Genomic DNA, 72,089 nt, shown 5'->3' with positions numbered 1-72,089 from the left:
CAAGGTATTCAAAACTGATTTTACAAACTTTGTTAACCCTATAGGTCTTCCACAAGACTTCATGGCAAATGGACATAAAATTTAAGAATTTCGATTTTTTTTTGGAAAATTTTCCAATATAATCAATTTTTTCCAGGAACAAAGCAAGGGTTAACTGCCAAACAAAACTCAATATGGGTTGCCCTGATTCTGTAGTTTGTAAAAACACCCCATATGTGGTCCTAAACTACTTTTTGGCCAAACGGGAGGACATAGGAGGGGAACGCTATATGGGTTTTGGAAGGCAGATTTTGCAGGACTGGTTTTGTTTATACCATGTCCCATTTCAAGCCCCCCGTTGCACCCCTAGAATAGAAATTCCAAAAAAGTGACTCCATCTAAGAAAGTACACCCCTCAAGGTATTCAAAACTGGGTTTACAAACTTTGTTAACCCTTTAGGTGTTCCACAAGAGTTAATGGCAGATGGAGAAACAATTCTGGAATTTCTATTTTTTGGAAAATTTTCCATTTTAACCCTTACTTTATTACTGGAAAAAATGGGTTAACAGACAAACAAAACTCAATATGGGTTGCCCTGATTCTGTAGTTTGCAGAAACACCCCATATGTGGTCGTAAACTACTATTTGGCTAAACGACAGGACATAGAAGAAGGGGAACGCCATATGGTTTTTGGAAGGCAGATTTTGCTGGACTGGTTTATTTACACCATGTACCCTTTCAAGCCCCCTGATGCACCCCTAGAGTAGAAACTCCATAAAAGTGACCCCATCTAGGAAACTACGGGATAAGGTGGTTGTTGTTTTGGGACTATTTTAGGGTAAATATGATTTTTGGTTGCTCTATATTACACTTTTTTGAGGCAAGGTAACAAAAAATTTAAATTCTAAAATTGTTTCTACATTCGCTATTTAGTTTTGTGGAACACCTAAAGGTTTAACAAAGTTTGTAAAGTAACTTTTGAATACCTTGAGGGGTGTAGTTTCTTAGATGGGGTCACTTTTTTGGAGTTTCTAGTCTAGGCTACATCAGGGGGGGCTTCTAATGGGACATGGTGTAAATAAACCAGTCCATCAAAATCTGCCGTCCAGAAACCATATGGAGTTCCCTTCGTTCTATGCCCTGCCGTGTGGCTATATAGCCATTTACGACCACATATGGGGTGTTTCTGCAAACTACAGAATCAGGGCAATTAATATTTAGTTTTGTTTGGCTGTCAACCCTTGCTTTATTACCGGAAAAAAAGGATTCAAATGGAAATTTTGCCAAAAAATGGGTGTTTTGGCACCGTTTTTATTTTATATTTTTAACGCTGTTCATCCGAGTGGTTTGGTCAAATGTTATTTTTATAGGGAAGATTCTTACGGATGCGATGATACCTAATATGTCTACATTTTAAAATGTATTTAGATTTTACACTATATTATCATTTTAGGAACCCAAAAAAATTATTTTAGTATCTCCATAGCCTGGGAGCTACAGTTTTTTTTTTTTTTTTTGGGCGACTATCTAATGCAGGGGCTCATTTTTTGCGGGATGAGATGGCGGTTTTATTGGCACTAATTGGGGGTGCATATGACATTATGATCGCTCGCTATTACACTTTTTGTGATGTTAGGTGCCAAAAAATTGCTTTTTTTACACTTTTTTTTTAGCGCTGTTCATCCGGGGGGGGGGAGTTACATGTTATTTTCATAGAGAAGATTTTTACGAACGCGGCGATGCCCAATATGTATGGCTCTCAGACTTTGGAGACACTAAGCAGGCATCCTCAAACTGCGGCACTCCAGATGTTGTAAACTACAATTCCCACCATGCCCTGCTGATGGCTGTAGGTTGTCTGGGCATGCTGGGAGTTATAGTTTTACAACATCTGGAGGGCCGCAGTTTGAGGATGCCTGCACTAAAACTAATATTTTTTGGGGGAAAAAATAGTTCCGTGTCTCCAAAGTCTGAGAGCCATAGTTTTTTTATGTTCGCTAGGGGACTGTTGGGGATTATAAAAATTTTGTACTCATAGAAACATAGAATGTGTCGGCAGATAAGAACCATTTGGCCCATCTAGTCTGCCCAATATACTGAGTACTCCATGGAAGTGTGATACTCCCTGAAGCAATCGATAACACAGAGGCCAGGATGATCGGGGCAAGTGTCACATTGAGTGGTGGTGTGCTTCCGTATCCCCCTCTTATGACACACTCTGCATCTTTTTTGGGTTCGTCCCTTCTTTCCAATATGGGGCACCACACCTGGAAAATGTTGGCCAGGGACGATACGGGTGCCTCCAATTCCCGAGGTACTCCGGCCTGCTCTTTCCCGGTCTGAAAAAATCAGTTCCTTGAGGACTGCCTCACAGAATTGGAGGAATGTCCCTGTGCTGCCAGCACTTCGGGATAGTACAAAAGAGTTGTACAAGGCAACCTGTACCAAGTAGACTGCAACTTTTGTACCATGCCCGGGTTTTGCGCATGGCATTATATGGCTTGAGGACTTGATCAGAGAGATCAACCCTCCCATATACCGATTGTAATCGACGATACAATCGGGCTTGAGGACCATTTCCGCGGTACCTCAGACAGAGACGGGGGTGGTGCTGTTAACGTGGATTGTGGACAGTACAAGGACATCCCTCTTGTCCTTATACCTGACCAGCAACAGGTTTCCACTGGTAAGGGCACGGGTCTCACCCCTGGGGATAGGTACCTGGAGAGGGTAGGCAGGGAGGCCGCGCTGATTTTTCCGCACGGTCCCACAAGCGAACGTGGATCTGGCGGCAAGGGACCTGAACAAGGGAATGCTAGTATAAAAGTTATCCATGTACAAGTGGTAACCCTTATCTAGCAGTGGGTACATAAGGATCCACATGAGTTTCCCGCTAACACCCAGAGTGGGGGGACATTCTGGGGGTTGAATACGGGAATCTCGCCCCTCGTACACACAAAATTTGTAAGTGTACCCTGAGGTACTCTCACAAATTTTGTACAGCTTCACGTCATACCTCGCCGCTTAGTGGGAATGTATTGGCGGAAATGGAGTCTGCCCTTGAACGCAACGAGAGAATCATCAACCGCGACCTCCCTTCCAGGTACGTAGGCCTGCGCAAATTTGGCCCCGAAGTGATCGATGACCGGCCGTATCTTATACACACGGTCATGGGCAGGATCACTTCGGGGGGGACATGCTGCATTATCTGAATAATGCAGACATTTCCGGATGGCCTCAAACCGGGGACGTGTCATGACCATACTGTAGAGTGGGGTCTGGTAGAGGACGTCCCCACTCCAGTATTGCCTGACACTGGGTTTTTGCACTAGACCCATGTGCAGCACGAGGCCCCAAAATGTCCTCATCTCGGCTGCACTGACCGGCGTCCAGCCACCGGGTCTAGCCAAAAAGGAGCCCGGGTACTGAGCAACGAACTGTTGGGCGTACAGGTTCGTCTGCTCCACCATCAGATTCACAAATAGGTCACTGAAAAAAAAAAAGTCAATTTCAGTAAACCCCACTGTGGGAATCTGGATTCCTGGATTGCCAACAAAATCCGGAATCTCGGACTCAAAATCTACTGGGGGACACCAGCTAAGTTCACCGGCAGGGGGCTCCGGTGGGCTTATTTGGTGGGCCGGGAAACCAGTACGAGCCCCAGGGCGGCTCGTACTAGGGTGGGCCACAGGGTCCCTAGCATGTGAGGCCCCTGGCTCCGCCTGGCGGCGTCTCCGCCGCCTTGGGGGCTCATCGTCATCAGATGATGATGAGGAGGATGCGGATGACAAGAGAAACGTGGGGCAGGGGGGGTCTAGGGTCTCAAAGCTAGAAAATAATAAGTTTAGATAAAATGTTTTTGTTTTTTTTCCTAACTAACTTTTCCCTTCTATCCCTGCCTAACGGTGCCTCTCCCTCACTGACCCTAACCTACCTGGAGGGTGATCGGTGCAGGAGGGTGATGGGTGCCGATGGGGGGGATCGCAGGAGCCTGGTAAGGACGGTGCTGGACGGTGCAGGTGCTGAACAGGAAGAGGAGGGGAGAGAGGAGCGCTGGAAGTTTGAATCTCGCGCCTCTCTCCCTGCACCAATCAGCACCCTGGACAGCGGCATTCATCATCACGGCCAGCACCGCCTCTCCCAAATGTTCGTACTGTGATTGGTGGTGTGTAATCACACCACCGATCACAGTCTTTTTCCGGTTCATCGGGTCACCGGAGACCCGAATGGATCGAAAACGCAGCAAACCGCAGGTCTGAATTGACCTGCGGTTTTCTGCGATCGCCGAAGGTGTAAACCCCCGTTTACCAATTGAATTATGATAAAAAAAAATTTGATCGGCACTCACAGATACGAGGGTCACGCAGATGCAACAAAAAATTTTAATTCATTTTCTTAAAATTCCCTATACATAAAAATAACACAATATGTATCGGCCAATACCCAATTATTAAAAATTAAAAGCGTAATACAGACGTTAGTCAACCTGGACGGTTCTTGGAATGATTAGATATCAAATCCAAGGTTCATATACAATGACCTTGATTAAATCCACACATGTACATCTTAATTATAGGACTGATGGTTCTTCAAGTATTAGAATTGTGCAAACATCACACTTTATAAAATAAATAGCTGTGTCTCTTTAAGGCAGACAGAAGTAGACAGGTGACTTTCAAAAGGCTACACAGTTCTGTTATAAGAGCTTAATATAGCAAACGTTCGATAGGAACTTGATGAATCGAAAGTTCAGTATGCACACTTATTTAAGCGGCCAGTGTTGAATATTCATAGATATTTATCGATCGAACATTCGCGTATTGTATTTCTGTGAACCTTCTGATCGAAAAAATTCGGTATAGACACAATGAAGCAATATTCATGAGGTGCTCAAGATTTTTTCGGCCTTACAATACAAAAAAGTTCGTATGTGGTATTCATGTATATATATATATATATATATATACACCCATATATGTTTAACGCCTTAAGGACACAGCCTTATTTCACCTTAGGACCAGGCCATATTTTGCAAATCTGACCAGTGTCACTTTAAGTGCTGATAACTTTAAAACGCTTTGACTTATCCAGGCCATTCTGAGATTGTTTTTTCGTCACATATTGTACTTCATGACACTGGTAAAATGAAGTCAAAATTATTATTTTTTTTGCACAAAAAAATACCAAATTTACCAAAAATTTGGAAAAATTTGCAAATTTCAAAGTTTCAGTTTCTCTACTTCTGTAATACATAGTAATGACTTTACATTCCCCATATGTCTACTTCGTGTTTGAATAATTTTGGGAATGATATTTTATTTTTGGGGGATGTTATAAGGCTTAGAAGTTTAGAAGCAAATCTTGAAATTTTTCAGAAATTTACAAAAACTAAATTTTTAGGGACCAGTTCAGGTCTGAAGTCACTTTGCGAGGCTTACATAATAGAAACCACCCAAAAATGACCCCATCTAAGAAACTACACCCCTCAAGGTATTCAAAACTGATTTTACATACGTTGTTAACCCTTTAGGTGTTGCACAAGAGTTATTGGCAAATGGGGATGAAATTTGAGAATTTAATTTTTTTGCCTAATTTTCCATTTTAACCCATTTTTTCCACTAACAAAGCAAGGGTTAACAGCCAAACAAGACTGTATTTTTATTGCCCTGACTCTGCTGTTTACAGAAACACCCCATATGTGGCCGTAAACTACTGTACGGCCACACAGCGGGGCGTAGAATGAAAGGTGCGCTGTTTGGTTTTTGGAGGGCTGGTTTTGCTGGACTGGTTTTTTGACACCATGTCCCATTTGAAGCCCCCCTGATGCACCCCTAGAGTAGAAACTCCATAAAAGTGACCCCATCTAAGAAACTACACCCCTCAAGGTATTCAAAACTGATTTTACAAACTTTGTTAACCCTTTAGGTGTTGCACAAGATTTAATGGAAAATAGAGATACAATTTCAAAATTTCACTTTTTTGGCAGATTTTCCATTTTAATATTTTTTTTCCAGTAACAAAGCAAGGGTTAACAGACAAACAAAACTCATTATTTATGGCCCCGATTCTGTAGTTTACAGAAACACCCCATATGTGGTCTAAACTGCTTTACGGGCACACGGCAGGGCGCAGAAGGAAAGGAATGCCATACGGTTTTTGGAAGGCAGATTTTGCTGGATTGGTTTTTTGACACCATGTCCCATTTGAAGCCCCCCTGATGCACCCCTAGAGTAGAAACTACCAGTGACCCCATTTTAGAAATTACGGGATGGGGTGGCAGTTTTGTTGGTACTAGTTTAGGGTACATATGATTTTTGGTTGCTCTATATTACACTTTTTGTGAGGCAAGACAACAAGAAATAGCTTTTTTGGCACCGTTTTTTTTTGTTATTTACAACATTCATCTGACAGGTTAGATCATGTGGTAATTTTATAGAGCAGGTTGTCACGGACGTGGCGATACCTAATATGTATACAATTTTTTTTATTTATATAAGTTTTACACAATGATTCCATTTTTAAAACAAAAAAAATGTTTTAGTGTCTCCATAGTCTAAGAGCCATAGTTTTTTCGGTTTTTGGGCGATTATCTTAAGTAGGGTCTCATTGTTTGCGGGATGAGATTACTGTTTGATTGGCACTATTTTGGGGTGCATATGACTCTTGATCGCTTGCTATTACACTTTTTGTGACGTAAGATGACAAAAAATGTTTTTTTTTACACCGTTTTTTTTTTTTTTTTTTTTACGGTGGTCATCTGAGGGGTTAGGTCATGTGATATTTTTATAGAGCCAGTCGATACGGACGCGACAATACCTAATATGTATACTTTTTTTTATTTATGTAAGTTTTACACAATGATTTCATTTTTGAAACCAAAAAAAACATGTTTTAGTGTTTCCATAGTCTAAGAGCCATAGTTTTTTCAGTTTTTGGGCGATTATCTTGGGTAGGGTATGATTTTTGTGGGATGAGATGACGGTTTGATTGGCACTATTTTGGCGTACATGCGACTTTTTTGATCACTTTTATTACCTTTTTTGGGAAGGAAGGTGGGCAAAATTTCAATTTCATCATAGTTTTTAATTTTTTATTTTTATGGCGTTCACCGTTCGGGTAAAGTAATATGATTGCTTTATAGATCAGGTCGTTACGGATGCGGCGATACCAAACATGTGTAGGGAATTTTTATTTATTTTTTTCATTTTTAATCAGTGATAAATGTGTTTTTTGATTTTTACTTTTCTTTCACTTTTTTTTAACTTTTTTTGGGACCCAGACCCCCCCCTGCACCTCCCACCAGGATAAAATCATTCAGGGGTGAAGGGGGGGTGAAACATATATTAGTTTAGGCACACTAAAGTTTCTGATCAGAAACTGCAAAAAGCGCAGCAAACCGCAGGTCTGAATTGACCTGCGGTTTGTTGCGATCGCCGACATGGGGGGGTCACGGGACTTGTGGTCCGCTGCAGGCATCCTCCATTGTATGCATTTTTGCTGGGGATTGCCATTAGCAACGGGCCACAAGTGCAGGATCTGCCCCCCCCCCCGGTATAGATGCACCACTGCATATGGGATTGAGCACTTCCTGCTTTTTAATACCACGCCAATTTGTGGTTTGTATTTAGAATTTTTGGAGGTGTAGAAACTCCTAGTCTGAATGTGCTTTCATTTCCAGCCACAGGCAGCATTCTGGTGCATATGTAAGGCCCGGGCTATATCAGCCAGTCTTGGGTGGGGCTCAGAGCTCTCTGCCTCCTCCCATTGTATGCATGGTCACATGCTGGAGGTTACTGGGAGATTGCTTTGAGTCGGACCTTGCGCACCTGTAATTCGCCCACTGGCTCCTGGTATTGCCCATACGGCCCAGGTAGGTTTAGCGTTAGGTTCCCGAGCTACTTGAGAAACCTTGGCGCGGTGCTCGGGCTCAGACATGTCCTCCAAGCAGGATATGTTGGCTAATTCTCAATTTTACACCAGTACGAGGGTTAGTAAGACCGCAGAGTGCACCTGTATTTGTTTTTGTTATGTGAGTTTGAATCCTGCCAGAAACTTTTCTGAAATATAGGCTAAATTATATTTAAATACACTGGGGTGTCCCCAAGCACTGACTCCATATATGGATATAACTATATATGGAGTCAGAGCAGGGACTCCTAAGCCGAACTAGAGTCCGGACACCCTCCCCTCTTCAGAGCAGGGGGTGCCTGGGGTTCTCCCATTGACTTCCATTGTGCTCGGGTGCTCGGTAGAACAGCCGAGCATCCCAAAGTGTTCTACAGAAGCATTTTGGTGCTCGCTCAACACTAATAATAAAGCATTTTTGAACAAAATCATGTTTTTGTGTCTCCTTTTTCTGAAGGCCATATTGTTTTTATTTTTCAGGCGATTATCTTATGTACGAGCTCAGTTTTTGTGGTTTGATTGACCAAATGTGTCTATTTTTTATATTTATTTTTGTTTTACACGATAGAAGCATTTTTTAAAGAAAAACAATCATGTTTTTATATCTCCATTTTCTGAAAGCCATATCTTTTTTATTTTTTGTGAGATTGTCTTAGGGTCTCATTTTTTGCGGGATGAGATGACGGTTTAATTGGTACTATTTTAGGGTACATGCCACTTTTTGATCGTTTGGTATTACACTTTTTGTGATGTATGGTGACAAAAATGTTTGTTTGTTTTTACACATTTTTTTTTTTTTTTTTATGGTGTTCACCAGACGGGTCATTTGATATTTTTATATAGCAGATTGTTACGTATGCGGCAATACCTAAAATGTCAGTTTTTTTAAATATATTTTGGTTTTAAACAATTAAAGCATTTTTGAAAAAATAATAATGTTTTTATGTCTCCATTTTCTGAAAGCCATATCTTTTTTATTTTTTGGCCGATTGTTTTATGTAGAATCTCATTTTTTGCGAGATGAGATGACGGTTTGATTTGTATAATTTTTGGGTACATATGACTTTTTTATCGATGGTATTACACATTTTGTGATGTAAGGTGATAAAAAATTTATTTTTTTTGGCACAGTTTAAAAAAAAAATTGAATAGTGTTCACCAGACAGGTTAGCTCATGTGATATTTTTATAGAGCAGATTGTTATGAATGTGGCGATACCTTATTTTTGTTTTAACCCCTTAAGGACACAGCCTTTTTACACCTTAGGACCAGGCCATTTTTTGAAAATCTGACCAGAGTCCCTTTAAGTGCTGATAACTTTAAAACGCTTTGACTTATCCAGGCCGTTCTGAGATTGTTTTTTCGTCACATATTGTACTTCATGACACTGGTAAAATGGAGTCAAAAAATAATTTTTTTTGCACCAAAAAATACCTAATTTAACAAAAATTTGGAAAAATTTGCAAATTTCAAAGTTTCAGTTTCTCTACTTCTGTAATACATAGTAATACCCCCAAAAATTGTGATGACTTTACATTCCCCATATGTCTACTTCATGTTTGAATTGTTTTGGGAATGATATTTTATTTTTTGGGGATGTTATAAGGCTTAGAAGTTTAGAAGCAAATCTTGAAATTTTTCAGAAATTTACAAAAACTCAATTTTTAGGGACCAGTTCAGGTCTCAAGTCACTTTGCGAGGCTTACATTATAGAAACCACCCAAAAATGACCCCATCTAAGAAACTACACCCCTCAAGGTATTCAAAACTGATTTTGCATACGTTGTTAACCCTTTAGGTGTTGCACAAGAGTTATTGGCAAATGGGGAGGAAATTAGAGAATTTCATTTTTTTGTCTAATTTTTCATTTTAACCCATTTTTTCCACTAACAAACCAAGGGTTAACAGCCAAACAAGACTGTATCTTTATTGCCCTGACTCTGCCGTTTACAGAAACACCCAATATGTGGCCGTAAACTACTGTACGGCCACACAGCGGGGCGTAGAGGGAAAGGTGCGCCGTATGGTTTTTGGAAGGCTGATTTTTATGGACTGGTTTATTTACACCATGTCCCATTTGAAGCCCCCCTGATGCACCCCTAGAGGAGAAACTTCCTAAAAGTGACCCCATCTAAGAAACTACACCCCTCAAGGTATTCAAAACTGATTTTACATACGTCGTTAACCCTTTAGGTGTTGCACAAGAGTTATTGGCAAATGGCGATGAAATTTGAGAATTTCATTTTTTTGCCTAATTTTCCATTTTAACCCATTTTTTCCACTAACAAAGCAAGGGTTAACAGCCAAACAAGACTGTGTCTTTATTGCCCTGACTCTGCTGTTTACAGAAACACCCAATATGTGGCCGTAAACTACTGTACGGGCACACAACGGGGCGTAGAGTGAAAGGTGCGCCGTCTGGTTTTTGGAGGGCTGATTTTGCTGGACTGGTTTTTTGACACCATGTCCCATTTGAAACCCCCCTGATGCACCCCTAGATTATAAACTCCATAAAAGTGACCCCATCTAAGAAACTACACCCCTCAAGGTATTCAAAACTGATTTTACAAACTTTGTTAACCCTTTAGGTGTTGCACAAGATTTAATGGAAAATAGAGATACAATTTCAAAATGTCACTTTTTTGGCAGATTTTCCATTTTAATATTTTTTTTCCAGTTACAAAGCAAGGGTTAACAGCCAAACAAAACTCATTATTTATGGCCCTAATTCTGTAGTTTACAGAAACACCCCATATGTGGTCGTAAACCGCTGTACGGGCACACGGCAGGGCGCAGAAGGAATGGAATGCCATACGGTTTTTGGAAGGCAGGTTTTGCTGGACTGTTTTTTTTTACACCATGTCCCATTTGAAGCCCCCCTGATGCACCCCTAGAGTAGAAACTCCAAAAAAGTGACCCCATTTTAGAAACTACGGGATAGGGTGGCAGTTTTGTTGGTACTAGTTTAGGGTACATATGATTTTTGGTTGCTCTATATTACACTTTTTGTGCGGCAAGGTAACAAGAAATAGCTTTTTTGGCACCGTTTTTTTTTTGTTATTTACAACATTCATCTGACAGGTTAGATCATGTGGTAATTTTATAGAGCAGGTTGTCACGGACGCGGCGATACCTAATATGTATACAATTTTTTTTATTTATGTAAGTTTTACACAATGATTTCATTTTTAAAACCAAAAAAATGTTTTAGTGTCTCCATAGTCTAAGAGCCATAGTTTTTTCAGTTTTTGGGCGATTATCTTAAGTAGGGTCTCATTTTTTGCGGGATGAGATGACGGTTTGATTGGCATCTATTTTGGGGTGCATATGACTTTTTGATTGCTTGCTATTACACTTTTTGTGACGTAAGATGACAAAAAATGGCTTTTTTTACACCGTTTTTATTTTTATTTTTTTACGGTGGTCATCTGAGGGGTTAGATCATGTGATATTTTTATAGAGCCGGGCGATACGGACGCGGCGATACCTAATATGTATACTTTTTTTTTATTTATGTAAGTTTTACACAATGATTTCATTTTTGAAACAAAAAAAATTATGTTTTAGTGTCTCCATAGTCTAAGAGCCATAGTTTTTTCAGTTTTTGGGCGATTATCTTGGGTAGGGTATGATTTTTGCGGGATGAGATGACGGTTTGATTGTTACAATTTTGGCGTACATGCGACTTTTTTGATCACTTTTATTACCTTTTTTGGGAAGTAAGGTGGGCAAAATTTCAATTTCATCATAGTTTTTTATTTTTTATTTTTATGGTGTTCACCGTTCGGGTAAAGTAACATGACCGTTTTATAGATCAGGTCGTTACGGACGCGGCGATACCAAACATGTGTAGGGAATTTTATTTTTTTCATTTTTTATCAGTGATAAATGTGTTTTTTGATTTTTACTTTTTTTTCACTTTTATTCACTTTTTTTTGACCCAGACCCACTTGGTTCTTGAAGATCCAGTGGGTCTGATGTCTTTATAATACAGTACAGAACAATATATATTGTACTGTACTGTATTTTATTTACACTGAACAGATCTATGCCTTTCAGCACAGATCTGTTCAGCACCATGGACAGCAGGACGCCTGAGAGGCGTCCTGTTGCCATGGGAACCTTCCCCGTCTGCTCAGAACTTCGCAGACGGGGAAGGGTAAGGAGGGGATCTCTCGGGGGGCTGTCTGGGGGCTCTCTCCCTCTCCATCGGGGGGCTGCAAAGGCACAGCAGCCCCCCGATTGGAGAGGGAGGGAGCTCCCTGCGCTGTTAACCTTTTCCATACAGCGGTCCGTACGGACCGCTGTATGGAAAGGGTTAAACGGCTGACATCGCATCGCAGATGTCAGCCGTTTATACCAGGGTGCCAGCAATGTGCTGGCACCCTGGTATACCCACTGAACACCAATGAATTTTCAAGGGGAGGCGGGCGGGGGATCGCGATCCCGCCTGCCGCACCGCCCGCCTCCCGCACCGCCCACACCGCCCGCAACCCTCCCCCTGCACCTCCCGCCACCATAAAAATCATTCGGGGGTGCAGGGGGGGGTGAATAAAACTTTTTTTAGGCATATAAAGTTTCTGATCCCCGCGGTCAGGGACCGCGGGGACCAGAAACTGCAGAAATCGCAGCAAACCGCAGGTCTGAATTGACCTGCGGTTTGCCGCGATCGCCGACATGGGGGTGTCACGGGACCCCCCCGCGCATTTAGCCTAGGTGCCTGCTCAATGATTTGAGCAGGCACCGGGTTCCGATCACTGCCGGCCGGGCGGCAGTGATCGGAAAAACACATGACGTACCGGTACGTCATGTGTCCTTAAGTACCAGGACATCATGACGTACCGGTACGTCATGTGTCCTTAAGAGGTTAAACAATAAAAGCATTTTTGAATAAAAAAAATGATATTATTAGTGATGAGCGGCAGGGGCAATATTCGAATTTGAATTTAGCGGATATTTTGTAGAATATTCATCATATATTCACGAATTTGAGAATTTGAGATAATTTTCTTGATTTGCGAAAATCGGCAATGTATTATTCGCGTAATGCTCGCGAAATGCCGGCGTGGGTCCCTTATGCTGCATTTTTCAAGCTGGTATAAGTTTCCTGAGACTGGAGAAAATGGTTGGCACGGCAGAACATTAGAATAGCTTTATAGGGAGGGGAAGGGATGGGTGTTTATAGCTTTATCACATGTACTAAGCATGAATTTGCAGCTTTTTCATAATCTTTGGATTCTACTATCCGTTTATAGGATAGTGGTCTAGTTTTGTATAGTGGATTCTTTGTATTGGCTGTTTTTTCTGGTATGATGTCTCTTGTGTTTTACTATGATGAAAATAAAAAATCTTAAAAAAAAAAAGAATAGCTTTATATGCAGATAGAGTGCTCCAATATATTTGCACTTGTGAATTTTCAGCAATTAAAGATGCACATATTTTTTCGCAATACGTGCAACTTGTGACATCACAGCACTATGTCTGTAGCATGTACTGTATGTATGGACAGCAGAACCTATTACACTGCCTAACACCCTGCACTGGAACCTATCAGCTACACTATAGATCAATCTAACCTACACTGACTATCTGAATTATATACACTGCTCAAAAAAATAAAGGGAACACAAAAATAACACATCCTAGATCTGAGTTAATTAAATATTCTTCTGAAATACTTTGTTCTTTACATAGTTGAATGTGCTGACAACAAAATCACACAAAAATAAAAAAAATGGAAATCACATTTTTCAACCCATGGAGGTCTGGATTTGGAGTCACACTCAAAATTAAAGTGGAAAAACACACTACAGGCTGATCCAACTTTGATGTAATGTCCTTAAAACAAGTCAAAATGAGGCTCAGTAGTGTGTGTGGCCTCCACGTGCCTGTATGACCTCCCTACAATGCCTGTGCATGCTCCTGATGAGGTGGCTGATGGTCTCCTGAGGGATCTCCTCCCAGACCTGGACTAAAGCATCTGCCAACTCCTGGACAGTCTGTGGTGCAACGTGATGTTGGTGGATAGAGTGAGACATGATGTCCCAGATGTGCTCAATTGGATTCAGGTCTGGGAAACGGGCGGGCCAGTCCATAGCATCAATGCCTTCGTTTTGCAGGAACTGCTGACACACTCCAGCCACATGAGGTCTAGCATTGTCTTGCATTAGGAGGAACCGAGGGCCAACCACACCAGCATATGGTCTCACAAGGGGTCTGAGGATCTCATCTCGGTACCTAATGGCAGTCAGGCTACCTCTGGTGAGTACATGGAGGACTGTGCGGCCCTCCAAAGAAATGCCACCCCACACCATTACTGACCCAATGCCAAACCGGTCATGCTGGAGGATGTTGCAGGCAGCAGAACGTTCTCCACGGCGTCTCCAGACTCTGTCACGTCTGTCACATGTGCTCAGTGTGAACCTGCTTTCATCTGTGAAGAGCACAGGGCGCCAGTGGCGAATTTGACAATCTTGGTGTTCTCTGGCAAATGCCAAACGTCCTGCACGGTGTTGGGCTGTAAGCACAACCCCCACCTGTGGACGTCGGGCCCTCATATCACCCTCATGGAGTCTGTTTCTGACCGTTTGAGCAGACACATGCACATTTGTGGCCTGCTGGAGGTAATTTTGCAGGGCTCTGGCAGTGCTCCTCCTGTTCCTCCTTGCACAAAGGCGGAGGTAGCAGTCCTGCTGCTGGGTTGTTGCCCTCCTACGGCCTCCTCCACGTCTCCTGATGTACTGGCCTGTCTCCTGGTAGCGCCTCCATGCTCTGGACACTACGCTGACAGACACAGCAAACCTTCTTGCCACAGCTCGCATTGATGTGCCATCCTGGATAAGCTGCACTACCTGAGCCACTTGTGTGGGTTGTAGACTCCGTCTCATGCTACCACTAGAGTGAAAGCACCGCCAGCATTCAAAAGTGACCAAAACATCAGCCAGGAAGCATAGGAACTGAGAAGTGGTCTGGGGTCACCACCTGCAGAACCACTCCTTTATTGGGGGTGTCTTGCTAATTGCCTATAATTTCTACCTGTTGTCTATCCCATTTGCACAACAGCATGTGAAATTGATTGTCACTCAGTGTTGCTTCCTAAGTGGACATTTGATTTCACAGAAGTGTGATTGACTTGGAGTTACATTGTGTTGTTTAAGTGTTCCCTTTATTTTTTTGAGCAGTGTATATAAGTTAACTGTCTAATGTAATACAAAAAAGTACAGAGCACAGCAATGACACTGCTGTCTCTTTTATAACTGCAATAAACTTTAGAAAATAGCTGCTGGGGAGGTTCTTATATACTAAGGGGTAGGCAACTTTTCTATTGGTTGCTAGGGATGTTGCTAAGCTGTGACAAAGCCTTCTCATTGGTCCACAAGCTAGAAGACAGGAGGGATGATCACCTGATGTGTACTGTGTTAAAGAAAAAATTGCCACATCTTTTTTTATTTTTTGGCCGATTCTCTTATGTAGGGTCTCATTTTTTGCAGGATGAGATGACGGTTTGATTGGTATAATTTTTGGGTACATATGACTTTTTTATCGCTTGGTATTACACTTTTTGTGATGTAAGGTGATAAAAAAAAATAGCTTTTTTAACAGTTTTTATTTTTTTATGGTGTTCACCAGACACCATTTTTATAAAAAAAAAAATGTATGGTGTTCACCAGATGGGTTAGTTCATGTGATATTTTTATTGATCCGATTGTTACGGATGTGGCGACACCTAATATGCCTTTTTTTTTAAATATATTTTTGTTTTAAACAATAAAAGCATTTTTTTATTAAAAATATATGTTTTTATGTCTCCATTTTATGAAAGCCATATATTTTCTATTTTTTCGGTGATTGTCTTGGTTAGGGTCTTATTTTTTTGCAGGATTAGATGACGGTTTGATTGATATTATTTTTGGGTACATATGACTTTTTGATCACTTGGTATTACACTTTTTGCGATGAAAGGTGATTAAAAAATGGCTTTTTTAGCAGTTTTTATTTTTTTTAAATTACGGTGTTGACCAGTCGGGGTGGATCATGTGATAGTTTTATAGAGAAGGTTTTTATGCACGCGGTGATACCTAATATTTCAGTTTTTTTTTTGCTTTTTTCTATTTTTTACAATTTTATATGTCTCTTTTCATGGGAAAAGGACATTTTTTAATTGAAACTATATATTTTTTTATTGTTAACCACTTCCTGACCGCCCATTGACCATAAACGTCCTTGGGCGGTCGGTTAATCTCTGAATGGACGTTCTGGAACATTCATTCAGAGATCACAGCTGCACGCTAATCGTTTAATTCATTTTCCTTTAATTCTTGTGGCTTCAAATGGGACATGGCATCTAAAAACCAGTTCAGCAAAATCTGCCTTCCAAAAACCATGCGGCGCTCCTTTTCTTCTGTTCCTGCCGTGTGCCCATACATCAGTTTACGACCACATGTGGGGTGTTTCTGTAAACCGCAGAAACAGGGTAATAAATATTGAGTTTTGTTTGGCTGTTAACCATCGATGTGTTAAAGAAAAAAATGGATTAAAATGGAAAATCTGCCAAAAAAGTGAAATTTTAAAATTTGATCTCCATTTTCCTTTAATTCTTGTGGAACGCCTAAAGGGTTAACAAAGTTTGTAAAATCAGTTTTAAGTAACTTGAGGGGTGTAGTTAATACAATGGGGTCATTTATGGGGGTATCCACTATGTAAGCCCCACAAAGTGACTTCAGACCTGAACTGATCCTTAAAAAGTGGGTTTTGGCAATTTTTTTAAAAATTTTAAGAATTGCTTCTAAAATTCTAAGCCTTCTTACGTCCTAAAAAAATAAAATGACATGTCCAAAATGATGCCAACATAAAGTAGACATATGGGGAATGTTAAGTAATAAATATTTTATGAGGTATCACTTTCTGTTTTAAAAGCAGAGAAATTGAAATTTGCTAATTTTTTAAGATTTTGGGTAAATTTGGGATTTTTTTAATAAATAAAGGTGAAATATATTGACTCAAATTTATGACTATCATGAAGTACAATGTGTCACGAGAAAACAATCTCTGAATGGCTTGGATAAGTAAAAGCGTTCCAAAGTTATTACCACATAAAGGCCTCATGCACACGATCGTATTTTTTCACGGTCCGCAAAACGGGGTTCCGTTGGTCCGTGATCCGTGACCGTTTTTTCGTCCGTGGGTCTTCCTTGATTTTTGGAGGATCGATTTGGTGTCCGCCTGGCCGTGCGGAGCCAAACGGATCTGTCCTGCATTGCAATGCAAGTCAATGGGGACGGATCCGTTTGACGTTGACACAATATGGTGCAATTTCAAACGGATCCGTCCCCCATTGACTTTCAATGTAAAGTCAGGAGATAATATATCATAGGATCGGAGTTTTCTCCAATCCGATGGTATATTTTAACTTGAAGCGTCCCCATCACCATGGGAACGCCTCTATGTTAGAATATACCATCGGATTTGAGTTACATCGTGAAACTCAGATCCGACAGTACATTCTAACACAGAGGCGTTCCCATAGTGATGGAGACGCTTCTAGTTAGAATATACTACGAACTGTGTACATGACTGCCCCCTGCTGCCTGGCAGCACCCGATCTTTTACAGGGGGGTGTGATCAGCACAATTAACCCTTCAGGTGCCTCACCTGAAGGGGTTAATTGTGCGTATCATAGCCCCCTGTAAGAGATCAGGGGCTGCCAGGCAGCAGGGGGCAGACCCCCCTCCCTCCCCAGTTTGAATATTATTGGTGGCCAGTGTGCGGCCCCCCCCCCGGCCCCCCTCTATTGTAATATCATTGGTGGCCAGTGTGCGGCCCCCCCGGCCCCCCTCTATTGTAATATCATTGGTGGCCAGTGTGCTGCCCCCCCCCCCGGCCCCCCCTCTATTGTAATATCATTGGTGGCCAGTGTGCGGCCTCCCCTGGCCCCCCTCCCCCCTCTATTGTAATATCATTGGTGGCCAGTGTGCGGCCTCCCCTCCCCCTGCCCGATCAATGGTGGCAGCGGAGATTCCGATCGGAGTCCCAGTTTAATCGCTCTGGGGCTCCGATCGGTAACCATGGCAACCAGGACGCTACTGCAGGCCTGGTTGCCATGGTTACTTAGCAATATTACAATATTAGAAGCATCATACTTACCTGCTGGCTGCTGCGCTGTCTGTGTCCGGCCGGGAGCTCCTCCTACTGGTAAGTGACAGATCATTAAGCAATGCGCCGCACAGACCTGTCACTTACCAGTAGGAGGAGCTCCCGGCCGGACACAGACAGCGCAGCAGCCAGCAGGTAAGTATGATGCTTCTAATATTGTAATATTGCTAAGTAACCATGGCAACCAGGCCTGCAGTAGCGTCCTGGTTGCCATGGTTACCGATCGGAGCCCCAGAGCGATTAAACTGGGATTCCGATCGGAATCTCCGCTGCCACCAATGATCGGGGGGGGGGGGGGGGGAGGCCGCACACTGGCCACCAATGATATTAATACAATAGAGGGGGGGCCGCACACTGGCCACCAATGATATTACAATAGAGGGAGGGGGGGGACCGGGGAGGCCGCACACTGGCCACCAATGATATTACAATAGGGGGGAGGGGGGCCGCACACTGGCCACCAATGATATTCAAACTGGGGAGGGAGGGGGTCTGCCCCCTGCTGCCTGGCAGCCCCTGAGAGGTTAATTGTGCGGATCACAGCCCCCTGTAAGAGATCGGGTGCTGCCAGGCAGCAGGGGGCAGTCATGTACACAGTTCGTAGTATATTCTAACTAGAAGCGTCGCCATCACTATGGGAACGCCTCTGTGTTAGAATGTACTGTCGGATATGAGTTTTCACAAAGTGAAAAGTCATCTCTGAAAAAGCTTTTATGCAGACGGATCTTCGGATCCGTCTGTATGAAAGTAACCTACGGCCACGGATCACGGACGCGGATGCCAATCTTGTGTGCATCCGTGTTCTTTCACGGACCCATTGACTTGAATGGGTCCGTGAACCGTTGTCCGTCAAAAAAATAGGACAGGTCATATTTTTTTGACGGACAGGAAACACGGATCACGGATGCGGCTGCAAAACGGGGCATTTTCCGATTTTTCCACGGACCCATTGAAAGTCAATGGGTCTGCGAAAAAAAACGGAGAACGGCACAACGGCCACGGATGCACACAACGGTCGTGTGCATGAGGCCAAAGTGAGATATGTCTGCAAAATTAGGCCTGGTCAGGAAGGGGGCAAATGGCCCGGATGTGAAGTGGTTAAAAACACTTTTATTTTACTTTTTTTATTTTTTATTTTTGTCCCACTATGGGACTTCACCATTACAGGGTCTGATCCCTTTTTCAAAGCAGCAAAATACATCTGTATTGTACTGTATTGACTATCAGTCTATTACACAGTTTAACCCCTTCACGCAACATCCCTTACATGTACATGGTGGAATGTGGTGCCTCACCGCATCCGCACTTGCATGTACGTGATTGGCTTTCTCTGTCAGCGCAGGGAGCGAAGCACTGAAGGTTCAGTGAAGCCGGCGTGTTGGGGTTGCTAGGCAACCAGAGACGCCAGCGGGAACTACACCGGAGCGCTGTGATTGGTCCAATACGGCAGAGGGACCAATCGCAGCGCATCGGGGCAGGTAAGGGGGGGGTTAGGGAGGGACTATGTGCTTCTCCTTCTTTGATCGTCCCAATTCCTGTCAGGGAAGCGATCAGAGAAGGAGAGAGTGTGAAAAGCTGCTGTACATTAATACCTACCATATCGAATTAACCCCTTTTGTGCCAAAAAGCTGCTTCTGTGCCCCAGTCAGTGACACAGATCAGTTCTGTGCCTCATCAACAGCCTGTCGTCTGTCATCTGTAGTCAGTTCTGTGCCTCATCCCCTGCTTCGTACATAATTAACCCCTTCAGTACCGATTTGCTACTCTTCTGTGCCTGATTTGCCCCAGTCAGTGAGATTAGTCCTGTCCACTCCTGTCATCATCACCTCATCCAGACACCTGTCACTACTGTACGTCCGTTAAGAAAACTGTCTGCCCGTCAAGACACCTGTCACTCCAGCCTGTCCGTTCATCAAGACAGCTGTCAGTCCAGCCTGTTCATCCGTCAAGACACCTGTCACTCCAGTCTGTCTATCCATCAAGACACCTGTCACTCCAGTTTGTCCGTTCAATAAAGACAACTGTCACTCCAGCCTGTCCGTCCATCAAGACACCTGTCAGTCCAGCCTATTCGTCCGACAAGACACCTGTCACTCCAGCTTGTCCGTCCATCAAGACACCTGTGACTCCAGTCTGTCCCTCAATCAAGATACCTGTGACTCCAGTTTGTCCATTCAATAAAGACACCTGTCACTCCAGTCTGTCCTTCCATCAAGACACCTGTCACTAAAGTTTGTCCGTTCAATAAAGACACCTGTCCCTCCAGCCTGTTCGTCCATCAAGACACCTGTCACTCCAGTCTGTCCATCCATCAAAACACCTGTCACTAAAGTTTGTCCGTCCATCAAGACACCTGTCAGTCCAGTCTGTCCATTCAATAAAGACACCTGTCACTCCAGCCTGTCCGCCCATCAAGACACCTGTCAGTCGAGTTTGTCTGTCCATCAAGACACCTGTGACTCCAGTTTGTCTGTTCTATAAAGACACCTGTCACACTAGCCTGTCTGTCCATCAAGACACCTGTGACTCCAGTCTGTCCGTCAATCAAGACACCTGTCACTAAAGTTTGTCTGGTAAATAAAGACACCTGTCACTCCAGCCTGTCTGCCCATCAAGACACCTGTCAGTCCAGTCTGTCCGTTCAATAAAGACACCTATTACTCCAGCCTGTCCGCCCATCAAGACACCTGTCAGTGCAGTCTGTCCGTCCATCAAGACACCTGTGACTCCAGTTTGTCCGTTCAATAAAGACACCTGTCACACTAGCCTGTCTGTCCGTCAATTCACCTGTCACACACTCCCAAGTTACATAAAAAAATAAAAAAAATAACCGTCAATAGGTGTGCCATCCTCCTGTGTGTATATACTCGTGTCCTGTGCTTGAGTGGCACCATTCTGTAAAATATAAGTCTCTTATGCCCCATGTAAATTTGTGCCACCTAATACTGTAAAATAATACATTAATTAACCCCTTTTCTGCCCCAGTAAGGATATTGGCACTACTCTGTGCCCCATACTAGACCCCTGGCTCATCGCCAGCCATCTGTGCTACCTGTGACACCTGTCAATAATTTTCAAGTGACTCGGGGAGTTTTTATCCTATCCTAAAGGATATACAGTATTTTAGTCTGCTGTTCTATTTAAAAAAAAAAATATATATATATATATATAAAAAAAGACAAAAAAAATCTACATTAGTTTACAGTTTAAAATGACTAAACAGCTTTTCACTGCCGAAGAGGCATATGCCGTACTTTTTGAGGACACTGACTCCAACAGTGGAGATGAAGTGACATTTTTAGTTTCATCTTCCTCAGATGATCCATCTAATGATGAACCCCCTCGTAGGCGTCCTAGGGGTAGTACGCAGTCGCAGCACTGTACAAGTGACTCTTCATGGATCCCCGCAGATAACTATGTGCCCCAGGTGCCTGAATTTACAGCCACTCCAGGCATCAATGTAGATACAACAGGTTTCAGTGAAATTATTTTTTTCTAATTATTCTTCACTGATGACCTAATTAACTTGATGGTGGAACAAATAAATATATATGCAGAGCAATTTTTTGCCTCCCATCCAGAGAGTTATCTCTCAAGGCCCCGCAAATGGACCCCTACTAACACGACTGAAATGCTAAGGTTTTGGGGACTTCTCCTAAGCATGGGCATTATAAAAAAAACAACAATACGTTCGTATTGGAACAAAGATATTTTATATCACACCCCTCTTCACTGTCTTGCCATGCCCCGGGCCCGTTTCGAAGCTCTTCTAAGATTCCTACACTTCAGCAATAATAATGAATGCCCACCCCAAAGAGACCCCAGTTATGACATACTCTTTAAAATTAGGCCAGTGGTTAACCACTACCATTCCAAATTTGGTCAAATATATACCCCCCAAAAATGTCTCTCAGTGGATGAATCATTGGTCCACTTCAAAGGCCGAGGCATTTCCGCCAGTACCTGCCCAATAAAAGGGCTAGGTATGGTGTGAAGTTGTATAAGGCCTGTGAAAGTGTATCCGGGTATATACTGCGCTTTCGTATTTACGAGGGAAAAGATTCCAAAATTGAGCCACCCGATTGTCCCCCGGTTCTAGGTATAAGTGGGAAGATAGTATGGGATTTAGTCCACCCCCTGCTGGACCACGGATACCATCAGTATTTGGATAACTTTTACAATAGTGTCCCTCTCCTAAAGTGCCTTGCTGCCAGAGGCATAGGCACACGTGGCACAATTAGAAGAAATGAAAAAGGGCTCCCTAAATCCTTTATAGATCCATCATGGGGAAAGCAGGGCTGTTTGCTCAGAAAATTTGATGCTGCTAAAATACAAGGACAAACGGGATGTTCTTGTGTTGACTACCATCCTTGCAGATCAGTCCACCCCAGTTTTAGTCCGAGGAACCACAGAGCAGAACATCAAGCCTGTGTGTATCCAGGATTACAACAAGTTCATGGGTGGAGTGGATCTTTTAGACCAGGTACTACAGCCCTACAGTGCCTTAAGAAAATCTAAGGTGTGGTACAAAAAATTAGCTGTGTACCTAACCCAAGTGTCACTATATAATGCCTTTTTCATCCACAGAACAGCTGGTCATGGGGGGACCTTCTTGGAATTTCAGGAAAAAATAATAAAAAAATAGATTTTTGGCGTTCAGGAAGGAGAGGGCAGTTTTTCATCTAGCAGTGCTTCTGGGGTATCAAGAATAATACGTGGGCAGCATTTCCCTGGAGTACTTCCCCCCACAGAAAAAAAAAGGCGACCCCAAAAATGGTGTCGAGTTTGCTCGGTTAAAGGGATTAGGAAAGACACCACTTACTACTGTCAGACCTGCCCCTCTAAACCGGGCCCCTACATTGGAGAGTGCTTTCAAGTTTATCACACCTCCACTGATATCCATTAAGTCCATTTCACTAATTTCTTAATTAATCCATGGCAAGACATTTTCAGTTGACCATTTTTCCATTTGGCAATCCAATAATAGCTCACCCCCAAAAAAAAAAATATATATTTAAATTCCCATTATACCCCTAGATGAATACATTGAAAGGTGTCATTTTATTAAATGAGGCAATTCTTCAATTTCCTTTTATGTTCTGGAACCCCTAGAGCCTCGTTTTTGCAGTTTTCACTGTTGGGGTGCCTCAGGGTGTCTTCAAATCCGACATGGTGCTTGAAAATTATTCCAGCAAAATCTACCTTCCAAAAGCCACATGGTGTTCCTCCCATTCTGAGCCCCACTGTGTGCTCATACAGCACTTTACAACCACATATGGGGTGTTGTACTCAGAAGAAAATGGGTAACAGATTATGGGGTGCATTTTCTCCTGATACCCCTTGTTAAAATGAAAAATTTGGGCCTAAAGCGAGATATTCTTGTAAAATATGAAATTTTTCATTTTCACTGCCAAGTCTTTCTAAATTCTATGAAACGGCTATTGGGCCAAAGTGCTCAGTGCACCCCTTGAAAAATTCCTTTGGGGGTGTATTTTCCATAATGGTGTCACTTTTGTTTTTTTTTCACTGTTGGGGTGCCTCAGGGTGTCTTCAAATGCGACATGGTGCTTGAAAATTATTCCAGCGAAATCTGCCTTCCAAAAGCCACACGGTGTTCCTCCCATTCTTAGCCCCGCTGTGTGCTCATACAGCACTTTACAACCACATATGGGGTGTTGACGTATTCAGGAGAAAATGTGTAACAGATTATGGGGTGCATTCTCTCCTGATACCCCTTGTTAAAATGACAAATTTGGGCCTAAAGCGAGATATTCTGGTAAAATATGAAATTTTTCATTTTCACTGCCAAGTCTTTCTAAATTCTATAAAACGGCTATAGGGCCAAAGTGCTCAGTGCACCCCTTAAAAAATTCCTTGGGGGGTGTTTTTTCCATAATGGGGTCACTTTGTGGGATTTTTCACTGTTGGGGTGCCTCAGGGTGTCTTCAAATCCGACATGGTGCTTGAAAATTATTCCAGCAAAATCTGCCTTCCAAAAGCCACACGGTGTTCCTCCCATTCTGAGCCCCGCTGTATGCTCATACAGCACTTTACAACCACATATGGGGTGTTGACGTACTCAGGAGAAAATAGGTAACAGATTATGGTGTGCATTTTCTCCTAATACCCCTTGTTAAAATGAAAAATTTGGGCCTAAAGCGAGATATTCTTGTAAAATATGAAATTTTTCATTTTCACTGCAAAGTCTTTCTAAATTCTATGAAACTGCTATTGGGCCAAAGTGCTCAGTGCACCCCTTGAAAAATTACTTGGGGGGTGTATTTTCCATAATGGGGTCACTTTAGTTTTTTTTTCACTGTTGGGGTGCCTCAGGGTGTCTTCAAATGCGACATGGTGCCTGAAAATTATTCCAGCGAAATCTGCCTTCCAAAAAAGCCACATGGTGTTCCTCCCATTCTGAGCCCCGCTGTGTGCTCATACAGCACTTTACAACCACATATGAGGTGTTGACGTATTCAGGAGAAAATGGGTAACAGATTATGGAGTGCATTTTCTCCTGATACCCCTTGTTAAAATGAAAAATTTGGGCCTAAAGTGAGATATTCTTGTAAAATATGACATTTTTCATTTTTACTGCCAAGTCTTTCTAAATTCTATGAAACGGCTATTGGGCCAAAGTGCTTAGTGCACCCCTTGAAAAATTCCTTGGGGGGTGTATTTTCCATAATGGGGTCACTTTTGGGGGTTTTTCACTGTTGGGGTGCCTCAGGGTGTCTTCAAATGCGACATGGTGCTTGAAAATTATTCCAGCGAAATCTGCCTTCCAAAATCCACACAGTGTTCCTCTCATTCTGAGCCCCGCTGTGCCCCCATATAGCACTTTATGACCACATATGGGGTGTTTCTGTAAACTTAAGAATCAGGGTAACAAATATTGAGGTTTATTTTGCTGTTAACCCATGCTGGGTTGCAGGAGAAATGGATCTAAATGGAAAAATCTGCAAAAAATGTGAAATTTTAAAAATTCACCTCCATTTTCCATTAATTCTGGTGGAACACTTAAAGGGTTAACAACGTTTGTAATATTTGTTTTGAATACCTTGAGGGGTGTAGTTTCTAAAATGGGGTAATTTTGGGTGGTTTCTATTATATAAGCCTCACAAAGTGACTTCAGACATGAACTGATCCTTAAAAAGTGGGTTTTTGAAATGTTCTGAAAAATTTTAAAATTTTCTTCTAAACTTCTAAGCCTTCTAACATCCCAAAAAAATTAAATAACATTTACAAAATGATGCAAACATGAAGTAGACATATGGTAAATGTAAAGTAATAACTATTTTGTAAGTTACCACTGTCTGTCAGAGAACCAGGAAATAAAAATTCTGAAAATTGCTAATTTTTCCAAATTTTCGGTAAATATTGGAATTTTTTAGAAATAAAGGTGAAACATATTGACTCAAATTTACCACTAACATGAAGTACAATATGTCACGAGAAAACAATCTCAGAATCGCTTATATAAGTAAAAGCGTTCCAGAGTTATTACCACATAAAGTGAAACATGTGGCTTGGTCCTTATGGTGAAAACTAGCTTGGTCTTGAAGGGGTTAATACACTGCTAGCTTGCCTATGAGGCCCAGCCTGGGAGCTGGGCTTCATAGGGCTCCATAGCTGCCAGGCCCCAAGGTCTTTTAAAGGCTTGGGGCTGGCATGGCAGCCATCGGGTCCCCGCTGCCACAGCGCAGTGACCCGATGGGTAAGTAGAGGGAACGTAAACCTCCGATATGCCGCGATCAGAGCTGACCGCGGCATATTAGGGGTTAATCCGTCCGCATCGGCTTTATCACTGATGCTGGTGGATGCAGCAGGGATCTGGCTGTCGGTAATAAGGGGAAGGGCGGCAGGACAAGAATTCTTGTCCTGGGACGCAAAGTACCGTCCATTTAGAACGAGCATTCTCATCCTGGGTCCTTAAGGGGTTAATCACAATGGGACATATTTACCAATCGAGTGTTATAGTCATCCCCTATACATGAAACTGATTCTGGTAATCAAGAAGGAAGGGAGGGACTGATAGAGGAAGCAAGAGGAACAAGGGTGCACAGAGTGGCTTGGGCACATCCTTGGTCAACTTAACTGTACCTTTGCATATAGTTCAAAAGTATTTTTCTTCAGAATGAAGCAACAGATTGCTAAGTGAAAGGTATCATTAAATTCAGTTAAGCTAGCTTTAGAAAGCATTGTGTCTGGTTTAACAGTGAATTTCCTGGTGACAGACTTTAAATGGTCAGATAAAATATATTATAGAGGAAAACGGAAAGCTGCTCATCAAATAAATGTAAATGAAAGTAAATGTGCATATCTATCAATGCAATTATGTCATATTTGAATTGAGGTGCAGCAGTCCCATGTTGCAGGTGGCAGTATTTAGATGAAAACCATGCTTACATGTGGTTATACTGTTAATTGACATCATGATGTCATCTGTTATATTTCAGCTATACCCACACAGTTTTGTAGGTAAAGCTCTGGTACTACCCGAAAAATTGTGCAGTGAAGGAACAATCTTTTTAAATATCCCTGTTGGATGTAGCTACCAGGAACGTGGGACCATACCCTATTTATCAAGCTCCCTGTTACTTTTTCTAATACATATGGTGGCACATTCAATAAGACCGGTGTTTTAGACGATAAACTGTTGGTGGATCCGCCAAAGTTATGAAGAGGTGCAGCTTCTGAGTTGTCTTATATTTAGACCATTTTCCACGCCTAAAACAGCCGTAGAAAATGGTGAATGAGACTGGAATTCCGGCCGCACCCTTTGCCCGCCCATGCCACGCCCACAATTTTAGACCTGGCGTAAGCGGGGCGGAGTCGCAGATAGCGGCACAACACAACATTGCGCTAATATCTGCGCCTGAAATACACCTAATTTTGGTGTATTTCAGCATACTTAAAGGAAACCTGTCATGTGGATATTTGATTATAATCTAACTAATTATATACAATCATTAACTACTAAAAAGTACCTTAGATGTATTCACTTACTGGTGTGACAGATGGTTACCTCATAATATACACACAAAGATGCCGCCTGCTAATGAGCTGATTTGAATCCGGCGTGATGTCATTGAGTCCAGCGTATATTTAATTCAGAGCTATAGCCACTCCCCTGCCCACCTGCTGCTGGTTCATATGGAAACAAACTGTCATTCAGCAGCAGGTGGGCGGGGAGAGTCAGGAGCTCATGAATATTCATGACTCATCATTATCAGCTGGAGCTTTTCAATACAAGATGTTGGCAGATTGACTGGGTCAATTAAAGAAAGTGATCCAGCATTGTGCTAAGAGAATCAATCACTTATTTATGTTGCCCTTAGTTAGTACACCATAAAACTGGTGACAGGTTCCCTTTAATGACTCCCATATTTTTTTATTTAGTACGCATGCACACAACCATATTTTTCATCTGTGAGCTATCTGCATTTTTTACAGATAGCACACTCACCTATTCATTTTTATGGTGCCATGCACTCATCCCTATTTTTTTGCCGATCTGTGTGGCCGTTCTGCAAATTATAAAACATGTCCTATTCTTGATGCATATTGCAGACAAGAATAGTCCTTTCTATGGATGGGAGTGAGATAAATTCACATGGAAGCTATACGTATTATTTTATCTGTTGTTTGTGGATCGAAATACAGACACGGCTGTGTACATGAAGCCTTATCTGTAAAAAAAGGTATGTTGATATTTTTTCCGTGCAGAAAAGTGGTAGTGAGCTATGGCACCTATAACTAAGTATAGGTCAGTAGCTGTATTATAAAAGTTCAGCTAACCTGGGGAAGAATAGAGCACATGTAATGACTTGCTGACATAATACTCAGATGTACCAAAATTAGTAATACATACTAATAAATTATGATTTGTCACATAAAAGTTTACATAAAAATGCATTACATATATACACTCACCTAAAGAATTATTAGGAACACCATACTAATACGGTGTTAGACCCCCTTTTGCTTTCGGAACTGCCTTAATTCTACGTGGCATTGATTCCACAAGGTGCTGATAGCATTCTTTAGAAATGTTGGCCCATATTGATAGGATAGCATCTTGCAGTTGATGGAGATCTGAGGGATGCACATCCAGGGCACTAAGCTCCCGTTCCACCACATCCCAAAGATGCTCTATTGGGTTGAGATCTGGTGACTGTGGGGGCCATTTTAGTACAGTGAAGTCATTGTCATGTTCAAGAAGCCAATTTGAAATGATTCGAGCTTTGTGACATGGTGCATTATCCTGCTGGAAGTAGCCATCAGAGGATGGGTACATGGTGGTCATGAAGGGATGGACATGGTCAGAAACAATGCTCAGGTAGCCCGTGGCATTTAAACGATGCCCAATTGGCACTAAGGGGCCTAAAGTCTGCCGAGAAAACATCCCCCACACCATTACACCACCACCACCATCCTGCACAGTGGTAACAAGGCATGATGGATACATGTTCTCATTCTGTTTACGCCAAATTTGGACTCTACCATTTGAATGTCTCAACAGAAATCGAGACTCATCAGACAAGGCAACATTTTTCCAGTCTTCAACAGTCCAATTTTGGTGAGCTAGTGCAAATTGTAGACTCTTTTTCCTATTTGTAGTGGAGATGAGTGGTACCCGGTGGGGTCTTCTGCTGTTGTTGCCCATCCGCCTCAAGGTTGTGCGTGTTGTGGCTTCACAAATGCTTTGCTGCATACCTCGGTTGTAACGAGTGGTTATTTCAGTCAACGTTGCTCTTCTATCAGCTTGAATCAGTCGGCCCATTCTCCTCTGACCTCTAGCATCCACAAGGCATTTTTGCCCACAGGACTGCCGCATACTGGATGTTTTTCCCTTTTCACACCATTCTTTGTAAATAGGGATGAGCGAACCCGAACTGTATAGTACCGAATTTTGGGGTGTCCGTGACACGGACCCGAACCCGAACATTTTCGTAAAAGTCCGGGTTCGGGTTCGGTGTTCGGCGCTTTCTTGGCGCTTTTTGAAAGGCTGCAAAGCAGCCAATCAACAAGCGTCATACTACTTGGCCCAAGAGGCCATCACAGCCATGCCTACTATTGGCAGGGCTGTGATTGGCCAGTGCACCATGTGACCCAGCCTCTATTTAAGCTGGAGTCACGTAGCGCCGCACGTCACTCTGCTATGATCAGTATAGGGAGAGGTTGCAGCTGCGACGTTAGGGCGAGATTAGGCAGATTAACTCCTCCAAAAGACTTCATTCTGTGATCGATCTGCAGCTGTGGATCATTGAAGTGCTATTATTGACTTGCTCACTTTTTTGAGGCTGCCCAGAGCGTTTTTAGATCGTTTTTTTCTGGGGTGATCGGCGGCCATTTTGTAAATTGTGGTGCGCCAGCACGAGCTATCACCAAGTGTATTTAACCATCGATAGTGTGGTTATTTTGTGCTATATCCTACATCAGCTGCAGGCTGAGCCTGTGTCACCGAAGTGCATTTAACCATCAACAGTCTGGTTATTTTTTGGCCATATACTACATCAGCTGCAGGCTGAGCCTGTGTCACCCAAGTGCATTTAACCATCAACAGTCTGATTATTTTTTGGCCATATACTACATCAGCTGCAGGCTGAGATTGTGTCACCCAAGTGTATTTAACCATCGATAGTGTGGTTATTTTGTGCTATATCCTACATCAGCTGCAGGCTGAGCCAGTGTCACCCAAGTGCATTTAACCATCAACAGTCTGATTATTTTTTGGCCATATACTACATCTAGTGCAGGCTGAGCCTGTGTCACCCAAGTGCATTTAACCATCAACAGTCTGATTATTTTTTGGCCATATACTACATCTGGTGCAGGCTGAGCCTGTGTCACCCAAGTGCATTTAACCATCAACAGTGTGGTTATTTTTTGGCCATATATTACATCAGGGGCAAGTTGAGCCTGTCACCCAGCGCCTAAAAAATAGACCTGACATTTCTATTCAACCAAATCTGCACAGTTTTAGCTGGTCAAGTTATTTGTAGTAACCGTAAAAGCAGACTTTTTGTTCTGGGTTGAAAAAGCATTCCCAAATTTGCCATTCTGAAAATAACTAGTTTGTGGTATTTGAGGCCTACTTGAAATCTATCCCAAAAAGAAAATCTTACATTGAAGGTATTGATAGTGTCATTCAGAAAAACCTAAGACACACGCTAGCGTGCTGATAGAAGTGTCATTCTGTGATTAAACCTATAACTGTCACACAGCGCAAAAAAAAACAGGTCTCACATCTCTATTCAACCAAATCTGCACAGTTTTAGCTGGTCAAGTTATTTGTAGTGACCGTAAAAGCAGACTTTTTGTTCTGGGTTGAAAAAGCATTCCCAAATTTGCCATTCTGAAAATAACTAGTTTGTGGTATTTGAGGCCTACTTGAAATCTATCCCAAAAAGAAAATCTTACATTGAAGGTATTGATAGTGTCATTCAGAAAAACCTAAGACACACGCTAGCGTGCTGATAGAAGTGTCATTCTGTGATTAAACCTATAACTGTCACACAGCGCAAAAAAAAACAGGTCTCACATCTCTATTCAACCAAATCTGCACAGTTTTAGCTGGTCAAGTTATTTGTAGTGACAGTAAAAGCAGACTTTTTGTTCTGGGTTGAAAAAGCATTCCCAAATTTGCCATTCTGAAAATAACTAGTTTGTGGTATTTGAGGCCTACTTGAAATCTGTCCCAAAAAGAAAATCTTACATTGAAGGTATTGATAGTGTCATTCAGAAAAACCTAAGACACACGCTAGCGTGCTGATAGAAGTGTCATTCTGTGATTAAACCTATAACTGTCACACAGCGCAAAAAAAAACAGGTCTCACATCTCTATTCAACCAAATCTGCACAGTTTTAGCTGGTCAAGTTATTTGTAGTGACAGTAAAAGCAGACTTTTTGTTCTGGGTTGAAAAAGCATTCCCAAATTTGCCATTCTGAAAATAACTAGTTTGTGGTATTTGAGGCCTACTTGAAATCTATCCCAAAAAGAAAATCTTACATTTAAGGTATTGATAGTGTCATTCAGAAAAACCTAAGACACACGCTAGCGTGCTGATAGAAGTGTCATTCTGTGATTAAACCTATAACTGTCACACAGCGCAAAAAAAAACAGGTCTCACATCTCTATTCAACCAAATCTGCACAGTTTTAGCTGGTCAAGTTATTTGTAGTGACCGTAAAAGCAGACTTTTTGTTCTGGGTTGAAAAAGCATTCCCAAATTTGCCATTCTCAAAATAACTAGTTTGTGGTATTTGAGGCCTACTTGAAATCTATCCCAAAAAGAAAATCTTACATTAAAGGTATTGATAGTGTCATTCAGAAAAACCTATGACACACGCTAGCGTGCTGATAGAAGTGTCATTCTGTGATTAAACCTATAACTGTCACACAGCGCAAAAAAAAAACAGGTCTCACATCTCTATTCAACCAAATCTGCACAGTTTTAGCTGGTCAAGTTATTTGTAGTGACCGTAAAAGTAGACTTTTTGTTCTGGGTTGAAAAGCATTCCCAAATTTGCCATTCTGAAAATAACTAGTTTGTGGTATTTGAGGCCTACTTGAAATCTATCCCAAAAAGAAAATCTTACATTGAAGGTATTGATAGTGTCATTCAGAAAAACCTAAGACACACGCTAGCGTGCTGATAGAAGTGTCATTCTGTGATTAAACCTATAACTGTCACACAGCGCAAAAAAAAACAGGTCTCACATCTCTATTCAACCAAATCTGCACAGTTTTAGCTGGTCAAGTTATTTGTAGTGACCGTAAAAGCAGACTTTTTGTTCTGGGTTGAAAAAGCATTCCCAAATTTGCCATTCTCAAAATAACTAGTTTGTGGTATTTGAGGCCTACTTGAAATCTATCCCAAAAAGAAAATCTTACATTGAAGGTATTGATAGTGTCATTCAGAAAAACCTAAGACACACGCTAGCGTGCTGATAGAAGTGTCATTCTGTGATTAAACCTATAACTGTCACACAGCGCAAAAAAAAACAGGTCTCACATCTCTATTCAACCAAATCTGCACAGTTTTAGCTGGTCAAGTTATTTGTAGTGACCGTAAAAGCAGACTTTTTGTTCTGGGTTGAAAAAGCATTCCCAAATTTGCCATTCTGAAAATAACTAGTTTGTGGTATTTGAGGCCTACTTGAAATCTATCCCAAAAAGAAAATCTTACATTGAAGGTATTGATAGTGTCATTCAGAAAAACCTAAGACACACGCTAGCGTGCTGATAGAAGTGTCATTCTGTGATTAAACCTATAACTGTCACACAGCGCAAAAAAAAACAGGTCTCACATCTCTATTCAACCAAATCTGCACAGTTTTAGCTGGTCAAGTTATTTGTAGTGACCGTAAAAGTAGACTTTTTGTTCTGGGTTGAAAAAGCATTCCCAAATTTGCCATTCTGAAAATAACTAGTTTGTGGTATTTGAGGCCTACTTGAAATCTATCCCAAAAAGAAAATCTTACATTGAAGGTATTGATAGTGTCATTCAGAAAAACCTAAGACACACACTAGCGTGCTAATAGAAGTGTCATTCTGTGATTAAACCTATAACTGTCACACAGCGCAAAAAAAAACAGGTCTCACATCTCTATTCAACCAAATCTGCACAGTTTTAGCTGGTCAAGTTATTTGTAGTGACCGTAAAAGCAGACTTTTTGTTCTGGGTTGAAAAAGCATTCCCAAATTTGCCATTCTCAAAATTGTGGTGAACGGGAATAATGAGGAAAACATCTAATAAGGGACGCGGACGTGGACATGGTCGTGGTGGTGTTAGTGGACCCTCTGGTGCTGGGAGAGGACGTGGCCGTTCTGCCACAGCCACACGTCCTAGTGAACCAACTACCTCAGGTCCCAGTAGCCAGCAGAATTTACAGCGATATTTGGTGGGGCCCAATGCCGTTCTAAGGATGGTAAGGCCTGAGCAGGTACAGGCATTAGTCAATTGGGTGGCCGACAGTGGATCCAGCACGTTCACATTATCTCCCATCCAGTCTTCTGCAGAAAGCGCACAGATGGCGCATGAAAACCAAGCCCATCGGTCTGTCACATCACCCCCATGCATATCAGGGAAACTGTCTGAGCCTCAAGTTATGCAGCAGTCTCTTATGCTGTTTGAAGACTCTGCTGCCAGGGTTTCCCAAGGGCATCCACCTAGCCCTTCCCCAGGGGTGGAAGAGATAGAATGCACTAACGCACAACCACTTATTTTTCCTGATGATGAGGACATGGGAATACCACCTCAGCACGTCTCTGATGATGACGAAACACAGGTGCCAACTGCTGCGTCTTTCTGCAGTGTGCAGACTGAACAGGAGGTCAGGGATCAAGACTGGGTGGAAGACGATGCAGGGGACGATGAGGTCCTAGACCCCACATGGAATGAAGGTCGTGCCACTGACTTTCACAGTTCGGAGGAAGAGGCAGTGGTGAGACCGAGCCAACAGCGTAGCAAAAGAGGGAGCAGTGGGCAAAATCAGAACACCCGCCGCCAAGAGACTCCGCCTGCTACTGACCGCCGCCATCTGGGACCGAGCACCCCAAAGGCAGCTTCAAGGAGTTCCCTGGCATGGCACTTCTTCAAACAATGTGCTGACGACAAGACCCGAGTGGTTTGCACGCTGTGCCATCAGAGCCTGAAGCGAGGCATTAACGTTCTGAACCTTAGCACAACCTGCATGACCAGGCACCTGCATGCAAAGCATGAACTGCAGTGGAGTAAACACCTTAAAAACAAGGAACTCACTCAGGCTCCCCCTGCTACATCTTCTGCTGCTGCCGCCTCGGCCTCTTCTGCTGCTGCTGCCGCCGCCTCGGCCTCTTCCTCCGCCTCTGGAGGAACGTTGGCACCTGCCGCCCAGCAAACATGGGATGTACCACCAACACCACCACCTGCGTCACCAAGCATCTCAACCATGTCACACGGCAGCGTTCAGCTCTCCATCTCACAAACATTTGAGAGAAAGCGTAAATTCTCACCTAGCCACCCTCGATCCCTGGCCCTGAATGCCAGCATTTCTAAACTACTGGCCTATGAAATGCTGTCATTTAGGCTGGTGGACACACACAGCTTCAAACAGCTCATGTCACTTGCTGTCCCACAGTATGTTGTTCCCAGCCGCCACTACTTCTCCAAGAGAGCCGTGCCTTCCCTGCACAAACAAGTGTCCGATAAAATCAAGTGTGCACTGCGCAACGCCATCTGTGGCAAGGTCCACCTAACCACAGATACGTGGACCAGTAAGCACGGCTAGGGACGCTATATCTCCCTAACTGCACACTGGGTAAATGTAGTGGCGGCTGGGCCCCAGGCGGAGAGCTATTTGGCGCACGTCCTTCCGCCACCAAGGATCGCAGGGCAACATTCTTTGCCTCCTGTCTCCTCCTCCTCCTACTCAGCTTCCTCCTCCTCTTCTTCCACCTGCTCATCCAGTCAGCCACACACCTTCACCACCAACTTCAGCACAGCACGGGGTAAACGTCAGCAGGCCATTCTGAAACTCATATGTTTGGGGGACAGGCCCCACACCGCACAGGAGTTGTGGCGGGGTATAGAACAACAGACCGACGAGTGGTTGCTGCCGGTGAGCCTCAAGCCCAGCCTGGTGGTGTGCGATAATGGGCGAAATCTCGTTGCAGCTCTGGGACTAGCCGGTTTGACGCACATCCCTTGCCTGGCGCATGTGCTGAATTTGGTGGTGCAGAAGTTCATTCGCAACTACACCGACATGTCAGAGCTGCTGCATAAAATGCGGGCCGTCTGTTCGCGCTTCCGGCGTTCACACCCTGCCGCTGCTCGCCTGTCTGCGCTACAGCGTAACTTCGGCCTTCCCGATCACCGCCTCATATGCGACGTGCCCACCAGGTGGAACTCCACCTTGCATATGCTGGACAGACTGTGCGAGCAGCAGCAGGCCATAGTGGAGTTTCAGCTGCAGCACGCACGGGTCAGTCGCACTGCGGATCAGACCCACTTTACCACCAATGACTGGGCCTCCATGCGAGACCTGTGTGCCCTGTTGCGCTGTTTCGAGTACTCCACCAACATGGCCAGTGGCGATGACGCCGTTATCCGCGTTACAATACCACTTCTATGTCTCCTTGAGAAAACACTTAGGGCGATGATGGAAGAGGAGGTGGCCCAGGAGGAAGAGGAGGAAGAGGGGTCATTTTTAGCACTTTCAGGCCAGTCTCTTCAAAGTGACTCAGAGTGAGTTTTTTTGCAACACCAGAGGCCAGGTACAAATGTGGCCAGACAGGGCCCACTACTGGAGGACGAGGAGGACGAGGATGAGGAGGAGGTGGAGGAGGATGAGGATGAAGCATGTTCACAGCGGGGTGGCACCCAAAGCAGCTCGGGCCCATCACTGGTGCGTGGCTGGGGGGAAACACAGGACGATGACGATACGCCTCCCACAGAGGACAGCTTGTCCTTACCTCTGGGCAGCCTGGCACACATGAGCGACTACATGCTGCAGTGCCTGCGCAACGACAGCAGAGTTGCCCACATTTTAACGTGTGCGGACTACTGGGTTGCCACCCTGCTGGATCCCCGGTACAAAGACAATGTGCACACCTTACTTCCTACACTGGAGCGTGATAGGAAGATGCGCGAGTACAAGCGCACTTTGGTAGACGCGCTACTGAGAGCATTCCCAAATGTCACAGGGGAACCAGTGGAAGCCCAAGGCGAAGGCAGAGGAGGAGCAAGAGGTCGCCAACGCAGCTGTGTCACGCCCAGCTCCTCTGAGGGCAGGGTTAGCATGGCAGAGATGTGGAAAATTTTTGTCAACACGCCACAGCTAAGTGCACCACCACCTGATACGGAACGTGTTAGCAGGAGGCAACATTTCACTAACATGGTGGAACAGTACCTGTGCACACCCCTGCACGTACTGACTGATGGTTTGGCCCCATTCAACTTCTGGGTCTCCAAATTGTCCACGTGGCCAGAGCTAGCCTTTTATGCCTTGGAGGTGCTGGCCTGCCCGGCGGCCAGCGTTTTGTCTGAACGTGTATTCAGCACGGCAGGGGGCGTCATTACAGACAAACGCAGCCGCCTGTCTACAGCCAATGTGGACAAGCTGACGTTCATAAAAATGAACCAGGCATGGATCCCACAGGACCTGTCCATCCCTTGTGCAGATTAGATATTAACTACCTCCCCTTAACAATATATTATTCTACTCCAGGGCACTTCCTCATTCAAAACTATTTTTAATTTCATTTTACCATTATATTGCGGGGCAACCCAAAGTTGAATGAACCTCTCCTCTGTCTGGGTGCCGGGGCCTAAATGTGTGACAGTGGCCTGTTCCAGTGGTGGGTGACGTGAAGCCTGATTCTCTGCTATGACATGAATACAGATTCTGCGCTGACATAAAGCCAGATTCTCTGTTACGGGACCTCTCTCCTCTGCCTGGGTGCCTGGGCCTAAATGTGTGACAGTGGCCTGTTCCAGTGGTGGCTGACGTGAAGCCTGATTCTCTGCTATGACATGAAGACAGATTCTGCGCTGACATAAGGCCAGATTCTCTGTTATGGGACCGCTCTCCTCTGTCTGGGTGCCGGGGCCTAAATGTGTGACAGTGGCCTGTTCCAGTGGTGGGTGACGTGAAGCTTGATTCTCTGCTATGACATGAATACAGATTCCGCGCTGACATAAGGCCAGATTCTCTGTTACGGGACCTCTCTCCTCTGCCTGGGTGCCTGGGCCTAAATGTGTGACAGTGGCCTGTTCCAGTGGTGGCTGACGTGAAGCCTGATTCTCTGCTATGACATGAAGACAGATTCTGCGCTGACATAAGGCCAGATTCTCTGTTACGGGACCGCTCTCCTCTGTCTGGGTGCCTGGGCCTAAATGTGTGACAGTGGCCTGTTCCAGTGGTGGGTGACGTGAAGCCTGATTCTCTGCTATGACATGAATACAGATTCTGCGCTGACATAAGGCCAGATTCTCTGTTACGGGACCTCTCTCCTCTGCCTGGGTGCCTGGGCCTAAATGTGTGACAGTGGCCTGTTCCAGTGGTGGCTGACGTGAAGCCTGATTCTCTGCTATGACATGAAGACAGATTCTGCGCTGACATAAGGCCAGATTCTCTGTTATGGGACCGCTCTCCTCTGTCTGGGTGCCGGGGCCTAAATGTGTGACAGTGGCCTGTTCCAGTGGTGGGTGACGTGAAGCCTGATTCTCTGCTATGACATGAAGACTGATTCTGCGCTGACATGAAGCCAGATTCTCTGCTATGGCATGAAGAGACTGATTCTCTGCTGACATGAAGCTAGATTCTTTGCTATGGCATGAAGAGACTGATTCTCTTCTGACGTGAAGCCAGATTCTCTGCTATGGGACCTCTGTCCAATTGATATTGGTTCATTTTTATTTTTTTAATTTTTATTTTAATTCATTTCCCTATCCACATTTGTTTGCAGGGGATTTACCTACATGTTGCTGCCTTTTGCAGCCCTCTAGCTCTTTCCTGGGCTGTTTTACAGCCTTTTTAGTGCCCAAAAGTTCAGGTCCCCATTGAATTCAATGGGGTTCGGGTTCGGGACGAAGTTCGGTTCGGGTTCGGATCCCGAACCCGAACATTTACGGGAAGTTCGGCCGAACTTCTCGAACCCGAACATCCAGGTGTTCGCTCAACTCTATTTGTAAACCCTAGAAATGGTTGTGCGTGAAAATCCCAGTAACTGAGAAGATTGTGAAATACTCAGACCGGCCCGTCTGGCACCAACAACCATGCCACGCTCAAAATTGCTTAAATCCCCTTTCTTTCCCATTCTGAGATTCAGTTTGGAGTTCAGGAGATTGTCTTGACCAGGACCACACCCCTAAATGCATTGAAGCCACTGCCATGTGATTGGTTGACTAGATAATTGCATTAATGAGAAATAGAACAGGTGTTCCTAATAATTCTTTAGGTGAGTGTATATACACTGCTCAAAAAAATAAAGGGAACACAAAAATAACACATCCTAGATCTGAATTAATTAAATATTCTTCTGAAATACTTTGTTCTTTACATAGTTGAATGTGCTGACAACAAAATCACACAAAAATAAAAAAATGGAAATCAAAATTTTCAACCCATGGAGGTCTGGATTTGGAGTCACACTCAAAATTAAAGTGGAAAAATACACTACAGGCTGATCCAACTTTGATGTAATGTCCTTAAAACAAGTCAAAATGAGGCTCAGTAGTGTGTGTGGCCTCCACGTGCCTGTATGACCTCCCTACAACGCAGGGGCATAGCTAAAAGCTCATGGGCCCTGGTGCAAGAGTTCAGCTTGGGCCCCCGTACCTCAGTGCTTGTTGGCAAGGGGCAGGGGAGCACATAGCCTTCCTGCTGCCTGAGGCAAACATTGAAAGGGCACCCCCTCATGCCAAATTCTTAACTTAACCCCTTCCCTCCAGCCAGAGGTGTAAATTGACCAGTATGCACTTTCTATAATGCCAGTGTCTTATGTGGCACAAGGGTCTTTGGGCCCCCTCAGGCTCCTGGGCCCGGTAGCGACTGCTACCTCTGCACCCCCTATAGCTACGCCCCTGCTACAATGCCTGTGCATGCTCCTGATAAGGTGGCGGACGGTCTCCTGAGGGATCTCTTCCCAGACCTGGACTAAATCATCTGCCAACTCCTGGACAGTCTGTGGTGCAACGTGATGTTGGTGGATAGAGTGAGACATGATGTCCCAGATGTGCTCAATTGGATTCAGGTCTGGGGAACTGGCGGGCCAGTCCATAGCATCAATGCCTTCGTCTTGCAGGAACTGCTGACACACTCCAGCCACATGAGGTCTAGCATTGTCTTGCATTAGGAGGGACCCAGGGCCAACCGCACCAGCATATGGTCTCACAAGGGGTCTGAGGATCTCATCTCGGTACCTAATGGCAGTCAGGCTACCTCTGGCGAGCACATGGAGGGCTGTGCGGCCCTCCAAAGAAATGCCACCCTACACCATTACTGACCCAATGCCAAACCGGTCATGCTGGAGGATGTTGCAGGCAGCAGAACGTTCTCCATGGCATCTCAAGACTCTGTCATGTCTGTCACATGTGCTCAGTGTGAACCTGCTTTCATCTGTGAAAAGCACAGGGCGCCAGTGGCGAATTTGCCAATCTTGATGTTCTCTGGCAAATGCCAAACGTCCTGCACGGTGTTGGGCTGTAAGCACAACCCCCACCTGTGGACGTCGGGCCCTCATATCACCCTCATGGAGTCTGTTTCTGACCGTTTGAGCAGACACATGCACATTTGTGGCCTGGTGGAGGTCATTTTGCAGGGCTCTGGCAGTGCTTCTCCTCTTCCTCCTTGCACAAAGGCAGAGATAGCGGTCCTGCTGCTGGGTTGTTGCCCTCCTACGGCCTCCTCCACGTCTCCTGATGTACTGGCCTGTCTCCTGGTAGCGCCTCCATGCTCTGGACACTACGATGACAGACACAGCAAACCTTCTTGCCACAGCTCGCATTAATGTGCCATCCTGGATAAGCTGCACTACCTGAGCCACTTGTGTGGGTTGTAGACTCCGTCTCATGCTACCACTAGAGTGAAAGCACCGCCAGCATTCAAAAGTGACCAAAACATCAGCCAGGAAGCATAGGAACTGAGAAGTGGTCTGTGGTCACCACATGCAGAACCACTCCTTTATTGGGGGTGTCTTGCTAATTGCCTATAATTTCCACCTGTTGTCTATCCCATTTGCACAACAGCATGTGAAATTGATTGTCACCCAGTGTTGCTTCCTATGTGGACAGTTTGATTTTACAGAAGTGTGATTGACTTGGAGTTACATTGTGTTGTTTAAGTGTTCCCTTTATTTTTTTGAGCAGTGTATATATATATATATATATATATATATATATATATACACTGCTCAAAAAAATAAAGGGAACACAAAAATAACACATCCTAGATCTGAATTAATTAAATATTCTTCTGAAATACTTTGTTCTTTACATAGTTGAATGTGCTGACAACAAAATCACACAAAAATTAAAAAATGGAAATCAAATTTTTCAACCCATGGAGGTCTGGATTTGGAGTCACCCTCAAATTAAAGTGGAAAAATACACTACAGGCTGATCCAACTTTGATGTAATGTCCTTAAAACAAGTCAAAATGAGGCTCAGTAGTGTGTGTGGCCTCCACGTGCCTGTATGACCTCCCTACAACGCCTGTGCATGCTCCTGATGAGGTGGCGGACGGTCTCCTGAGGGATCTCTTCCCAGACCTGGACTAAAGCATCTGCCAACTCCTGGACAGTCTGTGGTGCAACGTGACGTTGGTGGATAGAGCGAGACATGATGTCCCAGATGTGCTCAATTGGATTCAGGTCTGGGGAACGGGCGGGCCAGTCCATAGCATCAATGCCTTCGTCTTGCAGGAACTGCTGACACACTCCAGCCACATGAGGTCTAGCATTGTCTTGCATTAGGAGGAACCCAGGGCCAACCGCACCAGCATATGGTCTCACAAGGGGTCTGAGGATCTCATCTCGGTACCTAATGGCAGTCAGGCTACCTCTGGCGAGCACATGGAGGGCTGTGCGACCCTCCAAAGAAATGCCACCCCACACCATTACTGACCCAATGCCAAACCGGTCATGCTGGAGGATGTTGCAGGCAGCAGAACGTTCTCTACGGCGTCTCAAGACTCTGTCACGTCTGTCACATGTGCTCAGTGTGAACCTGCTTTCATCTGTGAAAAGCACAGGGCGCCAGTGGCGAATTTGCCAATATTTGTGCTCTCTGGAAAATGCCAAACGTCCTGCATGGTGTTGGGCTGTAAGCACAACCCCCACCTGTGGACGTCGGGCCCTCATATCACCCTCATGGAGTCTGTTTCTGACCGTTTGAGCAGACACATGCACATTTGTGGCCTGCTGGAGGTCATTTTGCAGGGCTTTGGCAGTGCTCCTCCTGTTCCTCCTTGCACAAAGGCGGAGGTAGCAGTCCTGCTGCTGGGTTGTTGCCCTCCTACGGCCTCCTCCACGTCTCCTGATGTACTGGCCTGTCTCCTGGTAGCGCCTCCATGCTCTGGACACTACGATGACAGACACAGCAAACCTTCTTGCCACAGCTCGCATTGATGTGCCATCCTGGATAAACTGCACTACCTGAGCCACTTGTGTGGGTTGTAGACTCCGTCTCATGCTACCACTAGAGTGAAAGCACCGCCAGCATTCAAAAGTAACCAAAACATCAGCCAGGAAGCATAGGAACTGAGAAGTGATCTGTGGTCACCACCTGCAGAACCACTCCTTTATTGGGGGTGTCTTGCTAATTGCCTATAATTTCCACCTGTTTATCCCATTTGCACAACAGCATGTGAAATTGATTGTCACTCAGTGTTGCTTCCTAAGTGGACAGTTTGAATTCACAGAAGTGTGATTGACTTGGAGTTACATTGTGTTGTTTAAGTGTTCCCTTTATTTTTTTGAGCAGTGTATATATATATATATATATATATATATATTTCATTTTAGGTATGTAATAGCTTATATTATCACACTAAGTTTGTAAACAGCACATATAAAACTCATAAAGCTATTAACAGTAACGTAACTTGTGTTACTACATAAATAAAAGGAAAAGAAGTATAAATGCTACTCGATCTTCAAATTGAATGTGTTATTTTTATCTCTCAAGACCTTACTGCATGTGGCATCTTAAATACAGACAAGGATTATATTAGTGATCTGTTAAGCAGTCGTCACATGATGGTTTTATGTATTAACAAGGGTCCATTACTAATTTGGCTGCAGAGGGCTTGTTGTGTACTTTGTGTTACTTTGCATGCATTTATATGTACACTCACCTAAAGAATTATTAGGAACACCATACTAATACGGTGTTGGACCCCCTTTTGCCTTCAGAATTGCCTTAATTCTACGTGGCATTGATTCAACAAGGTGCTGATAGCATTCTTTAGAAATGTTGGCCCATAATGATAGGATAGCATCTTGCAGTTGATGGAGATTGGAGGGATGCACATCCAGGGCAGGAAGCTCCCGTTCCACCACATCCCAAAGATGGTCTATTGGGTTGAGATCTGGTGACTGTGGGGGCCATTTTAGGACAGTGAACTCATTGTCATGTTCAAGAAATGGTGCATTAAAAACTATAACTTGTCCTGCAAAAAATAAGACCTCATACAAGTACATTTTAAAAAAACTAAGAAAGTTATAGCTCTTGGAATGCAATTTTTAAAAAATGTGCTTGGTCACTAAGGGGTTACCTTTCTTTCCCATTCTGACATTCAGTTTTTAGTTCAGGAGATTGTCTTGACCAGGACCACACCCCTAAATGCATTGAAGCAACTGCCATGTGATTGGTTGACTAGATAATTGCATTAATGAGAAATAGAACAGGTGTTCCTAATAATTCTTTAGGTGAGTGTATATCTACTAGTTAACACTTATTCATTTTCAATTTAGAATAAAATTGTAGCACTATTAAATACTAAACTGAGTGTACCTTGTATGAAAAATAAGAAATAACTTTTATTTTTCTCTTATTAAAATAAGTGAGACAGTATAAACAAATGTACACACTTCCTTCATGGAAGGGACTATATCATAGTTGGCCCTATTGAGTTCTCCTGTATTTGCAGGGGGAATCACCTAACAGGACTCTCTTTCATTGGAGTGCTTCCCAAACCTCAGTCTAAGGGTCCATTCACACGTCCGTTTGTTCTTTCCTGATCTGTTCCGTTTTATGCGGAACAGATCTGGACCAGTTCTGTACCCATTCATTTTCAATGGGTCCTGGAAAAAATCGGACAGCACAATGTGTGCTGTCCGTTTCCGTTGTTCCGTTCCGCATGTCCGAAAAAATATAAAACTTGTCCTATTCTTTTCCGCAAAAATCGGATCCTGGACCAATACAAAGTCAATGGATCCGCAAAAAACGGAAGACATTCGTATGTCATTACGTATGTCATCCGTTTTATGCGGATTCCGTTCCTGGAAATTAAATGGCACCTGAGGTAACACATAACTAGACTTTTATTCACTTTTTTTTTTTTCTATTTTTTTTCAAAGAAATCCAAACAACTTTATTTGCTTATTGAAATTTATACATGTTTCCGTTTTTTGCGGATCCGCAAAAAACGGATAACATACGGATGACATACGGAAACATTTTCAGGAACAACGGATCCGCAAAAAACGGACCGAAAATCGGGATATAGAAAAATACTGACGTGTGAATGTAGCCTAAGTCACACGGCTTGCTGACCCCTATCAATTGGTCTATAATGGGGAAAGGCTAACAGGCTGTAGTCGGAGCACTCGCCCTCTGACTACAGCCTGTTAGCCTTTCTCCACTATAGACCAATTGATAGGGGTCAGCAAGCCGTGTGACTAAGGCCTCATGCATACGACAGTATTTTTTCACGGTCCGCAAAACGGGGTTCCGTTGGTCCGTGATCCGTGACCGTTTTTTCGTCCGTGGGTCTTCCTTGATTTTTGGAGGATCCACGGACATGAAAAAAAAGTCATTTTGGTGTCCGCCTGGCCATGCGGAGCCAAACGGATCCGTCCTGATTTACAATGCAAGTCAATGTGGACGGATCCGTTTGACGTTGACACAATATGGTGCAATTGCAAACTGATCCGTCCCCCATTGACTTTCAATGTAAAGTCAGGAGTTAATATACCATAGGATCAGAGTTTTCTCCAATCCGATGGTATATTTTAACTTGAAGCGTCCCCATCACCATGGGAACGCCTCTATGTTAAAATATACCATCGGATTTGAGTTACATCATGAAAACTCATATCCGACAGTATATTCTAACACAGAGGCGTTCCCATAGTGATGGGGACGCTTCAAGTTAGAATATACTACGAACTGTGTACATGACTGCCCCCTGCTGCCTGGCAGCACCCGATCTCTTACAGGGGGCTGTTATCAGCACAATTAACCCCTCAGGTGCCGTTAATTGTGCGTATAATAGCCCCCTGTAAGAGATCAGGGGCTGCCAGGCAGCACACCCCCCTCCCTCCCCAGTTTGAATATCATTGGTGGCCAGTGTGCGGCCCCCCCCCGCCCCCCCTCCCTCCCTCTATTGTATTATCATTGGTGGCCAGTGTGCTCCCCCCCCTCCCTCTATTGTATTATCATTGGTGGCCAGTGTGCGCCCCCCCCGGCCCCCCCTCTATTGTATTAATATCATTGGTGGCCAGTGTGCGGCCTCCCCTCTCTCCCCCCCCCTCCCCCCATCATTGGTGGCAGCGGAGAGTTCCGATCGGAGTCCCAGTTTAATCGCTGGGGCTCCGATCGGTAACCATGGCAACCAGGACGCTACTGCAGTCCTGGTTGCCATGGTTACTTAGCAATATTAGAAGCATCATACTTACCTGCTGCGCTGTCTGTGACCGGCCGGGAGCTCCTCCTACTGGTAAGTGACAGGTCTGTGCGGCGCATTGCTTAATGATCTGTCACTTACCAGTAGGAGGAGCTCCCGGCCGGTCTCAGATAGCGCAGCAGGTAAGCCACCTCCTCAGACGAGCTCCACTCCGCCCTTCGTTCTCCACCTCTGCTCACAGGACGCGGGTTAACCCTTTCAGCACTCTAATTAGTAAGAGCAGTTCCTTTATTCAATAGAGGGAGGCCGGGGGAAGGGGGCGCACACTGGCCACCAATGATATTAATACAATAGAGGGAGGGGGGGCCGGGGGGGCCGCACGGGCCACCAATGAAATTAAAACTGGGGAGGGAGGGGGGTCTGCCCCCTGCTGCCTGGCAGCCCCTGATCTCTTATAGGGGGCTATGATCAGGGCCGGTGCAAAGATTTTTGCCAACACAAGCGAAGCTACATTTTGGCTCCCCCCCCTCGCAGCTCACCTGGCCCGGTCCCATCTGCAGCAGCTGGCTTCTCCTCTGTGTGGTCCTGGTATCTTCTCTCTGCTTCAGACATTCGCTGGTTTGAGGACCGCCCTCTAAGACACACTGGCCCATAAGACGCACATAGGTTTTAGAAGAGGATAATAAGAAAAAAATATTTTCCATTGCACCTCAGGTCAGACCAGCAATCAGACCCCCAATGTTAATCAGTGCAAATAAAATAAAATAACTTACCTCTCCTGCTCCTGGACGCCGCCGCTCCTCACCACCAGCGCTCTCTCTCTCTTCTTCCTGGTTCTCGTCTGTCAGCTGTGAAAGCTGCGCACAGTGAGGTCACATGGTGTGCAGCCCTGCACAGCAGACAGCCGAGCGGAGAACCAGGAAGCGTTGAGTACAGATTCTTCACTGCTTCCCGGTCCTCCGGTACTAATGAAGCACTTCCAAAATTGAAGCGCTTCATTAGTGTTTGCCCCATAAGATCCAGGGGCAAAAAAATACAGAGAAAAAAGTTTCATTTTTTCCGCCCCCCCATCTCTGCGCCCTAAGGCAGCCGCTTGGTCTGCCTTATTACAGCACCGGCCCTGGCTATGATATGCACAATTAACCCCTCAGGTGCAGCACCTGAGAGGTTAATTGTGCGGATCACAGCCCCCTGTAAGAGATCGGGTGCTGCCAGGCAGCAGGGGGCAGTCATGTACACAGTTCATAGTATATTCTAACTAGAAGTGTCCCCATCACTATGGGAACGCCTCTGTGTTAGAATATACTGTCGGATATGAGTTTTCACAAAGTGAAAACTCCGCTCTGAAAAAGCTTTCATACAGACAGATCTTCGGATCCGTCTGTATGAAAGTAACCTACGGCCACGGATCACGGACGCGGATGCCAATCTTGTGTGCATCCGTGTTCTTTCACGGACCCATTGACTTGAATGGGTCTGTGAACCGTTGTCCTTCAAAAAAATAGGACAGGTCATATTTTTTTGACGGACAGGAAACACGGATCACGGATGCATTTTCCGATTTTTCCATCCAAGTCAATGGGTCCGCAAAAAAAAACCGAAAAAGGCACAACGGCCACGGATGCACACAACGGTCGTGTGCATGAGGCCTTAGGCTGAGGTTTGGGAAGCACTCCAATGAAAGAGAGTCCTGTTAGGTGATCCTCCTGCAAATACAGGAGAACTCATTAGGGCCAACTATGATATAGTCCATTCTCCTTCCCTTCTATGAAGGAAGTGTGTACATTAATTTATACTGTCTCACTTATTTTAATAAGAGAAAAATAAAAGTTACGTCTTATTTTTCATACAAGGTACACTCAGTTTAGTATTTAATATTGAGACCACTGATTCACTAGAGGAGAGGTCCGTTTAGACCATCTACCTCATATCGTGTTCAACAAAATTCTAGCACTACAGTGAGTCTCTTTATGAAGTGGTCAACTCATAGGGAAAAAAAATCAAGACTTATCCATAAATAGATCAGTTTATTGAATTTTTTCCAGCACGGAAAAATAATTTTTCTTTGCAATGGAAAATTGCGAAATGTGCTGCCTACTCAAAATAAAAAAAGAAAGAGTAGTATACAGCAACTAGAAGTGTACAGAGTTTATATTCTCCTGCAAACAAGCTAAAATTGTTGCTCCTGTATGGTCACAGTGACTTACAGTGGTAAATTCCATTGACATCTCCAAGTCAAACAAACCCAGCCCAGTCATTTCAGGTTGTTATTGCTTCTGATCTGCAGCAATATTCTACATTGCATTTCTCACAAAATCTATTTAAAGTAGAACTAAAATCAGCATAGGAAAATATGAATACTAAACCCTTGTGTATTTATATCTGGATATGAATGGTAAAAATTATATCTACATCAGTTCTATTAAGTCTAATATACCATATGCCATGGTGACCTCTTCCCAGGGCAAAAATAATCTTCTTTATAGTTTAGAGCATGTAAGGAGAAATAAAATAATGTGACCATTTAAGACAGTTGTTTGGTAAGAGGGTATTCTTTTTAAATTTCTGAATATTTAAATGAAAGAAAATATGTTTTATCTCTCTGGAAGACTAGGTACTCCATGCATTTCCCGTAAATTTTACTGAAAATATATAATAGGCAGGACACCATGTGATTGGCTTATTTTACGTACAATATATTCCAAATTTTGTATTCCCATTGATTTAAGTGAAAACTAGTGATGAGCGGCACAATATACGAATTTGCGATATTACACGAATATTTGGGTGAATATTCGTCATTAGGGATGAGCGAACCCGAACATTTTCGTAAAAGTCCAGGTTCGGGTTCGGTGTTCGGCTCTTTCTTGGCACTTTTGAAAGGCTGCAAAGCAGCCAATCAACAAGCGTCATGCTACTTGCCCCAAGAGGACATCACAGCCATGCCTACTATTGGCATGGCTGTGATTGGCCAGTGCAACATGTGACCCAGCCTCTATTTAAGCTGGAGTCACGTAGCGCCGCACGTCACTCTGCTCTGATCAGTGTAGGGATAGGATGCAGCTGCTGCTGTTAGGGCCAGATTAGGCAGGGATTTACTTACTGAAGTGATCGATGTATAGCTGTGTATCATACAACCTCTGCTATTCAATTTATCACTGATTTAAGGCTGCCCAGAGCGTTTTTCAGTCACTTTTTTCTGGGGTGATCAGCGGCCATTTTGTGTCTTGTGGTGCGCCAGTCCATTTAACCATCAATAGTGTGTTGTTTTTTTTTGCTATATCCTACATCAGGGGCTTGGCTGTGCTTGCTATTTTATTGAGGGGTAAAATACAATTGCCAAAATAGCAGTACCCTAAATCTGGTGTTTCAGCTGTGGCTAGCCAATTGTAATACTGTCTGCTGTCTGGCAAAGGATATATTTTGTTCTGGGTTGAAATACAATTCCCAACTTAGCAATTCCCTAAATAATTGTTTTCTGCTGTATCAGGCCAAGTTTAAATCTATCCATAAAAGGGTATATTACATTGAAGGTGCGGATAGGGTCATTCTCAATAACTTCAAACGCTACCGTGCATTACCAAGTCTAATTCTGTCCGTAAACGTATACCTGTCATCCAGCGCCTAAATAATAGGCCTACAATTTATATTCAGTTAAATCTGTGGTTACTGCTGTGCCTGGCAAAGTTATTTAGTGTCTGCCAAAGCACAGTTTTTGTTCTGGGTTGAATACAATTCCCAACTTAGCAATTCCCTAAATAATTGTTTTCTGCTGTTTCAGGCCAAGTTTAAATCTATCCATAAAAGGGTATATTAGATTGAAGGTGCGGATAGGGTCATTCTCAATAACTTCAAACGCTACCGTGCATCACCAAGTCTAATTCTGTCCGTAAACGTATACCTGTCATCCACCGCCTAAATACTAGGCCTACAATTTATATTCAGCTAAATCTGTGGTTACTGCTGTGCCTGTATTAGAGTAATACGGTACCTAAGTAGATAGCTAGATAGTGTTAGGTGCCTGTAAAAAAAGGCCTGAATTTGAATTCAATACATTGGGCCAAATAATTTTTTTCTTATTGTGGTGTACGGTAACAATGAGGAAAACATCTAGTAAGGGACGCAGACGCGGACATGGTCGTGGTGGTGTTAGTGGACCCTGGTGCTGGGAGAGGACATGGCCTTTCTGCCACAGCCACACGTCCGAGTGTACCAACTACCTCAGGTCCCAGTAGACGCCAGAATTTACAGCGATATGTGGTGGGACCCAATGCCGTTCTAAGGATGGTAAGGCCTGAGCAGGTACAGGCATTAGTCAATTGGGTGGCCGACAGTGGATCCAGCACGTTCACATTATCTCCCACCCAGTCTTCTGCAGAAAGCGCACAGATGGCGCCTGAAAACCAAGCCCATCAGTCTGTCACATCACCCCCATGCATATCAGGGAAACTGTCTGAGCCTCAACTTATGCAGCAGTCTCTTATGCTGTTTGAAGACTCTGCTGGCAGGGTTTCCCAAGGGCATCCACCTAGCCCTTCCCCAGCGGTGGAAGACATAGAATGCACTGACGCACAACCACTTATGTTTCCTGATGATGAGGACATGGGAATACCACCTCAGCACGTCTCTGATGATGAAACACAGGTGCCAACTGCTGCGTCTTTCTGCAGTGTGCAGACTGAACAGGAGGTCAGGGAGGAAGACTGGGTGGAAGACAATGCAGGGGACAATGAGGTCCTAGACCCCACATGGAATGAAGGTCGTGCCACTGACTTTCAGAGTTCGGAGGAAGAGGCAGTGGTGAGACCGAGCCAACAGCGTAGCAAAAGAGGGAGCAGTGGGCAAAAGCAGAACACCCGCCGCCAAGAGAGTCCGCCTGCTACTGGCCACCGCCATCTGGGACCGAGCACCCCAAAGGCAGCTTCAAGGAGTTCCCTGGCGTGGCAGTTCTTCAAACAATGTGCTGACGACAAGACCCGAGTGGTTTGCACGCTGAGCCATCAGAGCCTGAAGCGAGGCATTACCGTTCTGAACCTTAGCACAACCTGCATGACCAGGCACCTGCATGCAAAGCATGAACTGCAGTGGAGTAAACACCTTAAAAACAAGGAACTCACTCAGGCTCCCCCTGCTACCTCTTCTTCTGCTTCCTCGGCCTCTTCCTCTGCCTCTGGAGGAACGTTGGCACCTGCCGCCCAGCAAACAGAGGATGTAGCACCAACACCACCACCTCTGTCACCAAGCATCTCAACCATGTCACACGGCAGCATTCAGCTCTCCATCTCACAAACATTTAAGAGAAAGCGTAAATTCTCACCTAGCCACCCTCGATCCCTGGCCCTGAATGCCAGCATCTCTAAACTACTGGCCTATGAAATGCTGTCATTCAGGCTGGTGGACACAGAAAGCTTCAAACAGCTCATGTCGCTTGCTGTCCCACAGTATGTTGTTCCCTGCCGCCACTACTTCTCCAAGAGAGCCGTGCCTTCCCTGCACAACCAAGTATCCGATAAAATTAAGTGTGCACTACGGAACGCCATCTGTGGCAAGGTCCACCTAACCACAGATAAGTGGACCAGTAAGCACGGCCAGGGACGCTATATCTCCCTAACTGCACACTGGGTAAATGTAGTGGCGGCTGGGCGGGGTATAGAACAACAGACCGACGAGTGGTTGCTGCCGGTGAGCCTCAAGCCCGGCCTGGTGGTGTGCGATAATGGGCGAAATCTCGTCGCAGCTCTGGGACTAGCCGGTTTGACGCACATCCCTTGCCTGGCGCATGTGCTGAATTTGGTGGTGCAGAAGTTCAGGTGGAGGAGGTGGCCCAGGAGGAGAAGGAGGAGGAAGAGGGGTCATTTTTAGCACTTTCAGGCCAGTCTCTTCGAAGTGACTCAGAGGGAGGTTTTTTGCAACAGCAGAGGCCAGGTACAAATGTGGCCAGACAGGGCCCACTACTGGAGGACGAGGAGGACGAGGATGAGGAGAAGGTGGAGGAGGATGAGGATGAAGCATGTTCACAGCGGGTTGGCACCCAACGCAGCTCGGGCCCATCACTGGTGCGTGGCTGGGGGGAAACGCAGGACGATGACGATACGCCTCCCACAGAGGACAGCTTGTCCTTACCTCTGGGCAGCCTGGCACACATGAGCGACTACATGCTGCAGTGCCTGCGCAACGACAGCAGAGTTGCCCACATTTTAACGTGTGCGGACTACTGGGTTGCCACCCTGCTGGATCCCCGGTACAAAGACAATGTGCACACCTTACTTCCTGCACTGGAGCGTGATAGGAAGATGCGTGAGTACAAGTGCACATTGGTAGACGCGCTACTGAGAGCATTCCCAAATTTCACAAGCGAACAAGTGGAAGCCCAAGCCGAAGGCAGAGGAGAAGCAAGAGGTTCGCCAACGCAGCTGTGTCACGGCCAGCTCCTCTGAGGGCAGGGTTAGCATGGCAGAGATGTGGAAAAGTTTTGTCAACACGCCACAGCTAACTGCACCACCTGATACGAAACGTGTTAGCAGGAGGCAACATTTCACTAACATGGTGGAACAGTACGTGTGCACACCCCTCCACGTACTGACTGATGGTTCGGCCCCATTCAACTTCTGGGTCTCCAAACTGTCCACGTGGCCAGAGCTAGCCTTTTATGCCTTGGAGGTGCTGGCCTGCCCGGCGGCCAGCGTTTTGTCAGAACGTGTATTCAGCACGGCAGGGGGCGTCATTACAGGCAAACGCAGCCGCCTGTCCACAGCCAATGTGGACAAGCTGACGTTCATAAAAATGAACCAGGCATGCATCCCACAGGACCTGTCCATCCCTTGTGCAAAATAGACAATTATAACTACCTCCCCTTAACCATATATTCTTGTACTCCAGGGCACTTCCTCATTCAATCCTCTTTTTTTAATTTTACCATTATATTGCGGGGCAACCCAAAGTTGAATGAACCTCTCCTCTGTCTGGGTGCCGGGGCCTAAAAATATCTGACAATGGCCTGTTCCAGTGGTGGGTGACATGAAGCCTGATTCTCTGCTATGACATGAAGCCTGAATCTCTGCTATGGGACCTCTCTCCTCTGTCTGGGTGCCGGGGCCTAAAAATATCTGACAATGGCCTGTTCCAGTGGTGGGTGACATGAAGCATGATTCTCTGCTATGATATGAAGCCTGATTCTCTGCTATGGGACCTCTCTCCAATTGATATTGGTTAATTTTTATTTATTTTAATTCATTTCCCTATCCACATTTGTTTGCAGGGGATTTACCTACATTTTGCTGCCTTTTGCAGCCCTCTAGCCCTTTCCTGGGCTGTTTTACTCCAATGGGGTTCGGGTTCGGGACGAAGTTCGGGTCGAGTTCGGATCCCGAACCCGAACATTTCCGGGAAGTTCGGCCGAACTTCTCGAACCCGAACATTCAGGTGTTCACTCAACTCTATTCGTCATATATTCGCAAATTTGCAAATTCGAGTTTATTTTTTTGATTGCGAAAAATCAGCAATGTAATATTCACGTAATGCACACGAAATACAGGCGTGGGTCATTTTTGCTTCATTTTCCAAGCTGCTAAATGTTTCCTGAGACTGGATAAAATGGTTGTCACGGCAGAACATTAAAAATGGTTTTATATGCAGTTAGCGTGCTCCAATATATTCGCGATTGCGCTAATCAGCACTAATGATGCGAATATTTTGGCGCAATACGTAAAACTTCACATTTTAGCAAATCTGCATGTATGTATGGACAGCAGAACCTATCACACTACCTAACACTCTGCACTGCAACAGCTACACTATATGACTATCTAACCTACACTGACTATCTCTCACTAACTATCTGTAAAACTGTAGAAAATGGCTGCTGGGGAGGTTCTTATATAGTAAGGGGTAGGCAACTTTCCTATTGGTTGCTAGGGATGTTGCTAAGCTCAGACAAAGACATTGCAGCCTTCTCATTGGCCCACAAGCAAGAAGGGACGTTACTGATGAAAAACAAATCTAGAATATTCAAAATTTACGAATATATATCACTATATTCTAAATATTTGAGAATTCTCAAAGTGCTGATATTCACGATTAATATTCGCGATTGGAATATTTGCGCCCAACACTAGTGAAAACATGCACAGACCTCAATAATCCATATACTGTATATCATATACAGTCATGCTGTATACCACCATTTACAATGATGTTCCAAGGTATAAGAGCTATATTAATAATCACATATACCATATACAGTATTAAGGCAGCTATGAGTAGTGGATTTACATGGTACAGGGTGGTCAGTCAATATTTAATATTATCTGGTGGTCAATGGCACATTCAGAGATTCTGGTAATTTATTTAAATATTAATGGAATAGTTAATAGAACAGTTTTGAATTTGAATATAGTACTTCATGGCTGGATCACCATGTAACTTGGAACTATTGTATTTACTATTAATTTAAAAATATTTCACAACTAGTAACTGGCTCTAAAGCCCTAAAATGTTAACCCAAAACTAGAAAAAATAAAGATGAAAGAAATATTAGTAGAAAAATGATATAGTTAAAAAAAAGTTCCTGCATATAACAGTCAAAAAGAGCTGCTGGACGCTGAGGAATCACATTCTGTATTGCAGGCAACAGTTCCATAAAGTACTGTACTCGCGCTGGTGTCCAATTGAGCAGCTTACCCTAGCACTTAAGTATACTTAAAGTGGCACTGTACTTTGAAAAAACTTTTGATATGTTGTAGGGACATATCAAAAGTTTTGATCTGTGAGGGTCTAAAAGCTGTGACCCCCACTGATCTTTAGGCTCCATTCACAAGTTCGTATAATTGGTCCGCATCCGTTCTGCAAATTGCGGAACGGGTGCGGACCCATTCATTCTCTATGGGGACGGAATGGATGGGGAGAGCACACTATGTGCTCTCCGCATTTCCAAAGCGCGCCCCCAATCTTCCGGACCGCGGCTCCGGAAAAAAATAGAACATGTCCTATTCTTTTTAATAGATAACAGGTCGGCACTACCTTATTTTGGAGTTGCGGTGCATGTGTCAGTGGATTGGCGTCCAGAGAAACAATCTAACAAGAAGACTGGCACTTCGCATGTGTTCCTGGTCTTCTTATTACAATGTCCTATTCTTGTCCGCAATTGCGGGCAAGAATAGGCAGTTCTATGGGGGTGCCAGCTGGGTGTATTGCGGATCTGCAATTTGCAGATCCGCAATGCACTACGGACATCTGAATGCACCCTTAGGCCGAGTTCACACGAACGTGTGTGACCCGTGCCTGTGCTGCGGCCCGCAAATAGCGGGCCGCAATGCACAATCGCCGGCCGTAGGTCAGCCGCATCGGATCGCGGACCCATTCACTTTAATGGGTCTGCGATCCGGCCGTTCCGCTAAAAGATAGGACTTGTTCTATCTTTTAGCGGAACGGAAGTACGGGACGTAACCCCACGGAGGCACTCCGTAGTGCTTCCGAGGGGTCTCGTCCCGTGCGGCCGTTCCGCGATTCCGGATTTGCGGACCCATTGAAGTGAATGGGTCCGTATCCGTGATGCGGAATTCACACGGAACTGTGGCCGTGTATTGCGGCCCGCGATTTGCGGGCCGCAATACGGCCACAGATCACACACGTTCGTGTGGACTTAGCCTTAGAATGAGGGGAGAGAAGCATGCGCATAGCTCTCTCTCCTTGTTGCATGAAACAGGAGTGAGACAGGCCTATAAACTTTCTATTGAGTCTGTCTCGCTTCCCTGTCAGGCATCGAGGAGAGAGAGCGTGATATGCACACATTTCTCTCCCCTCATTCTAGATATTGTGGGGGTTTCAGTGCTCAGACTCCCACCAATCTAAACTTTTGATATGTCCCTATAACATCAAGAGTTTGTTGAAAGTACAGTGTCACCTTAAAGGGAACCTGTCACCAGTTTTATGGTGTCCTAACTAAGGGCAACATAAATAAGTGATTGATTCTCTTAGCACAATGCTGGGTCACTTTCTTTAATTGACCCAGTCAATCTGCCAACATCTTGTATTGAAAAGCTCCAGCTGATAATGATGAGTCATGAATATTCATGAGCTCCTGACTCTCCCCGCCCACCTGCTGCTGAATGACAGTTTGTTTCCATAGGAATCAGCAGCAGATGGGCAGGGGAGTGGCTATAGCTCTGAATTAAATATACGCTGGACTCAATGACATCACGCCGGACTCAAATCAGCTCATTAGCGTGTGTATATTATGAGATAACCATCTGTCACACCAGTAAGTGAATACATCTAAGGCACTTTTTTGTAGTTAATGATTGTATATACAAACCGGATTCCAAAAAAGTTGTGAATAAAATTGTGAATAAAAACTGAATGCAATGATGTGGAGATGGCAAATGTCAATATTTTATTTGTAATAGAACGTAGATGACAGATCAAACGTTTAATCCGAGTAAATGTATCATTTTAAAGGAAAAATACGTTGATTCCCATTTTCACAGTGTCAACAAATCCCCAAAAAGTTGGGACAAGTAGCAATAAGAGGCTGGAAAAAGTAAATTTGAGCATAACGAAGAGCTGGAAGACCAAATAACACTAATTAGGTCAATTGGCAACATGATTGGGTATAAAAAGAGCTTCTCAGAGTGGCAGTGTCTCTCAGAAGCCAAGATGGGTAGAGGATCACCAATTCCCACAATGTTGTGCAGAAAGATAGTGGAGCAATATCAGAAAGGGTGTTACCCAGCGAAAAATTGCAAAGACTTTGCATCTATCATCATCAACTGTGCATAACATCATCCGAAGATTCTGAGAATCTGGAACAATCTCTGTGCGTAAGGGTCAAGGCCGTAAAACCATACTGGATGCCCGTGATCTCCGGGCCCTTAAACGACACTGCACCACAAACAGGAATGCTACTGTAAAGGAAATCACAGAATGGGCTCAGGAATACTTCCAGAAACCATTGTCAGTGAACACAATCCACCGTGCCATCCGCCGTTGCCAGCTGAAACTCTACAGTGCAAAGAAGAAGCCATTTCTAAGCAAGATCCACAAGCTCAGGCGTTTTCACTGGGCCAGGGATCATTTAAAATGGAGTGTGGCAAAATGGAAGACTGTTCTGTGGTCAGACAAGTCACGATTCGAAGTTCTTTTTGGAAATCTGGGACGCCATGTCATCCGGACCAAAGAGGACAAGGACAACCCAAGTTGTTATCAACGCTCAGTTCAGAAGCCTGCATCTCTGATGGTATGGGGTTGCATGAGTGCGTGTGGCATGGGCAGCTTGCATGTCTGGAAGGCCACCATCAATGCAGAAAAATATATTCAGGTTCTAGAACAACATATGCTCCCATCCAGACGTCATCTCTTTCAGGGAAGACCCTGCATTTTTCAACAAGGTAATGCCAGACCACATTCTGCATCAATCACAACATCATGGCTGCGTAGGAGAAGGATCCGGGTACTGAAATGGCCAGTCTGCAGTCCAGATCTTTCACCTATAGAGAACATTTGGCGCATCATAAAGAGGAAGGTGCAACAAAGAAGGCCCAAGACGATTGAACAGTTAGAGGTCTGTATTAGACAAGAATGGGAGAGCATTCCTATTTCTAAACTTGAGAAACTGGTCTCCTCTGTCCCCAGACGTCTGTTTAGTGTTGTAAGAAGAAGGGGAGATGCCACACAGTGGTGAAAATAGCCTTGTCCCAACTTTTTGGGGATTTGTTGACACCATGAAATTCTGATTCAACATATTTTTCCCTTAAAATGGTACATTTTCTCAGTTTAAACTTTTGCTCCGTGATTTATGTTCTATTCTGATTAAAATATTAGAAGTTGGCACCTCCACATCATTGCATTCAGTTTTTATTCACGATTTGTATAGTGTCCCAACTTTTTTGGAATCCGGTTTGTAATTAGTTAGATTATAATCAAATATCCACATGACAGGTTCCCGTTAAGTAATACCATAACAGCTGATTTCCTGTTTTTGCCCCTAGCCATTTCAATGAGTTATGGTGACTGTTTACTGTGCTTAATCACAGGCCTTTTACCACATTTTACCAATTTTACACACTTGTCAGCCAAATCAGTCAATAGCACTCTCAGTTGAAAATGTTTTTACTTTACGATAGCCCCATGGCCACTACCCAATGTACAGAGCTCTGCTGCTGCGGTGCCTATTCCAGACTGCAGCCCAACAGCTGATATGTGGAGGAGTCGGGAGCTTGATCTGATATTGATGACTTCATCAATAAGACAAGTCTCAAAAATCCCTTTAAAGGGTGGCATCAAGGAGAATAAAAAAGTTGAGATTTTTTTTTTCAGAAACAAAAGTATCGTGCTGTGCCTGTTATCTGGCTTTGCCATATAAGTCTCGACACACCCACTATAACTCTTCACTTAGAACCAGTACCCCTTTAAACTCTAAACCATATTTACTTAAAAGGGTATTAACTGTAATATTAGACACAGCCCCTGGAAAAAGTGGTTTCATTTCTGTAAAAAAAAACAGATCTACTTTTCTACTCTCATGCAACATATTTAATATAGTTACAGTAGTATACCATATATAAAAATTGCAAAGCTACGAGGCTTCTTTCCAATTTAATTAAAGAGCCGCATACAGACACCTCTGGTGGCAGCTTTTCTCATGCAAGAACAGAAGGATTAGGTTTTGGAATTGAACGTGCCCTATCCTTCTTACCCTCAGCATCATTTTTCGAGGGAGAGTCAGTAGGCCCCTGTACACATTAGAAAGCCAGTAATAATCTAATATGGGTACAGGCCTTAATGATACATGAGAACTTGCACAGTTTAAATAAATATTCAGCAGAAGATACATCATGTGTGAACTTACCTAAAGGGACATTTCTCCCATCTCAGTGGCTGGTTAAAAGGCCTCAGCTGTCTGTCCATTGTCTATTTAAATAGTGTAGATTCACTGTGGCAGATCCACATTCTTTATGCCTAGTGGAAAAATGCCCTTACTGTTCACAGTGTCATATCTTGCAGTTTAGGAGCATTTATGAAATATCGTAAAGAAGTGGTTGTTACAGCAGTGGGTGTGGAACCACTGTGTCAACCAAAGATTTGGGTTAGTGCAAATCCTAAGGATGTTATCCTGGTAGTGCCCTGGTATTCAGCCTTTAACCCCTACACAGAGATCTGGAATTCGCCATGTGTGAGCTGTTGCTGTCAGAGACACTAGTGAAGGACACTGAGGAGTCAGGCAGTGTTACATCGGTGACCCATGTCTGTTGCTGCTAAGTTACTTCTATTAGGAACATTATTCAATGAACTGCTACTCCCATTGTTGCCATCACCACCACTCTCCTCCTCTCCTTGTTCTGTGTACAGTTGCCCAGCTGCTTCTAATTGTTAGACTACTTTCACACTCACGTTTTGTGCGGTCTGTTAGCCGCTTACCTTAAATAGTATAAAAGCTAAAAAAAAAAAAAATTAAGCAAAAGCATCAGGTATTAAAAATATATAAGGTCAAAACAATATAAAAAAAAATATTTAAACTGCTTTTATAAAGTTACTAGAACGAAAATACAACTTTTGCGAGAGAGAGAACAAGTTAATAATAAAACGTCTGAAACCAAATATGAAAATACTGTATGCACGCATTATTGACCTAGTTACACATTCCATTTATGTGTCTAATAACCTATTAGACCTCAAGGATGATACTGTATGTTCTCTCTGTGCAATCATAGCAATACATATTAAAAACTAAATTAAAACCGGATGTGCACATGTTCTGTATAGATGGAAAATGACCCTCAGAAATATCTCATAACTTGAGTCATATTTCTCAGAAAAACCAAGGACCAAGCAGGTTGAAATCCAAGATTTCAGATCCTTTTTCTCACAGACATGTATCACTGGTGTATAATCCGTAGACTGACAGTGGCTCCCACCTACAATTTCATGTTTAAGGGAAGATTTTGTAAAAGGAGAGGTAAAAAAAATCAAAAATGTCTATGCAGCAGCATATGTAAAGATGGAGCTATCAATATTGTTTCCATCTTTACATCTTTGTTAGAAAACTTTAATAAATTAGAAAAATACCTTATAACAGGCTCTAGCAACTTACAAGTAAAACCTCATTTGTTGTGAATAATGCTGATTTATCTTCCAGCGATAAAGTAAGCCCTTTCATCTTCACATTCTGTTTGAAATTTCACAGTCACTGAAAGTGATAAAGTTGACATCTGGAAAGTTAAAATCTGGTTTTGATTAGTTAATTTTCCCATATTAGCAAGTGATAATCTTTTTTTTATTATTTTAGATTTTGGCAATGAATTCAGTATGAAAGGAAATGAAGGCTCATTGAAAATTCTATCTTACTGTATGTCATTCCATGAATGGTGAGATGGAGTTGAATTCAATAACTATGGAGCTCCATTTGCCAATAGATATAGTAGAGTGTGTTTTGCCACTACACTATTGGAGTCATTTGACATTATAAAGACATGTTTTACATTTTTGTAAATTATAAAGCTGGAATGTATGACCTAAAAATGAGCTTACAGTTCTGTTGTGAGACTTCATTTGGGTTGTATAGATTGCTCAGCTGAGTTTTACCACATTGAAAATGTATCACCTGTCAATATACATGCCCCCTGTAATCTGTAATCAGGCTGTAAGCTGTCATTTAGGGATGAGCGAACCCGAACTGTATAGTTCGGGTTCGTACCGAATTTTGGGGTGTCCGTGACACGGACCCGAACCCGAACATTTTTGTAAAAGTCCGGGTTCGGGTTCGGTGTTCGGCGCTTTCTTGGCGCTTTTTGAAAGGCTGCAAAGCAGCCAATCAACAAGCGTCATACTACTTGGCCCAAGAGGCCATCACAGCCATGCCTACTATTGGCATGGCTGTGATTGGCCAGTGCACCATGTGACCCAGCCTCTATTTAAGCTGGAGTCACGTAGCGCCGCACGTCACTCTGCTATGATCAGTATAGGGAGAGGTTGCAGCTGCGACGTTAGGGCGAGATTAGGCAGATTAACTCCTCCAAAAGACTTCATTCTGTGATCGATCTGCAGCTGTGGATCATTGAAGTGCTATTATTGACTTGCTCACTTTTTTGAGGCTGCCCAGAGCGTTTTTAGATTACTTTTTTCTGGGGTGATCGGCGGCCATTTTGTGACTTGTGGAGCGCCAGCACGAGCTATCACTAAGTGTATTTAACCATCGATAGTGTGGTTATTTTGTGCTATATCCTACATCAGCTGCAGGCTGAGCCTGTGTCACCGAAGTGCATTTAACCATCAACAGTCTGGTTATTTTTTGGCCATATACTACATCAGCTGCAGGCTGAGCCTGTTTCACCCAAGTGCATTTAACCATCAACAGTCTGATTATTTTTTGGCCATATACTACATCAGCTGCAGGCTGAGCCTGTGTCACCCAAGTGCATTTAACCATCAACAGTGTGGTTATTTTTTGGCCATATATTACATCAGGGGCAAGTTGAGCCTGTCACCCAGCGCCTAAAAAATAGACCTGACATTTCTATTCAACCAAATCTGCACAGTTTTAGCTGGTCAAGTTATTTGTAGTGACCGTCAAAGCAGACTTTTTGTTCTGGGTTGAAAAAGCATTCCCAAATTTGCCATTCTGAAAGTAACTAGTTTGTGGTATTTCAGGCCTACTTGAAATCTATCCCAAAAAGAAAATCTTACATTGAAGTTATTGATAGTATCATTCAGAAAAACCTAAGACACACTCTAGCGTGCTGATAGAAGTGTCGTTCTGTGATTAAACCTATAACTATCACACAGCGCAAAAAAAACAGGTCTCACATCTCTATTCAACCAAATCTGCACAGTTTTAGCTGGTCAAGTTATTTGTAGTGACCGTCAAAGCAGACTTTTTGTTCTGGGTTGAAAAAGCATTCCCAAATTTGCCATTCTGAAAATAACTAGTTTGTTGTATTTCAGGCCTACTTGAAATCTATCCCAAAAAGAAAATCTTACATTGAAGTTATTGATAGTATCATTCAGAAAAACCTAAGACACACGCTAGCGTGCTGATAGAAGTGTCATTCTGTGATTAAACCTATAACTGTCACACAGCGCAAAAAAAAACAGGTCTCACATCTCTATTCAACCAAATCTGCACAGTTTTAGCTGTTCAAGTTATTTGTAGTGACCGTCAAAGCAGACTTTTTGTTCTGGGTTGAAAAAGCATTCCCAAATTTGCCATTCTGAAAATAACTCGTTTGTGGTATTTCAGGCCTACTTGAAATCTATCCCAAAAAGAAAATCTTACATTGAAGTTATTGATAGTATCATTCAGAAAAACCTAAGACACACGCTAGCGTGCTGATAGAAGTGTCATTCTGTGATTAAACCTATAACTGTCACACAGCGCAAAAAAAAACAGGTCTCACATCTCTATTCAACCAAATCTGCACAGTTTTAGCTGGTCAAGTTATTTGTAGTGACCGTCAAAGCAGACTTTTTGTTCTGGGTTGAAAAAGCATTCCCAAATTTGCCATTCTGAAAATAACTAGTTTGTTGTATTTCAGGCCTACTTGAAATCTATCCCAAAAAGAAAATCTTACATTGAAGTTATTGATAGTATCATTCAGAAAAACCTAAGACACACGCTAGCGTGCTGATAGAAGTGTCATTCTGTGATTAAACCTATAACTGTCACACAGCGCAAAAAAAAACAGGTCTCACATCTCTATTCAACCAAATCTGCACAGTTTTAGCTGGTCAAGTTATTTGTAGTGACCGTCAAAGCAGACTTTTTGTTCTGGGTTGAAAAAGCATTCCCAAATTTGCCATTCTGAAAATAACTAGTTTGTGGTATTTCAGGCCTACTTGAAATCTATCCCAAAAAGAAAATCTTACATTGAAGTTATTGATAGTATCATTCAGAAAAACCTAAGACACACGCTAGCGTGCTGATAGAAGTGTCATTCTGTGATTAAACCTATAACTGTCACACAGCGCAAAAAAAAAACAGGTCTCACATCTCTATTCAACCAAATCTGCACAGTTTTAGCTGGTCAAGTTATTTGTAGTGACCGTCAAAGCAGACTTTTTGTTCTGGGTTGAAAAAGCATTCCCAAATTTGCCATTCTGAAAATAATTAGTTTGTGGTATTTCAGGCCTACTTGAAATCTATCCCAAAAAGAAAATCTTACATTGAAGTTATTGATAGTATCATTCAGAAAAACCTAAGACACACGCTAGCGTGCTGATAGAAGTGTCGTTCTGTGATTAAACCTATAACTGTCACACAGCGCAAAAAAAAACAGGTCTCACATCTCTATTCAACCAAATCTGCACAGTTTTAGCTGGTCAAGTTATTTGTAGTGACCGTAAAAGCAGACTTTTTGTTCTGGGTTGAAAAAGCATTCCCAAATTTGCCATTCTCAAAATAACTAGTTTCTGGTATTTGAGGCCTACTTGAAATCTATCCCAAAAAGGATATCTTACATTGAAGGTACTGATAGTGTCATTCAGAAAAACCTAAGACACACGCTACCGTGCAGATAGAAGTCTGATTCTGTGATTAAACCTTAACCTGTCACACAGTGCAAAAAAAAAACAGGTCTCACATTTCTATTCAATGGTCTGCCGGGTGTTCATTCCAGGGTCATGGAAGTCACGCCTGCGGCCACCCCGTTCTCCGAGGGATATGTCCTGAAATCCAGCTGAAAGCTGCAGAACATCAGTCGGAGGTCTCTCCACTACTGGCGGGCCTCTCTGGCGCCCTCTTCCCACAAGCAAAGGCTCGGCTGGTGGCTGCTGGGGTCTTTTAATGCGTCTAGGATCTTGAGCCTCTTGCTCCTGTCCAGGCTGTCCTTGGCTGGGCTGCCCCCTGGCACGTGCTCTTCCGCGGGCTCTGGCTCGTCCACTCATCTTCTATTCCTGAGAGGATATAAACCGCTAATAAGGTCAATCTGCCGCCTAGCAGCTCCGCCGTGGCACAATCACCTCAGAACTCGCACACTGGTGACTTTAGGTATCTTCACTGGTCACTTTGAGCAGAATGATGACATCCGAGTCACGGCACCAAATGTAACCCTCTTTTCCTTGCACCATCTGCGACACCTCCAGCTTTCACACTCACTCGGTCACCAGCTCCTCCAGGCATAAACTCTATGTGGACTCTAAGGGACGACACTCAGGTCTTCTGTGGTTTAAAGCTTTATTGAGGTGTAGTGCACTTGGCTGGAGCCTGTAATACAACAGGGAAACACTGCCACTATGTGGTATACAGCCAGGTCACCAGCCCACCTATATCATAACAGGCAGTCATTATATTACATTCCCACATACATGTTACAGGATATAACAAAGCATACAGAAAAATGAACAAGAGAAAATCATTTACAAAGATATTGCAGCAGGGTGACCTGGAATACAGCATGTCTTGCAGCCATTTTATGAAGAACACATGTCTCTTTAACTGTACATCATCTACTCAGCCTAGCATGTGCTGCAGGGTTTAAAGGCTGCTAAAAAACATACAGTCACCTCTTTATATTCTACAGAACTATTATGGGTATATATTATAACTTTTTACAATAGATAAATGAACTTTAGCTTTAGAGAACTTAGACAGAGATCCTACCTCCTTCACAGTAAATGTCTGCACTGAGGAGACCAAACCAAGTAGCAGAATACACAGGGGGCTTTCTGGAAGAGTCCACTGTAAAGACTCTGTCTGTTAAAACTTTCCTCAGTTATCTAATAGCACATTTGAAGAGGTTTATTTAGCATGTCCTGACTCTCTGCTAACAGCTTATGAATATATGGAACTATATTTAACAAGTGATCATTGCTGCAGCTCCTGTATATTGGTATGACCCTATTGCAAACCTGCAGACTGGATATTTGGTGAAACTTCATGTGGTTCATATCGACTGTACTACACCACTGACTTGGTGCCTGGGCCTAAATATGTGACAGTGGCCTGTTCCAGTGGTGGGTGACGTGATGCCTGATTCTCTGCTATGACATGAAGACAGATTCTGTGCTGACATAAGGCCAGATTCTCTGTTACGGACCTCTCTCCTCTGCCTGGGCCTAAATGTGTGACAGTGGCCTGTTCCAGTGGTGGGTGACATGAAGCCTGATTCTCTGCTATGACATGAAGACAGATTCGGTGCTGACATAAGGCCAGATTCTCTGTTACGGGACCTCTCTCCTCTGCCTGGGTGCCTGGGCCTAAATGTGTGACAGTGGCCTGTTCCAGTGGTGGGTGACGTGAAGCCTGATTCTCTGCTATGACATGAAGACAGATTCTGTGCTGACATAAGGCCAGATTCTCTGTTACGGGACCTCTCTCCTCTGCCTGGGTGCCAGGGCCTAAATGTGTGCAAGTGGCCTGTTCCAGTGGTGGGTGACGTGATGCCTGATTCTCTGCTATGACATGAAGACAGATTCTGCGCTGACATAAGGCCAGATTCTCTGTTACGGGACCTCTCTCCTCTGCCTGGGTGCCTGGGCCTAAATGTGTGACAGTGGCCTGTTCCAGTGGTGGGTGACGTGATGCCTGATTCTCTGCTATGACATGAAGACAGATGAGATAAGGCGCTGACATAAGGCCAGATTCTCTGTTACGGGACCGCTCTCCTCTGTCTGGGTGCCGGGGTCTAAATGTGTGACAGTGGCCTGTTCCAGTGGTGGCTGACGTGAAGCCTGATTCTCTGCTATGACATGAAGACAGATTCTGCGCTGACATAAGGCCAGATTCTCTGTTACGGGACCGCTCTCCTCTGTCTGGGTGCCGGGGCCTAAATGTGTGACAGTGGCCTGTTCCAGTGGTGGGTGACGTGAAGCCTGATTCTCTGCTATGACATGAAGACTGATTCTGCGCTGACATGAAGCCAGATTCTCTGCTATGGCATGAAGAGACTGATTCTCTGCTGACATGAAGCCAGATTCTTTGCTATGGCATGAAGAGACTGATTCTCTGCTGACGTGAAGCCAGATTCTCTGCTATGGGACCTCTGTCCAATTGATATTGGTTCATTTTTATTTTTTTAATTTTAATTTTAATTCATTTCCCTATCCACATTTGTTTGCAGGGGATTTACCTACATGTTGCTGCCTTTTGCAGCCCTCTAGCTCTTTCCTGGGCTGTTTTACAGCCTTTTTAGTGCCCAAAAGTTCGGGTCCCCATTGACTTCAATGGGGTTCGGGTTCGGGACGAAGTTCGGGTCGGGTTCGGATCCCGAACCCGAACATTTCCGGGAAGTTCGGCCGAACTTCTCGAACCCGAACATCCAGGTGTTCGCTCAACTCTACTGTCATTCTATTATGTCCATTATGTCCAGACTAGCAATAAACCTTGCTGTGTGAAAAAATACAACAGGCTCTAAAAAACTGTGCCCCTTATATGCAATCACTCTGCCAACACTCTTTACCCTGTATGCCATCACTGTCCACTGGGTAATGCACCACTATGTCCCCTGTGTGCCATCACTGTCCCCGTCCCCTGTGTGTCATTAACCTCTATGTCTATTGTATAAAAAATACAATGGGCTAAGGAAAACTCTTTTCTCACTTTTATTGACACATCGATGTTGTTACCAAGGTGTATTTGTCCACCTAAGGTTGTATTGAGGAACCTATCTAACCTATTGAAATGCACTCTTAATTGTTTGCTTGTTTTCATTGAGGTGGGTAAAATCATGTGATTTCATTTTTAGTTAGAAAACATACAATACATCTATAATACCTATACAATATGTGAATAAATTGGCTGTAAAACTATGGTACTATGTGTGTTATCCACCTGTCCTTGCCCCCTGATTACATAGAGAATACTCAGAAAAAAGTTTAGATATAGAGTAAGAGACCTTGTTGTAGATATTGCTAATATAAAGGATACCCCTGATCTTGAGACATAAGAACAGAGTTTACAAAGGACGATGGCAGCTGCTCTAATTTTAGGACATATAAGCAATCCACCCACCACCATATGGCAGAGTAATTGTATGATCCTTCAAAAATATGTGAGTAGTATTTGCGGGAGGGATTCTGTACACCTGAAGGGTCTTAATAAAACGCTAATATACACCTGTTTTATCTAAAGAAAAATACAATCCTTCCATCAATTTAAAAAGGTTCTATTTGTTGTATATTTTGGCTGCTTTTGCGTTTGTGGCCATACATATCAGTCTAAAGTTAATTTAAACTACAATTTAAACCAAGATGATCCTTCATCGGGTGGAGTTTAACAACCAAAGATGATTTTGGCTGACTGATAATAGACATCATCTTATGGAAAGAAGTTGACCATGTTTAAGCATTTCGTATACTAGTCCACAGATGATCTCTCTGTGAAAGAACATTCCCAGAAAGATCATTTGTCCAGTTTGAATGACTGTAGCTACTACTATGGACTAAAATACAGTATTTGTATAGCTGCATTGGCTTAACTAACATTTATTAGATGACCCTCCCTTCGATGATTGTCCAACCATCAATCTACTTCTGTCAAATGTGTATGGCCATAAGTCGTTAGCACTTGAGTACAAGTACATTTTTAAGATGTTCTCGTTTTTCACAGAGATGTTTTAGGTTTTTAAAAAAATCAAATACACCCAGCTTAGCATGCAGGTGTATCTCAATGAGGAGAGGAAAATAAACCACTTCAAACACGTGGTTTATCTAACCTGTAGGTACAAATATTCTGGTATGTTGAAAATGAACATTTCCAATCCCTTTGTATGGTCAGCTTAACTCATGGCACCTCACAGCATATAGAACCCCCTTTTTAGATCTTGTCTGTAAACTACAGTTGCAAGAAAAAGTATGTGAACCCTTTGGAATGATATGGATTTCTGCACAAATTGGTCATAAAATGTGATCTGATCTTCATCTAAGTCACAACAATAGACAATCACAGTCTGCTTAAACTAATAACACACAAAGAATTAAATGTTACCATGTTTTTATTGAACACACCATGTAAACATTCATAGTGCAGGTGGAAAAAGACTAATGACATCTCCAAGAGCTAATTGGAGTGAGGTGTCAGCCAACTGGAGTCCAATCAATGAGATGAGATTGGAGGTGTTGGTTACAGCTGCCCTGCCCTATAAAAAACACACACCTGTTCTGGGTTTGCTTTTCACAAGAAGCATTGCCTGATGTCAATGATGCCTTGCACAAAAGAGCTCTCAGAAGTCCTATGATTAAGAATTGTTGACTTGCATAAAGCTGGAAAGGGTTATAAAAGTATCTCCAAAAGCCTTGCTGTTCATCAGTCCACGGTAAGACAAATTGTCTATAAATGGAGAAAGTTCAGCACTGCTGCTACTCTCCCTAGGAGAGGCCGTCCTGTAAAGATCACTGCAAGAGCACAGCGCAGACTGCTCAATGAGGTGAAGAAGAATCCTAGAGTGTCAGCTAAAGACTTACAAAAGTCTCTGGCATATGCTAACATCCCTGTTAGCGAATCTATGATACGTAAAACACTAAACAAGAATGGATTTCATGGGAGGATACTACAGAGGAAGCCACTGCTGTCCAAAAAAAACATTGCTGCACGTTTACAGTTTACACAAGAGCACCTGGATGTTCCACAGCAGTACTGGCAAAATATTCTGTGGACAGATGAAACCAAAGTTGAGTTTTTTGGAGGAAACACACAACACTATGTGTGGAGAAAAAGAGGCACAGCACACCAACATCAAAACCTCATCCCAACTGTGAAGTATGGTGCTGTGGGCATCATGGTTTGGGGCTGCTTTGCTGCGTCAGGGCTTGGACGGATTGCTATCATCGAAGGAAAAATGAATTCCCAAGTTTATCAAGACATTTTGCAGGAGAATTTAAGGCTATCTGTCCACCAGCTGAAGCTCAACAGAAGATGGGTGTTGCAACAGGACAACGACCCAAAGCATAGAAGTAAATCAACAACAGAATGGCTTAACCACCTCAGCTCCCCTAGCTTAAACCCCCTTAATGACCAGACCACTTTTTACAATTCTGCACTACACTACTTTCACGGTTTATTGCTCGGTCATACAACTTACCACCCAAATGAATTTTACCTCCTTTTCTTATCACTAATATAGCTTTCATTTAGTGGTATTTCATTGCTGCTGACATTTTAACTTTTTTTGATATTAATCGAAATTGACCAAAATTTTTGCAAAAAAATGACATTTTTCAATTTCGGTTGTAAAATTTTTCAAATAAAACTACATTTCTATATAAATTTTTCTCTAAATTTATTGTTCTACATGTCTTTGATTAAAAAAAAATGCAATAAGGGTATATTTATTGGTTTGGGTAAAAGTTATAGCGTTTACAATTTATGGTGCAAAAATGTGAATTTACGCACTTTGACTTTCTGAGCTCCTGTCATGTGTTCTGAGGTTCTACAATGCCCAGACAGAAGAAACACCCCACAAATAACCCCATTTCGGAAAGTAGACACCCTAAGGTATTCGCTGATGGGCATAGTGAGTTCATGGAAGTTTTTATTTTTTGTCACAAGTTAGCGGAAAATGATTATTATTTTATTTTATTTCTTACAAAGTCTCATATTCCACTAACTTGTGACAAAAAATAAAATTTTACATGAACTCACCATACCCCTCATTAAATACCTTGGGGTGTCTTCTTTCTAAAATGGAGTCACTTGTGGGGTATTTATACTGCCCTTGCATTTTAGGGGCTCCTAAAGTGTGAGAAGTAGTTTGGAATCCAAATGAGTAAAAATGCCCTGTGAAATCCTAAAAGTACTCATTGGAATTTGGGCCCCTTTGCGCACCTAGGCTGCAAAAAAGTGACGCACATGTGGTATCGCCGTACTCAGAAGAAGTAGGGCAATGTGTTTTGAGGTGTATTTTTACATATACCCATGCTGGGTGAGATAAATATCTCTGTAAAAGGCAACTTTTCCCATTTTTTTATACAAAGTTGTCATTTTACAGAGATATTTCTCACACACAGTATGGGTATATGTAAAAATACAAACCAAAACACATTGCCCTATTTCTCCTGAGTACGGCGATACCACATGTGTGACACTTTTTTTCAGCCTAGGTGCGCAAAGGGGCCCAAATTCCAATGAGTATCTTTTAGGAGGGCATTTTTAGGCATTTGGATTCCAGACTTCTTCTCACGCTTTAGGGCCCCTAAAATGCCAGGGCAGTATAAATACCCCACATGTGACCCCATTTTGGAAAGAAGACACCCCAAGGTAATCAATGAGGGGCATGGCGAGTTCATAGAATTATTATTTTTTTGGCACAAGTTAGCGGAAAATGATTTATTTTTTTTTTTTCTCACAAATTCTCCCTTTCCACTAACTTGTGACAAAAAGTTCAAATTTTCACGGACTCACTATGCCCCTCAGCGAATACCTTGGGGTGTCTACTTTCCGAAATGGGGTCATATGTGGGGTGTGAGAAGAAGTCTGGAATATAAATGTCTAAACATTTTTACGCATTTGGATTCCGTGAGGGGTATGGTGAGTTCATGTGAGATTTTATATTTTTTGTCACAAGTTAGTGGAATATGAGACTTTGTAAGAAAGAACAAAAAAACAAAAACAAAAAAATTTCCGCTAACTTGTGCCAAAAAAAAAACTCACCATGCCCCTCAAAAGTGATCTTTATAGCGCCGCAGCGATTTTACGGCGTTTTTGCAGTGATCAGAAAAAAAAATATTCTGTCACTGCGGTGGGGCGGACTGAACGCAAGTGTGCGCACAAGATCAGGCCTGATCGGGCGAACACTGTGTTTTTTGTAGAGCCTACAGAACATGTCCTATTCTTGTCGGCAATTGCGGACAAGAAAAGGCATTTTCTATATAGTTCTGGCAATGTGCGGATCCGCAAAATGCGGAAAGCACATTGCCGGTGTCTGTGTTTTGCGGATCCGGGGTCTCCGTGTTTTGCGGATCCGCAAAACACATACGGACGTCTGAATGGAGCCTTACAGGGGGGTGATCAATGACAGGGGGGTGATCAGGGAGTCTATATGGGGTGATCAGTGGTTAATAAGGGGTTAAAAAGTGACAGGGGGGGTGTAGTGTAGTGTGGTGATTGGTGCTACTTACAGAGCTGCCTGTGTCCTCTGGTGGTCGATCCAAGCAAAAGGGACCACCAGAGGACCAGGTAGCAGGTATATCAGACGCTGTTAACAAAACAGCGTCTGATATACCCTTCAAGGGTTAATAAAAAATTGCATCTATAGCCTGCCAGCGAATGATCGCCGCTGGCAGACTGTAGATCAGCTCGTTTACCTTCCGATACTGTGAACGCGCGCTCCTGTGTGCGCGCGTTCACAGGAAATCTCGCGTCTCGCGAGATGACGCCCCGATGCATCAAGGAGGAACAAACCGACCGCCCGCAGGACGCATCCCTGCGTTAGGCGGTCGGGAGGCGGTTAAACAGAAGAAAATAGGCCTTCTGGAGTGGCCCAGTCAGAGTCCTGACCTCACCCCGATTGAGATGCTGTGGCATGACCTCAAGAAAGCGATTCACACCAGACATCCCAAGAATATTGCTGAACTGAAACAGTTCTGTAAAGAGAAATGGTTTAGAATTACTCCTGACCGTTGTGCACGTCTGATCTGCAACTACAGGAAAGGTTTGGTTGAAGTTGTTGCTGTTATAGCAGAGGTTATGAGGTTTGTGCTCCCCTCTGTATGTATTACTAAAAATCAGATTAGATACCATCAAGTGGTTGATTTTTATCTGTTGTTACTGTCTGGGAAACATCCCTATTTTTAAAACAGATTTGTAAATAGAGATGGCCTTGCGGTTCGCCCGGCGGTTGTTTCACGGCAAACTTTGCTCGTTCGCGGATCATGCGAACATATGCGCCATTTTTTTTGCATAGTGCCGAACTTTGATCCATGACACATCCATCAGGTGGGACAGAACAGCCAATTGAGATGTTTCAGTACATGGACACACACCCTACCCTATAAATAAACCCGATCTGGCAGCCATTTTACATTCTGTTTTTTGCCAGTGTAGGGAGAGGTTGCTGTGTGGAGCAGGAACAGATTATTAACCCCTTAAGGACACGGCCATATTGCACCTTAAGGACCAGGGCATTTTTTGCAAATCTGACCAGTGTCACTTTATGTGGCAATAACTTTAAAACGCTTTTACTTATCTAATCTGAAATTGTTTCTTCGTCACATATTGTACTTCATGACACTGGAAAAATGGAGTAAAAAAAATACATTTTTATTTATAAAAAAATACAAAATTTTCCAAACATTTTGAAAAATTAGCAAATTTCCAAGTTTCAATTTCTCTACTTCTATAATACATAGTAATACCTCCAAAAATAGTTAAGAATTTACATTCCCCATATGTCTACTTTATGTTTGGATCATTTTGGGAATGCCATTTTATTTTTTGGGGACGTTACAAGGCTTAGAAGTTTAGAAGCAAATCTTGAAATTTTTCAGAAAAATTCTAAAACCCACTTTTTCAGGACAAGTTCAGGTCTGAAGTCACTTTGTGAGGCTTACATAATAGAAACTGTAACGGATCTCCTGGCACCCCGACTGGGTACAGGAACAGCTCTTACAAGAGCTAGGAGTTATAGCCAGGGAAGTATACAGTGTATAGCAATCCCCACACACATGAGACGAGGCTCTATGTTGAATGTAAAACAGGAACTCACTTTATTGAAGACCAACTTAATGTATTTACAGTTCAAGAAGTCTAACAACATAACGTAATCAACCATGAACAACATGCAAACAGACATGTCCCCCCCCCACTTCATAATGAATGAATAGGGAGACAGGAGACACATGTGATGGGATTATCTCCTGAGTGTAGCATAGGGTGATCTACTCATCTAGGAGTCGGCTGCTCCTAGAGTCAGCTATCTTAAACCCATCACTAACACAATCAGTGGGAGTCTCAGTGAAGAGTTAACCCCTTTTTGTGTTGCTGAATTCACACCCTTCACCTTTAATGGGCAATAGGAAATATGTGTCTCCATAGGAGGCTGGCCCTCAGACTTCTCCAGCAGCCCCAGTGACGGTTTAGTCTATCACATTTCTCCCCTCCCAACAGTAGACTAACCAGGTATCTGACCTCCTGTCGGTCGGTGCCTGAGTTAGTCGAGTAGCCCACCCATAAACAAACACTGGACCTGTTGAATTCTGGGGCATGGCTCTGTTCTGTATGTCCCCAGCTGTTGAGTGGGCGTATGCTACTCCTTGCTTCATTGTTGTTCTCTAGCTTAGAGCTGTGGGTACTTGGTGGGCAGAGGTCAACTGCGCTCTGCCCAGATGCTAGCTCTTCCGCTGGGGTAGCCTGTGGGGAATCAGCCTCTGGACAAGAGGATAGGGGAGGGCAGAGGCCAACTACACTCTGCCCAGATGCCAGCTCTTCCGCTGGGGTAGCCTATGGGGAGTCAGGCTCTAGACAAAAGGAAAGGGGAGGGCAGAGGCCGACTGCGCTCTGCCCAGATGTCAGCTCTTCCGCTGGGGTAGCCTGTGGGGAGTCAGGCTCTGGACAAGAGCATAGGGGAGGGCAAAGGCCGACTGCACTCTGCCCAGATGCCAGCTCTTCCACTGGGATGTGGTCAGGGAATCCTACCCCCAGGACCTTGTTGTGGTTCGGCTGTTGAGAGGAGGAATCGCTTACCTCCTCTTCCTGACATTCCTGCGGGGTTGGTTGGGGATCTGTACCGGCCATCCAGCATCCCTGTAGGTCTAGTGCAGAGACCGCAGTCCCGTCTGCACCATCGGAGTTA

The sequence above is a fragment of the Bufo bufo genome, chromosome 1 (assembly GCF_905171765.1).
Source record: "Bufo bufo chromosome 1, aBufBuf1.1, whole genome shotgun sequence".
In the NCBI taxonomy this organism is placed as follows: domain Eukaryota; kingdom Metazoa; phylum Chordata; class Amphibia; order Anura; family Bufonidae; genus Bufo; species Bufo bufo.
Note: the sequence above shows the minus strand (reverse complement) of the source record.